We start from the raw sequence: 53,528 nt of genomic DNA on the forward strand, positions 1-53,528 counted from the left end.
CCACGTCCCACACAGCCTGCTTTGGCCAAGAATGACCCACCAGGAACCTCTGTGCTCCCACGGATCGTGATGCTGGTTTGGAACGATGAATCCCCTTCGAGGGGCTGGCCGGCATGGTGACCGCATGGTGATGGGGAAGATGCTGGGGGGCGGGTGGGCAGCAGTGCCTGGGCAACGGGGACCTTCACCCGGCTCTTGGGAAGAGAAGGAAACCCGCAGTAATCGATGGGGTGGAAGGGCAGAGATTAACTGGAGAGAATTAAGAGTGTTTGGGAATGTTACAGGCTTTTAAAAAGAGTAGGTGAATGAAAGGATCAAACAACCAACATAGATGAAAAGGTGTTGACTAGTGCTGCTTTGCAAAGACTCTTACAGGCGTCTTTCACCCCCTAAAGCACTTCACAAGCACCAGGTAAACCTGACGGGCCCATGCGAAGTCATGGTTTTGGCCAACAGCTCAGTACATCACCAATCAGGCGTTACACAGCGCCACGGCCCCGCGCCAGGAGCAAAATCCCATCCAGAGCCCCGCTCTTGTCACTGCATCCCACGAGAAAGGGGTGGGGGGGTACCACCTTTTCTCTTGATTATTTCAAAGATGTTGGAAACAAAGTAGAAATAAGGACCAACCTGCAGAAATACAGTCTATCTTTTTCCTGATTTCCCCCCAGTCTGGTTAATTGGAGCATCTTTCCCTCTCTCACTCCCTCCCCTACTCAGCAGTTTCCATCCACAGTGCCGGAGCACGGGCTGCCCTTACGGCAGTACCCTGCGGTGCAGCAAGTCTAGCAGGGAAGGGAAAAAAAGTGAAGATACCTTTAAATATAACAACACATATGCAAGCTGTCACGGCACATCACGCACTCTTCTGCACAGCTCAGGTGGGAAAATTAGGTCACATACGGATGTGCAACACAGGGTGAAAAAGGAGCAAAAGCTTCACCTGTGAAGGTCAGGGTGTTTCCTGGGGTCCCTGCCCTGAGCCCTCCTGCCCCTCTCTCCCCACCCCACGAGGTCGGCAGAAGCCCCGCGGCTCTCGCGTTTGCCCCGCCGTGCCTTGGCGTGTGCGGTGCTGTGCTACTTTCTTTATTGTAAAAACCAGACGACTATTAGCCAAGCAAAAAGATACATATTTTTAAGAATTAAGTCAACTCACTCCCCAGTAATCAGGCTGCAGAGCTGCCTGAACCGCAGCTCAACCCTGGTGCCTTCATCCTTCAGCTCATGACCTATGACTGTGGCATTATCTCAAACCCAAACTGGGCTAAACGAGTCCTGGAGCTTCAGCGTGACCCTTGCCTCCCGCTGACCTCCCTCCGCTTGTCAGCTGGTAAAGCTCTTTGCTCTCCCAAGCCTTTGCCCTGTTTTACATGAGCGTGGTCAAAGAAAACAGAAGATGTGTAAAAGTCTCATAATATAGTCCTAAACACATTTATTTAACTATTTTTGGTCTTTCTTTGGCTTATGTAGGATATCTGGCTACTCCTACAGCATCCTCAGGTGCCAAGGCAAGCGTCCTGGAAGCAAGGGGACAGTGCAAACAGATACCGACACACGAGCTCACTGGAGGGAGTAATCGTGAGTGTCGTTAAGTACATTTTAACATGCTTCAAATTTAATACTTAGTGTTAGTATTATAGGTAAAAAGCACACTTACAGTCTGTTTTTTTACTGGCAATTATCCTCTAAGAACACAAGCAAACTTTGATTTTACAAATGTCTTACGGGAACATGCAAAACTTTCATAGAACAGGAGATTCGGGGTGGGGAAAGAGAAGGTGAAGTGGTAGGGTTTAAATAGTTTAGGGAAACACTTGGAGATAAAAGCTTTTTTTATATGTAGAAGTCATAAAATCAATGTTTTCTGTTAAAAAGCATTTTTTTTTTTAACCTTAAAAATGATTTTCCAAGTTACTGGCACTTACAGTTCTTGGTAGATTGAAGTATATTTTACTTCTATGAAATGACTCAACCATACACAGCACCACCGCATCAGAACAAGAACAACGATGCTCATCAAGCTTTTTTTATATACTGATTAATATTAAAGGAAAACCTCAAACTTACCAGCACAGCCCAGAAAAATCACCCAAGTTGCTGTGCTGCCTCCTCCCCATCCTAAAGATGACTAAGTAGAAGAACGCCTGCTACGGCACGTCCCAGCACGCAGGTAGGGATCAGTTGTTTGAACTAGCTTTTAATTTTTCCAGCGTTGCAAGATTTTCCAAATCTAGGACGTCAATTGTAATTGTCAGGTCCCTTATCCAAGATGCTACAGCACGAATCCATTTTTGTATCGCTATGCCAGACCCTGATCGCCACAATCAGAGGCAAACCTTCCCTCCCCACCATTGAAACCAAGGTGTTAGGTTAGAAATAAGGAGATTTAACAAAATATAAATGACATTATTATTTTGTCTTTGGGGGCTTTGTACTTTCTAACGTTTCTTTTAATTTCCATTCGTCTTCCAGCTTTTCTGCATACTCTGGTACACAGCTGGAGCAAACGGTCTCAGCTGGAGCTGAGAAACCATCAACTTTGTTTTCATGCCGAAACCCTGACATTCCCAGGGGCCTTGGGGCAAATCCCTGCGCCGGGCTGAGGCAGCCCCTCCAAGAAGGATTTGCTCGGAGCATCCGCGCCCCGCGCAGTGCTACAACGGGCTCTCCTACCCAAAACCCCGCTGGCGGGGCTCTGCGCCGAGCTCGCGCTTTCACGGTGGCCGGGGCTTGTGGCACAGGGTAGGCTGTCGCGTGCTTGTTGGAGACACCCAGACATTTCTGTATTTAACCACGAACACCCAGAGGTTTGTCGGTTTATTGTAACCTGACTGCCCACCCCTGAAAAAAGCAAGCCTTATAACATCCTTGAGAGACGGTGATTTTTCTCTGGGGCATTTCTTTTCAGAAGTCCCCCGCTCCCATGTGCCTGCCTGCTGTGACCTCGCAGATGTAATGACGAAAAGAGGGGTTGCTCAATCAGCCCTTCTGCCGCCCCCGAACCCTCTACGGGCCTGAGCCAGGCTGGGTTTGGGAGCTCTGCCCGGGCTCGCCGGCGCTGTCGGGAGCTGCCCCCCTCTGCACACCCACGAGGAGAGGAAGGATGCTGACCACGACCTGCTGCCGCTCAAGCCACCGGCTGGCATCGTCTGCAACCTCCGCTTCTGCTTTGTAGGAGAAAGTGGGTGTTAAAATTGTGCTCTTAAAAAGTTTGGGGTTTAAGCGTACTTCTAGAGTGAGCTGAATGACAATAAAAGTGCATTTGGTAAATATAAAGGTGGCTATTATGAGAAAAACCTCCCTACGCTTTGCACCACCCACTCTTGAATTATCAGATTAAGTAAAGCTGACGCACAGCAACAAAAGTCAAAGCACGCTCGGCAGAGAGGATCATTTCCTCATTTTACAGAGCTGGGTTCTTCTTTTTCTCTTAAACATCTGTGTTAAAGACACAGCTGAACCACACTTCAGGTAAGGATATATGTCAAGCAGACTGCTATACAACTAAAAACCATAATAAAGGAGGGGAAATTCCCCCGCTTGTAGCAAAAGCGGATGAATTAAAACGTGGCAGGGTATGTCTTACCTTTCTTTTTGGCTTAACTGATTTCTCAAGATTCCTATACAGAGGGTGAAGCTTTGTTTCACATTACAAGGACACAAAAGCATTTCTACACCTACAGTAACTTAGACTGCAATGGAGAAAAATCTGAACATTCACTAAACAGCTATGCATTGTCCGGTAGGAAAAGGTGGAGCAGAAGCGCTTGCTCCTCCACATCTGCTCATTTGAGGAACACTGTGAGCAACTTAACTCCAGAGGTTCCTCCCTCGCTCTCCAGTTCTGCATTACTCCTTCAGAAGCTTGCAAACAATATTCATTTCCCCATCGCTTTTGTCACACGCTGGTAAAAATTGATTTTTCCTCCAGAGTGTCAGAGCGGTTGCTGCTTTCCTTTCTTCTTCTGCTTTCTGCATTCTGCATTCCCATTATTGATGTCAGTGGGAAAGGGCACGGCTTAGAGAATGTGTTATTTAACTGTTGCAGATCTCAACGGGAGAACAGGGTAAGAAGCTTACCTCTTTTCTTCTCTGTGTAATGCCAACATGCTGGCTTTTAAAAAACCGCAGTGAAAAATTCGGTGGATTTTTTACCACCCCACCCCCCCTCGCAAAAAAAAAAAAAGTTAAGTGAGAAAGAAAGCTAATTAGTTTCCTGCATATTTCAAAAAGTCTAATGGTTTTCAGGTAGATCAAGTGCTGGTTCTGTGAATGTCCTCTCTATAGAAAGAGACTCACTTGACCTGAGCACACGGAAGGACCAAAAGTATGTTCTGTGTAGGCCATTTTTCTCCTGCTTCAATTGAATTGGAGAAAAAGCCAAGCATCAAGTTCCTCGAAATCTTTCTGCAAATGCAGGTCCTCTCTGCAGCTTTAACGTCAGACTGGCTTGCTATTGTCCAGGGTTACGTGGGTTGTAGGAAACTCAATGCACTTATAAAGGTCCCTTTCAGAAGGGGCTATTTCACAGTAAGGTTATGGACTGACTGAGATATACGAGTGCTTTTACCAGTCACTGGCCATCTCCTCTACAACCAGTTCCCTTTCTGACATTGCCCAACCATCTGGACAATTAAAAAAATGGAAACAGCAGATGCCTGTGTAAGAGACGCATTTGCAGTACAACACAAACTCTTAGGACCACCATAAAACCTCTTCTGCATCGCCGCGGCTGGACCGACACAGCTCCCCATGCTGTTACTCAGCGATTTCCATCAGACAATCTCGCTTGCGCGCAACTCTTTGTCAGCTCAAAGATGCCACCCTCAGAATCCACCACAGCTGGTCTTCGTCTTTGCAATCAAGAAGGTGGGTTCGTGTTCTGGAAAAAGCAGCTCTTCTTCAGACAAAGGAGATCCATGGAAAGAGTACACAACAATAGGAATGAGAAATGAAAAAAACAGAAAAAGGGCCAGGAGGAGCACGGATTCCTTTCAGGTTTTGTTCTCGTCATACATGTCCAAGGCAGGCTCGATGGTTGAGAACTCGCTCTCGTACACCAGGCTTCGAGGGGACAGAGAGTTACGATGAAAGAAGTGACTGCCTACAAGAGGTAGAACAAAACCTTGTTAGGAACACAGGCGAACAACGTAAGAACCGAGTAAAGCATCCTTGCGCACGGGTGCGGACCGCAAACACAGTACACATGGGAAAAATAGCCACCCTTTAACACAAACCAGTAACAGCCACATGAAATAGTTCATCTCCGTTCGTGTGCTCCCCTGCCCGTTCAAAGCAACTGCTTTCTATGTGCATGAACAATCCCACCTCAAATGGTTCTTTCAGATAAAACAGGTCAAGTCTGAGCAAGGCTGGGGCAGGCCAGTTTCACACTCGGTGCTTGCTGTTGATTTACAGCCTTGTAAAGCAGGCACGTGCTTCCTCGAGAAACCCAGAAACCTTTAGTAGGCGCCCAGTTCCCTATGCCGTGCGCCAGCACAAAGCGCTCCGGCGTGGGGTTGAACGGAGCGAGCAGGCTGAGCGAGGAGGCCACCGAGGATCATCCGACTGATGCTGCTGAAAGCCTGACCTCCTCCAGAGCTCAGCAACCTCCATCCGCCCAGAGTCACTTTCTAGAAATAGGCACCTACATATGTCCTTACACAGAACCAAAGGAGACCCAACCCTCTTCTCCAACATTGATGACAGCTGAAACAAGCACCAAGTGGCTGTTGATAGAGTGTGGAATGGAAGTTCATTTTTTTTCCTCGGCAGCCTGGCGTCCCCGTGGCTCTCCAAACCCACAGATGTGTTTTGCAAGGAGCCCAGCCCTACTGCTGTACAAATGGTTCTCCCTGAAAGCATCTATCAGATCAAGCCCTTGGCCAAAACGTTTCATTACTCAGTTTCTCGATCCCGGGGAGGATTAGCTGGGAGCAAGGCTGCTTAGATTACAATACGCCAGGCAGCCACGTGAGCCAAATTGGAGGCAACTGAAAAGCTTCCAAGTTCAAGAAGGCGCTCAGCAAACCAAGGTGCCTCCAGTTTCAGGCATCACTGCAGCAAGATGCTTAGGGGATTGCAGTTTTAGCCCTGGCAGAATTTAGGTGCTTAAATCCTCCTTTCTCTGACAAATTTTAAGTCCAGCGTATGCCCTTCTGAAATAAAGAGCTTACAAAAGATACGAGGGAAGAAGAATTCAGCTGTTACTGTCCAAGACACCTTTTCTCCTTCTTCACTCACCCCAGAGACTCAGAAAAGAAAAAAAAAGTAGTCCTTATTAGGATTAAAAAGAAAAACTAGAGCTATAACCAAATGCGTAGAATTGCTGAGAGAGCAAAAGCGGAGATGAATTTTGCACTTATCAAAGCAGAGGCCTCGTAACAGGACTGGCTGGAAGAGCCAGGGACACTGCAGACGGGCTCCATGCAAACTCATTTTGCAAGCTGTGGGAGCAAGCTGCCATCCCAGTCTGCAGCAAAGTCCGGCCTGAGCTGCACAGCAATTGTGCGTCCGGGTCAAATCCTCGTTAAGAACAGCAGCAAACTGAAGCTGGGCAACGTACCTGCTGCCACTTTCCGAAACCCCTTTCAAACCTCTCTTTTATCACCAAAAGCCAGTACATACGTTCACTCCACTGTTCGCACTGAGAAGGGGAAGTTCTCATGTGCAAATTAATCTATTTGTGATCTTCTAGTTAGCTGAAACAAGTGAAATTAGTAGTTACATTGTGTAGGAGTGAATTGCAGATTCTGCCAGGAGCATATATGCAGGTATTTGGAAGAAGTATACTGTGTCGGAATATACTTTGCAGAAGCAGTTGGTAGGGGTTGATGAACACCCACTTTCTAGATCTGAACCCTCTCCCAAATTTACAGGATTCTAAAACTGGGCAATGCTTAAAATAAAAAAAAAAAAATTAAAAAAGATGGAGTATTTGAGGGAACATAAACTTGGAACTATGACTTCCAGCTGATCATAGTCTGTCTTCAAACAAACCCAAACCTCCTTTGAAATCATAGCAGACAAAACTGATTTCAAGATACTTCTTGAAATGTGTTATGGGTTAGGATCATTTAATTTTTGATGACTGAGTCTCAGCTTGCAGTTGAAATAAGCCATGGATAGTGGATGTTTCACCTCCCTTTCCTCCACCCGCTGAAACGTTTCATACTGAACAGCCAACGCTGAAACGAAACACAGGGGATTCTAAAACCTTGGTGTTGCTTTTGTTTTTATTACGCAAAAATCAAACAAGGGATTAGGAAGCAGACAGCCCAGGCCTTCATTTCCTCTGTGTGCGCCCAGACTTCCACTCCAGCAGACTCAAGGGAGAGATTTAATCAGCAGGCAGACAGGTCATCTGACAACAAATATTTTAAATTAATCTGGAAAAAGGCACTGTATATCCAACACCTCTAAAATTCTTTACTGTGATGTTTTCTTGCTTCTTGGCAAAAGAAGTTTAAGCCACCCACTTCCAGGGAGGCTGCATGTTTCCATACAGATACGAATCTCTTGGATTTCATACCACTTTTGGGACACATCATTCATTCTTTTCCTAAATGTCTCTCTCCTCTACCATTCAGGGCAGCCCGCCCAGTGCTGAAAATCCAGCTGCTGCTCAGTGCTTTTCAACACTCCATCTTCAGGTGCTCTAATAACCAGGTCGGTGTCATTGCCCACAACTTACGGCTAGAGAAACGGAGTCAGCAGGGCACAGTGACCCAGCTACGCTCACCTTAATGCAGAAAACTGCTAGTGTTTGTTTAAAAATGTGGCATCAGCCCAGTTGATAGATTTACTGAATAAATGTATTTTAAGGACAAGTAGAAACATCCACAGTTCCAAATTCAGCTTATGAATCTGTTCTTCCTATTTTGCACTTACCAAGAAAGATCCAGATTTATCCCTTAGGTATGCAAAACAAACGGGAAGTCTGCATCCAGTTTTAATACATGAAAATGAACCCTTCAGTGCTCTCCGCCGCTATTCTTCATTATATACCTCCAAAGAACTTTTCAGATAACTTGTATTGAGTCTGAAAACAAACATACTACCCTGGAATTGATCTTTATACATACCATAGGATGCTACAGAAGTGGGCACAACACCAAGGCCAAACAGTCAAGAGACACAGCATTGCTGTAGCATCGCAGGTGCATCAGGAGTAAGTATCACCTGGTGTTCACTTTCCATGTGAAAGTATTTTAATGCCCCCAGTCATTAATCAGGGCCACCTTCTGCCACAAGCTCCAGTCCCTCCACAGCTCCTCCAGCATGCCGACTTCTTAACGTGGAAATCCGATCAGAGCACTCCCTATCTCAGACAATTTGTTTTAGACACCCTCTCTGTCAAGGAACAACAGAGCAGGATTATTTCATAAAGCATCCTTTCCTCGAAGCCAGCAGTTTAGCAAGGTGCACTATACCCTACCATACCCTTCTGTCAGGCCAGTCCTGCCACCTTTGCAACATCTGGAAAGAGGGGCCAGCTCTTCTCCTTTTCTCTCACCGTTATGATTATGCGTATGAGAGTAACATTACTCATCTTTTATGTGTGGGTATCTAAAAGCATGGCAGGCAACAAAAACTTTGGGCATTTTCTTCTTGTGTCTATCCAGAGTAAAAAAATTGAGTTTCTGGGATGGTGCAGAGTCCATCTTTGAATATATTTATTTCATTAACAGGATAAACTTACATGGCTAGCCTGACCTGTAATTAACCTAGCAGATGCTGCCTGTATTTTTATAAACACTGTGCTGAGACAATTGTTAGAGGCTCAAAAGAAAGATTACAAGAGATGGCCCTGCATTATTTAAATCCTCTACGGAGGGAAATGCACTAGAAGCCCTGTGAACCATTTTGTTCCCAGTATCGCTCAACTTCTGCTGCTGCTGTTCTGTAGAAGAAACATGAACTGGAACTGTTTGTGGTGCCTTTTGCATCTGGGTCACCACGCTGTTCAGGCTGCCCCTGCGCATCCCTCCCGACGGCATTAAAAAGCACTTCAGGATTTTTGTTTCAGGAGACAAGCACAAACTTACCAATTTTACTATTGCTCTTGAGAGACAGGTAAAAAAAAAGTCACTTTTTTGTTTCACAGCCTGTACCCTAAATCATGTTCTAACCACATTCCTCCATTTTTGGCAACAATGCTCAGTTGACAAATGCTGTATTTTACAAGGAGACAGTCCTCAGACACAGTATGTTTGAGGTCTTTTCCTCTTCATGAGAAAGTCCAATGGGGTTTTCCAGTCTTTCAAAATGCACTTACTGCTCTATTGATGGTTTTCATGTTTCTTTCAAAATTTCACAAGGACACACTGAAAAATAATTCTATGAAATGTACTGAAGCTATCACATACTTCATTTCTTATTATAAAAGCTGCCTTCTCAGCTGAAGCCTCCTGGACAGATAAGAATTAAGAAACTATTTTAATGTAGACTCTGGCTGTGTTCCTGAATTCTAAAAGTGCCTATACATAAAAATAAAATTAAATTAAATCCTCTATTTCCCAGTACATAAAAAAATTAAATATTACAGTAAAATTGGTTCTCTCTGTTCATTTAATTAAATAAGAAAGCATTAAGTTTCAAATGTCTACATCTTGATACGAGAACAACAAAACCAACCAAATGCAGAATAGCTTTTAACTTCTATCAATTATATTTTCCTTACCAACTTGTTACCTTCGTATACCCGTCTCATTAACTCAAGCATTAGCATTTGGCTGTGAATCAGATGTGCATGTTTTAACCGACTGTTGCGAAATTACTCATATACTGCTTGCATAAGTAAACTTGCGTGAAACAGCCTGAATGAGGACAGCGATGAGAGATGTTTTCCCTCTGCCTCCTCACCAGTAAAAAACCCATGGCAAGAAGGGACATGTTTGCATAGAGTTTCTACATTACAGTAAAGACCATTATCAATCTTTCATGAGCTGAATTTGAACAAAAACTAACCCGTCACTATTATGAAAGGCGACTTCACAGATGACAGTGGGGGAAAACACTACTTTTTCACTTGGTGTTAGGAAGGAAGAAGTGGTTTAGAGTAGCTTCACTTTTATCAGAAAGAAGGGTGGGGTGAAAGCAAAAGCCAGACAAGCTTTATGAGTTGTATGTCAAGAAAACAGTGTTGCAAACCTTCAGCAATGTCTGATCTGAAGACAAAAATCATACTGCAATCCTCCCAGTGCGACACAGGAGTGTTACAGGGGCAGAACAGGAGAAAATGTTCTTATTTCAAATTAATTCTTAGCTGGAGTCAAGGTAAGCCCGTTATGTACTAGAATGCTTGGCCCTGCTTTTTTCCTTAACGATTGCTAAGACTCATGTTAGTCATTCCAGTGCTGGGTGGCATCACGAGAACGGCACTGTGTGAGACTTCCGCTTGTTAGCTTGTGTGTCCCAAAATGAAAGGAGAATACAGATCTGCAAAGATGAAATCATTGAAAGGAAACAGAGTACCTTATAAAATTTATAAAAGGCTGTCAGACTTAAGTACTAACACAGAAAGTCCAAGGAAAATAAAATTTTCACAGAGTAAGATTTCATAATTAAAGTTTTTTTTATTTCTTCACTTTTTCCTTAATACAAAGCTTTGGCATCAGCAAATTTTATGAAAAAATAGAATGTACTAAATAATTGCTTGTGCTGCACGATCGATAAATGATGCATAAAAATAGGTGTCTCTCTCCAAGGCAATTGGCCGGAAAGCGTTTCTTCAATACCATTCTGCTCTGTGGGGCAGAAAAAAAAAGGAACAAAATATTTATATTAAAATTAATACTGCCAAAACTAAAAAAAAAAAAAAAAAAAAAAATCCTGTAAAAGTAAGTTAGTGAGAAATGACTGATTATACAAAGCCAGAGTACTAAAAGAGGTCTGTATTCCTTACATCGTTCTTACAGGACCAGTAAAACAGACAGGACAGCCAGAGGTTTCAGCACTTCTAAACTTCTGAGGAAATTCCATCTGCTACTGAAACTTTCCCTAAGTGGTGCAATCCAACATCTGGGCTTTTTAGACTTTAAACCACAGTTATATAGTAATTTCTGACCGTTCCCTAAGAAGCAAAGCAAAATGTGCTTCTTTTGTTCCTTTAAATCACTAAAATAATTTAATAGTAATAGTGCACGAATATTATGAGACCAAGAGAAAGCAGCTGGTTCCTTATTTTCTTACGATTTAGACAATGTTTACTTTTATCAGTAACTATTTAAAAATGTATGTGTGTGTTACACACTAACTTATATATACACAGTTAGATATGTATATACACACAACTCCAGAACTATTGCTCTAAATAAATACGTTTAAGCTGCAAGAAAGACATAGAAAAAAAAGGATCAGGACATGTTTTTAGATGAGTTTTAATGCAGAATATTTGGCACCTTTTACTTTCATCAGCATATTACGTGGCCTCATTCTTGCTACAGTGGTTTTCTGATAAGAAAAACCCCTCAACTTCCTCTTGAAACTCTACTGTAACAGATGTAGGGTATGCCAGCATTGCTTTTTATATGGAAAACAGCATAAAAAGCAGTTATGCTGTTATGACATTTAATGAAAATCACAGTGAAAGGGAGCTAATATATTTGGCATGATATTTAGCACAGGAAACGCTTTGTCCGGCACTGGGGAACATAAGGTGTCAATGAAACAATAAATCTAAGAATTAGTGTCATATATACACATTTTAAACTGTCTAAAATGAGCAGTCGAACCTAGCAGCACTTGTAGAGGCTGCTTAGATCTCAAAGGATTCAGTCGAAAAGCCGTTGAGGTTAAAGGCTACAGCTAGGTACCTCAGTTACCTAAATAAGTGATTTTTGACAGCTCTGGTTTCTGCGGTTGCCAGTTTTCTTAAGTCTGCTTCAAAGTATAGACTTGCATACGCTTGCATTTTCATTCCTATCACTGGGGAAAGGAGCTCTCCTTACATCAGCACGCTCTTGGTTTGTACTGAGCGAACATCTCTGTGAAAACACTTCTCTGGAGACCCAAACTCTCTGCCAATGTGAAGCAGCTTGCCCTTTCAGTAAAAATAGACCCAGATCCCACCAAGCAAAAGACAACAAAAAGAAGAGTTGCAAGGCAAGGCAGAAATGCAACTGCTATCCGTGCCCACATCTGGATGATACTACATGGGCTACAGTTCCTTTGCCTTCTTCCTAATGATGTGGAAATGCCCAGAAATGCAGCCATTCCCGTTTCACAACTCATCTCGCTCCACGCTTTCCCAAGCTATTTTTCAGCACACATTAACGATGTTCAGCTACAGCTATGTTGCCAAGTTGCTGATTGATAGCTGCAATTTCAAGATTTTGACAAATGGGGAAAAAAAAAGTAATAGTTGGGTGACTTGATAGGGCTATTTGAAGTTCTAAACCTTTTCTTCATTAAGCCCTTTTGGAATTAGTATCTGAAAAGAGGAGGAAAGGAAGATTTGCAAATTAGTGGTAGTTATAGGTTCCCTGATGATCAAAACCTCTAAGAACTTACTATGGCCCCTCCTGAAGAAGATGAGCTTGAGACTGTCTAAAATTTTATGCTGGAGACTATCAGACATGTTTCCATCTTACTGAGAAGGACACCTTATACTTTCCAGACAACAATAAAAGTAAAAAAAGCACTTTTCTCTCTTATCTTAAAAAAAAAAAAAAAAAAGGAAATTATATTTATAAAGCTAGATTTCCAGGCTGCACAGGAGACTGACTGCCTTTGAATCTCACCCCACTTTTGGTAAGAGATCAACACATTAATGGAAACTCAGCTGCGTCAAGATGTTCAGAGACAAAGATAGATATTAACACTTCCCCTCTCCAAGTAAATAAATTATGATTAAATACATATAACGAGCCCAGATGTTCCGCACATCTAAATGAAAATAGCTAGATGTAGCTAGCTAATATATCTGCAGAACAGAGTTATTTATACTTGCCCACACATAGAACTATAAAAAAAGACTGAAAGTCACATGCTAGAGTCATTTCTTGTCCAGCCTGTCTGAAGGGAAGCATCGGGGATGCCTATAAAAATTAAGAAAGTGTGGATGTCTTTAATCACTCCTTTGACTGCAATTCTTAAGCATACTAAAATGAGAGCTCAGGAGACTGGTCTGCTCTCTTCACTTAAGAGAGAGGAAACAGTACTGTATTCATCCCTTTCATCTCTTCCCTCTCCTAAGAGCAAAAAGGTAGTTTTCCATTTAAATTCCTTTTTTCTTTGCTGAAAGTGTTTCAACCAGAAATACAGAATTTTTTTTTTTTTTTAATATGAAGTTTGACTACAAAACTGAGGTGAAAACTGTCAAAGGTAACTGATGGTAGTAATTTCTGGCTCTGCCAGGTAAATTTTGAACTTGGGGATTTAATGGCAGGAATCTAATGTTTACCTAGACCATTGATCAAAACTTGAATATAAATATTCTCTCTTTTCCCCCTTCCATGTCTCCACTTGGCAAGGAGGTTTCCTCAGACAATCCAGCGAAACATAAATTAAGAGGGACTTTAGATGTTACTCTGGAACCTACTGTTAACAGAAAGACTTACATTTGAGAAAAGCAGAAAAGGCATTTGATACTTTGAAAACTGCCTTCTCCCCCTTCTCTATTCTCTTGGTATTTGCTCCCAATGTTGTCCATGACACACCCCCACCAGAAATATATAGAAATATCTGAATATTTACTTACTCATTAGCATTCAAGCTAGCTGTGGCTTTGATGATCATGTAGCAGAGTGTAAGGGCACTGAGGAGGCCAAAACTGGCAATAATAAACCATTCTTCTGTTGACAAAGGAAAGGGAGGAAATCACTCGTGGGAGAAGGCTTATGTCAAAGCGATGCCAATATTTCCCTCAAACACCACTGGCGGAAGGCAAGAGGCTTCTAAGCCATGACTGGCACCAGGAGGTGAAGCAGAAGGAGGTTAGCCACAGAGTTACTGACTGGAGAAGGCTAGCAAAGAAGAAGTGGAGAGAGGTGTGGAAAAAAAGCATGGCACAACAATATTTCCTGGCTGAGCCCAAGGGTTAGTGATAAAGAAAGATTACTTAACAATGTAAAGTGAAATGCAGGAACAAGGGAAAATGCAATGAAAACTGTCTGCCCCCAAGTCAGAAAAGGTTGTCAGGGTTGGTTTAGATTTGCTGAGATGCAGCTCTTCACATAAGCATACCCAGTATACTTTCACACTTAATTTGTGTCTTCACCCCCTCCCTCCTGAATAAATGCTATACTGTTACTTTAAAAAAAAACAACAAAAAATAGGATAGCTTGTTCAACACTAAAACATAACTAGAGTTTTCCATTTAATAGACAGGAATAAACCATGGAAAAATAATTCCAACATTAGTGCATACATACAGACACATTAACAAAAATAGTAGTATAAAGAAGGCTATTAAAGAATGTTCACTATTCAAAGTTCTCCCTCAAGATCAATTTGGCACATGGTAATAAATCGGAATACAAACACGTTTGTTGAATATGGCTTTTGGTTTAACTCTCATGCATCAAAGAATGCATGTGTCATCCATAAAATCCAAACATTTGAACAGCCTTTTCTAAAGCTTTATTTTATAAACATTGTCAGAATGAACTGTTGCTGATTATTTCTTGTTTTACCCTGGCATCCCATCTGTGCAAGAGCAGCACTACAGTTGGGAACAGAGAGTAGAAATACTTTCTGTAAAACCAAGTAGCGAAAAGTTTCAGTTAAACTACAGAGTTTTCCCACTCATGACAAGAAAAGCAACACACCAACAGATTTGCTCTCTGTTCAATAGAGCTAAATACAAGATGAATCAGATGTCAAACACTGCATGACAAAGTGACTTACTGGCTTTGTAAAGAATCTAGATTTTGTATGTGGATTTTTCCTTCTCAGATCAGGACATTTCTGGATATGGACTATGTGTTTCATAAGATGAGATTTTTTTAATGAGACATTTACTTTGCTACAGCATCTAAAGAAACACTCTAATGGACTGTTTCAGTTACAGATACATATATCAGTGGCAAACTGTGTCACTAAGTTCAAAATCTAGATTATAGATGCACATAAGCAAAATACAAGGAGAAAATTAGACTGTTGTACCGCATAGATTCTATTTTTGCAATTAAGCCAGAAAAACAACCATTCATGCATCAAATTGAGACTGTACAGCATATGGAAAAATGATGCAATTCCACACATACTGTATTCGTTATAGTGCTATTATACATTAAAAACCCTAGGTAAAATCCAGTGAGTGGAAATTTCCCATGCTGTTCTTATAGATAAGAGCTTGCGAGCAGTGCAGGAACAGTTTTTTCATGTCATAAAACACTTGGACAATACTCAAATGTTGGTACATCAAATACTTTCTTTTAATTCACAAATTTTGTAAGAAAAAACATCTGCTAAGACGTCAGAATTCCCGTAGTAATGTTCTCAGGGGAAAAAATGTCTGCAGAAATAGTAATCAGCTAAAATATTTATATTTGTATAAATTAGTGCATGTAAAGTATTCTGAAAGGGTAAATAATGGTTTTGGCATTCCAGCTTCTTGTACTGGTTACCAAATTCAGGAGGGTTATTTTGTTGCCATTTTAGTTCATCCAGTGTTCTTTGCATGCAGAGCTAAATGGATATACCATTAATAATGAAAGCGTTGGCACTGTCGTACCTAGAGTTATCGGTTTCAATATGGAGCGTATGCCTCTTACAGAGACACTGAGGTCACCTTTGTCCCTGTAAGGGAAATCTTTCACCGTAGCCCTGCAGCTAAGAGATACAGCAGAGCAAGTGTCACATACCAGGAAAACCATAGAACGGTACTGGGAAGCCAAAGAAAACTTACTTGTCACAGCAATGTTGATCTCTCCTGACCTTGGCGTTAGCTCTCCGTCCTGTGGAAGCTGTGACATCCCAGAGGTGCGCAGGGGCTCCAGGCTGAGCGAGCTGTCATTGGCAAAATCGCCGAGCGCTGATCGCCTGCTAGCTGGCTGGCCTCTGGTGAGCCTTTCCATGTCAAAGGCTACATTATCAGTACATGGCACATTTGGCTGGAAAAACAAGCGATTCCACATTACAACGGTGAATATTCTACATGTAGCAAACCTATAAATTGAGTAAAACCACACACACACACTATTCAGCCGCTATGGCTGTCCTCATAGGAGAGAAACACATGAATTAGCAAGTTCTATCCAAAGTTGCTCCTTCAGTCCACCTTAAAGAGGTGGACACAGAAGCAGGAAATGGGATTAAGATTCAAGAAAGGGACTCAAATATGCTTGTGTCATAGCCTATGCCTGTATGGTTTACTACCATGAGCAACTGAATTCTACAGTATCTTCCTCTAAAAATCCAGGTATGTTATTAAATGCAAAAATAGGTCATCCACAGTATATCTGCAATTATTTCTTAGCAAATGTGCAAATTTGCAACTGATGCAGCTAAAAATGGAGGCCTGATTATTCTCACTGGCTTGATTCAAAAGCCGCTTTAGACAGTATCTTCATATGCTCTTCTCTTTCTTCCTTATTTCTTGCTTCTGAAAAGAGCATGGCTCCCACCTTATAAGTTTTTCCTCATATAGGAAAGATGGAGAAATCCTCTTTATGGTTCCTCACTTCTATCCCTTTGTGAACTGGTCAACAAAAGCAGTCCTCAGGGATCCCATAAGCCATGAGATGCTTGAGGAAAGCTTGCTGGCCCTGGCTAGGGCATGGTTTTTAATGTGTAAACAAATTTAAGAGTGTCTACGGTAGACCACAACAAGAACAAGAGACTTAAAGAGTAAATTTAATAAAGAAGGGTTGAAAGAAGTTGAGAAAAGGGAAGATTATAGAGACCCTCGTAGGCTTCCAGTAGATAAGAAATTGTTATAAATGGAAATATAACAAGACATTCTCAATGACCAACCAGGGAAAGGACCAACAACAACAAAGAAATCAGCTTTATCAGCAGCAAAGAAATTGGTAAAAAAACCCAAACACTTTCTGAGTAAGGGTACGGGAACACCTTTCTCCCTTTTTCCCCTACAATTACTCCTCCTGTTCTGGGTCTCAGACATGGGAGGAAGGAGAGCTCACAACAGTGCAACTTACCACAATTCCCAGTGCCTTCAAAATGTTCAGTTTACACATGGGACATGTACAGTGCTCACTAAGCCATGGATCCACACAGGCTTTGTGGAAAACATGCCTAGAAGAACAGACAAGGCACATATATTATTTGCAAACAATTCTATTTTATACAATGAGAACTACTTTAACAAACATTTAGACAGTTTCTTTTTTAATTAAGACAGCAGAACAAATTCTAGAATTGCCAGCATGCTGAGCTGATTACAATAAGAGAAAAATCAAAAACTCTTGCTTGTTGTTGCCACCTTTTACTAATAGTTCAACTAGAAAGAAACACTTAAAAGGAAGATTTTTTCCCCCCTTTTATTGTGGATATGAGTATGCACATGGGCAGAATAACTAGGGTCCCCACCATAACCTTGTGTAAAGTTTTGTTTCAATTACTATGTAGAACCTGGACATAAATTGGGCAGGAAGAGCACAAATACACCAGCAGCCAATTTTATTCAAAAATCAGTGCAGCCAATCCAAACACACTTATGTTTGATTTTGAAAGGGCTTTTATAATTATCACATCTAAGTAAAAAGAAGGCTTTTCCTACAGTCAGTATTTCTTCATATCAGGAAGGAAAACATGTTCATCATCATATGATGGTCATATGACAGTCATAAAAAAAAGACGACTCTTTCAAAAATGAAAAGGCAAACTGCACTTCTACTTGCACAGCTGGGAGCTCTGCAATAGAGAACAGTCTGTATTGCCACCTACACCGCATACAAAAATCTTAGTCACATACATGAATATAAATGTAACAGTGTTGGGATTGATATAAACCAATATAACAAGAAAGGACTATGCAGAGACCAAAACAACGTATCTAAATTAAAGGCATTAAAGGAAATGTCCTCTTGGCTTTTCAAAAGGCAAAGAATTTTTCAGAGCATATTCATAGCAGAAATGGGTATCACTAGACTTTCTACACAATACAGCTTTAGCTCATAATAACCTACTCTGAATAACTGCCTATGATAAGAACCCAGATCTTTCATTTTCAGTGGCACTAACTGCAGAGCAAAAAGCCAGTAAGAGCAGGCACACCTGTACACGACAGACTGGTGACCATGGCAAAGATCAGCAATTACAAGGGCTGCTTAGCCAGCAAAGAGCTGTGCTCTGAAACCAGCAGATGAAGGGGCAGTGGCAGAACAAGGAGTTCTTGCCATCTATTTGAGGCATCTGCATGGTCTGGAAGAGGTCATGCATGCCCCCAAGGCAGCATGAAGTTGAGATACTCTCCGTCCTCTCCTTTCTCAGGTTATACTTGCTGCTCTGTGCCTCAGTAAGCTCCTCATAGGGTCTGGGACTTCTTCGCTCCCTATCCCTTAGGATTTTAAAAGCAGAGACCAAAGGAGGCATGTTACCAGTTAATTATCTTCTAAATGTCTAGAAAGTGACCGGAAAAAAAGGCCTCATGAATTTGTTAATAAACATGGATAAAGACGGTACATAATCATATTTTGTCTATGGCTACTAAGACTGAGTGAGGGACTAGAGGATATCAATGTAATCAGGTTCCAGTCAGCTACAACTATATATCCTACTTGTAGTAACTGAAGATGCATAGACTTACAGAGTATAATACAGTCAACAGAAGATGGACAGGGAGCAAAAGGACTTTGCTTATCTATATCCCAGATACTGCAGAAATAGAAACTTACAGCATCTCAGCTAGCCACTTTGCTGGACTCTGTCCTTTAGCAATATGGCAATCATGAAAAACAGGGTATGTACAGTGCTTACTATTCAAATAATTGCACAAAATACAGACTCACTTCTATGGTGATTAGGTCTTAACGCATTCCCTTTATTAGTCACAAAACTACAGGAAACAATGTTTAGAAATCCTGGGTGATAGAAAATGGTTTGAAATCTTCTGAAACATATAGAGATGCTATTTTTCAATGTTAGGCAAATCATGGCTTTTAGTTGCTTATGCTTCCTTTTAAGTCTCTGAATTCTGTTTTTTAGAGTAGGACAAACCTGAAAATCTAATATTTTGGGAAACAGCAGACATCATGACTCCACAGAAGTATGAAAAGAGCTTTAATATATCGTTATCAGCTAATCAGTGCTGTAGAAGCACTCAGATCAAGTGAAGCAGGCGACTGATATGGATGCCAACATGCATCCACTAAATATTATGAGTTATTTTAGAGTCATTAGCAGTTTGATATAGTTCAAATGCACCAAAACAGCTCAACTATTTTTGTGACCTCTTAATTCTTTGCTTTTAGTTCCTAAACCTTTAAAGATGTTTATTAATGTGTTTCAAAAAAGTGCAGTTCTCCAAAGGTTATTTATTGATTTACATCAGTATGGCTCTGCCTACTACTTCTGCAGTTTATCCACTCCTTAAAAAGCTTGCTGATACCATCACCATGGCTCAGGCTCTGTCTGGATTTCTCTGCTTGCAACAGTTAAAAAGCAGTAATACAGCAATAAAGATAATAAACACATTAATTATTTTAAAAACAGTCTGACAAAGTAAGCCCTTGCGTTTTCTGCTATCATAAACCTTCTCCATCTTCATATTTCTGTCACTTGTTTTCCAAGACCATAAATCTGAAGAGTTCCTAGCAAGTTGCTCTAGGTCAAAGCAGCTGACAACATTCCCCCAGGAACCACACACCAGGGAGTCAAGTGTGACACAGCTTTTGCTGCTTCTCCAGCCTCGGGGCTGGAGGAAGCACGGCCGGCAGCCAGGCTGGTAGCATTGAAGGAGTCTCCCATGCGGGCATAACTCCAAACAGGTGACCTGCAGGTATTTTTCCACTCTGTCAGCATACCCAAGCCAGTTGCCCTCCAGCTTGTAATAAACACCATAATGCCGACTCTGTTGAACAACACAGCTTCTCTGCAGCATTTCACAGAGAAAAACGAGTTAGACATCTCTTTTAGTGGTGTAATACCTCCAAATTTGCACATCACACAAGGAGAAGGCTTTGAACGAGTTTACAAGTGCTGTTTCCCAAGAAGTCACTACACTTCCCTGCTCTCAGTGCAGCATCCCACCAAAGGGACCTGATCAACGCGCTGCATCTACATAGCATCTTCGGCTACTGCTGAAGGCAGCTGCCACCCTCGCCCTGGGGTACAAACCTCCCAGCCGGGCCGGGCAGCAGCACACAGGTCCTTCCTGCCCTGCTGCAGGCAGTGCGTTACAGCTAGCATCGCCGAGGAGAGATGTCTGGCCTGCTGTGGCAGGGAGGAAGGTGACATGTTTCCCCCCCAGCAGGCAATGCCTGGGGAAAGCAGTGTCAATGCTTTCCGCTGTTACGTAGTATTGCTGGGGGAAAAGAGAGACAGCCGTCACAAGCAGGTAGCAGAGGAAATGGGGGTGGTGTAGAGGCACTGCAGTAAGTGGAAAGGATTGCATTGAGGTATTGAGTTAATTTGCTCTTTAAAAAAAAAACCAAAACGAAATGAGCAAACAAACAAAAAAAGCTATTTGCAGCAGCACAGACTCAAACTGATGGAAATACGGCTTAGTTGCTTTTGTCACTTCCCCCTTCTTGCCCAGTACAGGAAATACTAAGAATTTGACTGAAAAGCCATTTATTTTAACATATTCGCTCCTTTAATTCTCTTCCTACGTTGCAAATTCCTTCCTTCCAAGGCCATCTTTCTGCCCTTCCCAATGTCACTCTGTGCTTTTCTCTAACCTGCCACTTTGCTCTCCCCTTCCCTTATCTCTCACTAGTCCTTCGCACTACCCCCTCCTGATCACTTTTCAGCCAGTGCCCCTTCTTCTCCTAGATGCAGCGGTGTGATGGTAAAGTAAAACTACCTGAATAAAGAAAACTGCCCATGAGGTTTGTCTTTTGCTAGAATCTTGCTGACATTTGCTTACACTTCTTTTTAACTTACATAATGATATTCACAAAAGACAGAGACATTCCTCAGGCTTCTAAGACAGATGGCTGCCTTACCCCTCTGTGCACTAAAAGCTATAGGTATGTCCAAAGGCTGCTGGTACTGAACACATCTCTGAAGCACAAAATGAATGATAGAAATTCAACTGCATTGTTTGCAATCATTTTCATTTTAGTTTATTTTTAAATTGGTCACAATTTCCCACCTGCCACAAAACTTTACATCACAAACATGGTGTTTCACTACAGAATTTTAGGTGCTGTGTGTCTGCCCAAACCAGACTCCTCTCTGCTGAGGCAGAGTGACACACCATACTTAACTGCAGAGAACAACTGTAGCACCAAAGGGAAATGCTACTTCTGAATTGATGAAAGCAGCAAGGATGTCATATGTCAGTGATTCCTACTGTCCAGTGATTACAGCTTCCTCAACAGGCACAGTAAGAAACACTTCTAGCCTTTCAGTTGCTTCCTCTTGGTCAAACCCTTTTCTCCATGGATTTCTAGCAATTTATTTTCTCATCTGTATTTTCTCAGGTCTCTTGTAGGTTTTTTTGTGTGTGTTGTGTTTGGTTTTTTTAAACTAACTTTGCATGTTGCATTAAAATGAGAGGTTGAAGTATCAGGAAGCAGAAAGGGATTAAACTTCCAAAACAAGATTTGGGGAGAAGCATCTCAGATGCTGAAGACTGAAAAGTCTTACATGCAGTCTGAAATTTATTGGGCTCATCTCTATAGGTACTAGGTTGGCCCTTCATCTACAAATATAAAATATGTCTTGTGGAAAGCATTCATCTCAATGTTTCCATCTAGCCAAGATGGTTTTGCACTCAACTCAAAGCTGAACTGCAGCAGATGAAAAGTGAGATTTAAAAAAGAGAAGTAGAAAGTGAACATAAAAGTTGTCATACAGCCTTCGGCAGGAATGTAATCTGAGCCTTCACTGACCTTATATTCTTGTGAAAAACAACAGAAAAGGAGCTACACAGGAGCCTTGATTTCTCCTTTACATGGGAGATTGCATGGGGGAGGCTGCACTGAGATGGCAGCCAGCTGCACCTTCATCCAGCTCCCTGAAGCAGCTGTAACCATCCCTAAGAGCAGGGACCTTCCTATCTGCAGGACTGTGGCTCACCAAAGGTGTCTGAAGGAAACGGACTTTAAATTTTTTTTTATTAAAACCCAAATAATCAATGATAATCTCTTAAATGGTCTGATCACATCTGCTGATACTAGCAACATATGCATTGCCTGGACAGTGGCAGTTGTTTAACTAAGGAAGTTGACTTTTAGTCCCAATTTTGCATTGTCCTTAGTGGGAGAAGATGCTTTCCTATCAGTTGAAGACCCATTCTCTCACCATTGGCAAGGGCCTCCCTCTGATCTCTCTTCAATATCAAAGAGAAAGGCAGAGAGGAGTGGGACTTGTGAACATCCATTCCACGTCCTTGAGCCTCACAGTACTACCCTGAACTACACAAGTGAAGACTTCTTAAGAGGCAGTTTTTTAAAATTAGTGGTCCAAAACTGGTGTGCAGTTTCCAGGTGTTCCTCCTCTAATTTCCAAATAATCTTCTACATAACAAATCAAAGACTAGGGCTTAATTTACATATGCAAGCTTTACTTGAGATTACGATGTAGGACATAAATCTCTGGAATCTTTACTTCATACTTGGATTGAGTACATTTTTATGGGCAAAAGGACATCTTTCAGTAAAAATGACTGAATTCTAGAAAAGAAACACACACCCATCCACATGACCAAAAGCTCCCAAATCTCTACAGATCTGGGACCAAGCTGTTTTATTCCCAAATATTTTAATGGGAGTTTCTAAACAAACATTTGTAGGGTATATTAACTAAACAACACCACAGAGAATCTCCAACAGTTCATTGTTTCCCACAGTACAAGAGGTAAAGAACAGAGAAAAGTAAACTGAATTAAACGTTTTGCTTCAGAAGTAGAATGCACACATATTTTGATCAATAAGATATAAAATAATACTGTTCTCCTTTTATGGTGATAGAAATTCATTATGCATTAGAAGAAAAATATTCCAGCTATTCAGAGCAGCCTGCAGGAGGGTTTAGAAGACCGGTAATGAGCTCTTATGTGCTGCTGCTGCGTGACTGAAGCTTGACTCCAACGCCATGACTTTGTTGCTTCTAGAGTATCATGCAGAACACTATTTATATACCCAGCACAGGCCAAATTACTGGATCTTAGCTGCATATATACAACATAACTTACAGGTACTTTTTGTCTGGAGATAACAAGAAAGCTTTGCATTTCAGAATACAAGGGCAAGATTTCCTTGGTAATGCTTAAAGCTACCAAAACATACTGATTCATCAAAACCGATCACCAGGTGGAAAAGCACTTAAAAGCATCTCTCAAAGAGCAAATAACCCAGAACAACTCAAGAACGGAAGTGGAATGGAAAGAAACTGAAAACCTGTAAGTGTCAAAAGAATGGCATACAAGGAGGAGGAACATTTTAAGCACCAATGCAGAAAATCCAGCAAGTACAAATCTTCAGGCACAAGCCAAGAACACACTACACTGGAATGACCAAAGAGAGATGATAGCACAGTGGCTGACTGATGTCAGAGGAGGTATGAAGGTTGGAAAGACTGCATTTCTGTTTCCTACACTGTTTCAAAAACGAGCAGCCAATGTTGCACATCTACTGTGCTGTACCTGGTTCATTATACTTAATTTTTTGTGTCTGCCCACTGCTCAGTCCTTAAATCTGCACACTCCCCCTTACAATCTGAATAGCTCCACTGCTGATATGCCCGAACTGCCCATCTTCAGGATCATAATCTTTTGTTTAATCTCCACTGCCAGCACCCACCTTCACACCTTCTGGTATCATAGTCTAAAATAAAGTGTTTGTTATCAGTACTGGAAGCATCTGACAAACGTGTCTGTAAATTGTAATGCACATATTACATGAAATGAAGCAAAGGAGCACAAAGAAAGAATAATTTCCAAACAAAGCAACTTTACTAGCTTACTTGCATGGTAAAATGCGAACAACATCGTTCTGCTTGTAACTCTCAATGCAGACAGCACAATGATCAAAGTCTGGGTCTGTTTCCTAAAGTGAATAGAATGAAAATTCAAGTCAAGAGTTGAGGCTATGACAAATGTAGAAGTAGTTGTGACTAGTACATGAACTGCATTGTGCCAAGTGGCTGTTACTAAGAAAATAAAAAAACAATGACTGGGTTATTATATTCCAATATGACTTGAGAAAGAAAAGTATGTCATACATACAAAACTCTCCCCTCATTTGGAACTGGTAAACAATCATTTGAAACACGGGCTAAGGCCTAAGATGATTGTAATATTTGGTTGAATCACTACAAAATATAGTAGTGATTTTCCTAGAGGTTTCACTTCAGCTTGGAGCTAAAACTTCTATTTTATTCAGTGGGTTTTTTGGGCAAGGTAAGAATCCTGAAATTCCCTTTTATAGCCAGAACTAGCAATTTTTATATACTTCAGAGTAGTCCCATATTTTTGTCTGCTGCTTACTTTCAGCATTATCATCATTGCTATCCAGACATGAAGATGAGGATCACTGACTGGCTCCTCTCATTCTCTGTTTTCCAGAAGTTATGGGGGGGTGGGGTGGGTGTTAATTATTAGGTTTTTTTAAACATGAGAATTTAAAATTTCTAATGAAAAAGGGCTGACTTCATTTGGATGTAGATATGGCATCAGCAATATATATTTAAAACTTTTGGGCCTGAGACACAAAACAGACTGTGCCTTCTCGTAGTTCAAGTTCATTACTCTTTTCAATGCCAGCAAGCTACTAGCAAGACACTGAGACAGGAACCACAGCAAGACAACAGCCACTCCCTGGTCAGCACCAGTCAGTGCTACATGCTGAGAATCCCGATGGGCTGCTCTGAAGGACAGGTTTTCTCCTACCCTCTGTTCACCTGCGTGTGCATTTCATGTTGTCTGACGTGCAGGTTGCAGTACACTTGCCAGTTTTGAATTTATGCTGTCAAGACAACAGCATCTTTTCTTTCAATATGGAAAAGTTCCCATTATCTATATGTACTCACATACCCACAGAAAAGATTTAGTGCAGTGGGTTGTCTTGAAATAAAACCACATAGGGAGGGAGAAAGAACAGAAAGACTTTTTTATGCCTTCTCTCTGGAAGCAAATTTTCCATCACTTCCCAGTCTTCCATTGCTGATAACGTTGATAAGAAAGATAAAAGGAATCACACTGAAAAGGCCCAAGGAAATAACGTTCTCTTAAAAATAAAATCATAGCCAGAATTCCCTTGCCTTTTGCAAATTAAAGAACAAAAATTAACCAAGATTAAATGACTGTTATTTCCTTTCAGAATCAAAGACAAAGCAGTACTGCTCATAAAAGTGGAAAAAGTTTAGGACTTAACACACCATATATTTTAGTTTGTATACTGGCAAGAAACATTCTTAGGTAACATTTACTACCTTTAACGAAATACCTGTTTATACTCCCCCCTCAGATTACTGGATATTCATATTTTACGTAAGATATTGTCCTTTATTATTTGTCTTTTAAATTTATTTTTACTTTACACAACTTATACATGGAATGATTCTAAGCTTACAGAATTCCACATAAACAATGCTAGCCCTATGTACGCCTACCAGCAAACCCCCCAGCCAGCTAGCACACAAAACCACACTCAGTCACAGTTGCCAGATGGAGTGCAAGTAGTATTTAAGCAAGAAAAGATTCTTTGAAATGTACAGACTTACAGCGTACATTGATACTAAAAGTTACACAAAACACTGTGCCACAGGACAAAGTAAGCCTCCAGCAAGGAAGGCAAAGTCATAAGTCAGAAGCAGAAAGGAAAAACTGAGATTGTTTCCCTCGGCAAAAATTAAACAAGACGTCAAGTTTACCATGTTGAAATCTTACTATACCTTGTCACCCTTCTTTACTGTCCTGGTTGTCAATTTACCGATGGCTTTCTTGGCAGCATCTCCAAGACGACGCTAATGAAGTGACAAAGAAAAGAACACAAATTAACCCTGATAATCAAGCTTCATTACTGTCCTTTATAATGACTTATCTGGGCTCAGTACTAACATTGCAGTACACACTATGGCAGTAGGCCAACACTTAAGACAAAAAGTGTACACAAAGCACAGAGATTTGTCAGGAAGGAAAGAAAACCCAACAGTTGAGCCCACAAATGCACTCGATAAGCATGGGCATAAATCTCATGGACCGTATAAAAAGTCCACAGAAGTGATCCAACGTTTGTGTGACAAAACTAATCAAACCCAGCCCGCAGGATAAAAGCTGAAGCAATATGCCCTCCTGATGATTTCCATCATATTCTGTTCATACTGCTTTTTATTCAGTGTGCTGTAATATATCCCTTGTTCTCTTCTTAAGCTTGAATTATTTTTTTTTTTTTCCCCCTGAGCAGGCTGATCTTATTCTGAGATGTAAGAGATCCTCTCAGTGTAACCTAGTTTCTCTCTTGCTATTACCTGAAACCACCAGGATCTCACAAAGAAAAAAATTATGGGTCACGAAATCTAAATAAGCCAATACAGACTTAAATAAAGCCGAAATGAATACTGGTTTGAAGAGGAACCTCAACCTGAATGCAGAGGCCAAGCTATTTTTTTGTTGTTTATGCTGTTTTTATGACCACCACTGTTAGATGGAAGAAGTCTTTTCTGCAATTCAAGTGTGATTCCTACTGCAATGCCCAGTTCCCAGCCAATGAAGAATGGCTGTTTGCCAGCTGGTCCGTGGGATCCCAGAGATGGGGCACTGAGTGGAACAGAGCTCAGGTCTTCTTGTTTCAGGAACCTGAGACATCAGATTGTGTTTACATAGGCTAGAACAAGGGAAGTTCATGTATTTCATCCTTTGCCTCCATCTTGTACTAAGTACTCTGCTTTTGAAAGAGACAGGCTGTTTCTGAGAATGTAAACTGCACTTATCAAACCCTCCAATACAGCTTGAAGCAAATGTGCATTTTTTGTGCCCACCTCCTATACAGTTGAAAATCAAATCCTTCACAAGGTGTACCCCCCTGTATCATACACTTTCTCTAAATAGAAACTGAAATGAAGAAGGCTGCTTTTATGTGAGAAACACAAAGACCTCAGAAGGACACCACAACTATGTTTATTACGACAAGATCGCTAACTGTACCACCATTATTCTAGAATTACATAAGTACATTTTTTTTGTGGTTCTCACAGAAGAACGGCTCTTTATTCTGTATTTTTTAGAGTATGGATATGAAAAAAATAATCATCTATTCAGTCCCAACTATTGAAGTATACCCAAATAGGAAATGCAGCATCAGAAACAGAACTGGGATGGGGAAACTATATGCTTCCTGAAGTCAGAAATCTCATCCTAACTTCAAGATGTGAGAAATTGGTCAATTTAAGCAAATCTAAATTACATGTCCTGGAACAAGCATATTGGCCTGAGTACTTAATGACACAGAACACACTGACACACTGCTGGAGTAGATAATCATTGCATAACCAAAAGTGTGATTACTAAGAGAGGAAGAAGGCTGAAAAGGCATTTAACTTAAATGTTCAACACTACCAACTAAGTAATTGTGGGAAGTATTTATGTTTAGTTGTACTGCATATGATGGTATACATGCTACAAGAAATCTTAAGGAAAGATTATTTTCCTATCGAAAGCATAATATTTCAGCAAAACTCTTCCAAAATGTATACATGTTCTCTTATGTAAATAGATTTGCTAAACAGTAACTTTCATCCCTTCCATTTACGAGATCCATCTCTTCCATTTTCTAATTTTAACAAATACTTTTTTATGCTAACATTGGAAGTGCTCAGGATTTTCTATTTTGATAAGGCATAGGCATACAGCATATGCTTGCTTTTAAAACCCAGAAGTGTCTTGATGGAAAAGGCCACCACCGCATGCAAAAGTTTCACACCTCTGGCGGAAGTGCGCAAGGGTAATGATGTGAAATACCAGTATCCACTTGCACACAGCATGCACGCTCTACAAAACACAGCATCTTTTTGATGTTTTTACAAAAAGTGTGGCTCAACATAACTTAACTTGTTTTAGGCTATGCTCTTGTTTTTATTTCATCACTAACAGTACAGCATTCTCTCTGTGAAAGCTCTCAAAGCTCTTTAAAAATAAGCTGTAGCTGTCGCCACCTTCTTATTAAAGTTTAATAAGCTCAGCTTTTTAAACCACATAAAATTTTCATCAAGTTTCTTCTGACCTTTGTAAAAATCTAAAGAAAGAAAAAAGGTCATAAGAGCCCTTTCCCCATGGAGCAGCTGTTTTGAAACATGGACATTTGGAAGAAGCCTAGAACCATGTAGGGGATGCAGTAGGCACAATTTAGTATTCCATAGACATTCATTGAGTAACAGTTATATTTAAACATTCACCATCCCAAGGGACCACACTAAGTACCGGTTACAGTGTGGTCATTTAAGAATGACATCCTTAGGAAAATCTACAGGATGCCCATGGGACCTACAGCATCAGACACTATTTATAGAAACTAAAAAGGAAATCCTTTGTTACAACTGAGTCTTTATAAGTTTGCATTTATTTTATGTTTGACCAAACATCTTTAAAGATCCAAAGCACTGCTTCACAGTGAGCTCCTGTGTATTAGCTCTAGTTCAGGGGGAAAGGGGCCACAGTGACAAGAGGTCAGCAGCTTTGTAAGTTAGCCTTGACAGAGAGATACAAAGGCAAAGAGAGCACAGCAGGTTTCCTGAGGTTTACTGACCCTTCTCAATAAAAGCCAAGGCACACTATGGAGGCAGTGGGTCATTAAGTCCACACTAGTAAAACTTTTACTTCTAAAGTTTAATCTGTATTTGAGTTGATTACTTGATTTAGTCGAGATGTCCGAGTTTGGCCATACTTAATTCAGTTCTTAAACAAATTAAAGTTGAAAAACAATGTAAAAAAGGCATATTGGACAAAATTCTACTTAAAATATATGACCAGGAGAATTAGGTAGTCCATACCAAGTGCGATCCTGAAAAAAGTTGAAAGTTCATGCAGATCACTAAGCAGCTCTGTACCTTAGTTTTCTTACCCTAACATTCATGACAGATTATAGTTTGGAAATACCTTTATACAACTTCAGAATTACCTTAACTATTACTAAAGCTACCCTTAATAACATGGATAGAATTCATAACATTAGTCCTGTGTTCCCCTACACTATACAAGTTCATTCACAATTTAACTTTCCTCCCAACTTACATACAGTATGTATTATTCAGCGAACATAGAATTTATCTTCATCTTGGACTTCTACTCATTAAAACCCAAATATTTTGCTTCAATTCTATTCTTTCCTGTCATGTAATATGATTTTGTCCAGGTGCTGCTCAGGATGAAAACTCTTTGCTATATAAAAATCCTTGTCCAGGAACATGCTCTGCTGTGGAACAAAGAGGTTCTGAACACTAGTTTGACGGACATTCCTTAGAAATTATTTGTTCTCTATCGACTAGCGTATACAGAAATATCACCTCCGGAACTCAAAGAAAAAAGGAGTCCCCTTACCTGATTCCTGTCACGTGCACTTGTGTACCTGATCTTCTGGATGAAGTAAAATATTAACCATGCTGAAGAAATTATCATCAAAACAATGAATGATATTGACACAAACACTAGAGAGCCCCGACTGAAGTTTTTTGGAGGAACACGGGACCCCACTGCTATTGCCATCAGGACAGAGATATTCTTTTCCAAATAATTCAGGATCTCCTTAACCTTTGATTCTGTAATCATGACAGCAACAATGTCTCCAGTTCCTATAAAAAGAGAAAAATATTTAATTTACATTTAAAATAAACATGGCACGCTGCTCACGAGATTTTCCAAATGCAAAGCCATTTGACAACTTAGAGAATTTAATGTAAGCCAAGGAACATGCTACTGGACACTCAACTCATGGCTTGTCCTTCAAACTCAGATTTTCAAATTAGGGCATTACCATGCAAACTGTCTGCAGCTCCACACACAGTAATGTCTCTACCAGTGGTTACACAGTACTTCCCACATTATAATTACTGTGTGCAGTCTGAACTAGCTTTAAAAAGTACATTTATTCCAGATGTGAGGCTGTGAATACCTAAATAGGTAACTCACAGAAAAGCACTTAGAAGATGAGTTCAATGATATTGCTAGAGTGGTCTCAGTATACACAGTGCTGCTTACAAGTTGCTCTGGAGAGTTATGCAAGTTCCCCTGCATCGTTAGGAGGCTTTCACATGCCTCCAAGGTTGTCAAGGACCTGTAAATCACAATTCCAGCACAGAAGCAACAAAGCCAAACTTCTACCTACATCACTTCAGACAGAAGTGAAAGTAAAGCAAGTAAGTCTGGCTGCAAAGTAGAATTAAAAAAAACAACCACCACACGAATTGGCAGAAGTCTGAGTGCTGATTTTATCACCCATACAAAGACACACTTGATAAGATCACAAAAAGGCTGTCAGCTTCATCAGCTCCATTTTGAATGTGTAGCCCATCTGGTTTTCATAGTGCCCTGCCTCTAGACTACCTCCTGTCCCAACAGGAAAATTCTTGGCACAAGAATAACACGAGACTTAAACCACAAGACTGCTGAAAAAGAATGAAATCACCTGCAGAGCAGAGAGAGCATCTACGTTTTAAAAGCAGACACCCCATAAAAAAAGAGGATCTTGAACTCAAGGCAATTCTGATCTAAGTTCAAAGAAAGCAAATTTAATAGGAAAGCCAAAGCCAGAAAAAAAAAAACCACCTTATGAGTGCCAATCTTATTCATCCAGATCTATTTGCTTCCTATACTAAAACCCCTTGCAAGACCTATTTTCAAAATGCTTGCAAAGTCTGCTCATCTGTTTGCTCCATCTGCTTGCTCCAATTCTCATTCCCTCAGAGAGGAACTGTATAATGCAAGTGACTTCAGCACCGAGATTCTGGATTTAGAGAGGATTTAAGATACAGAGAACCTAGTGTGACAGTGAAGAGAGAACATGAGGGCCTATTTTAACACAAGGAATTTGTTCAAAGTCTTTTAATCAAAATCTGATTTTTAAGAAGTTATTGTAGCCACAAAATGGTGTAGAAGACCCAAAATAGCAGCATCTTTGAAACCCAGGGCACAATAAGTCAGGGTGACAGACCCAGACAGCTACATAATTTTCAAAAATGGGGGCTTTAATAGAGTTGTGTAACAGTCTTAAATGTTATCTCATTACTCTTTCCATTCACCATGCCAAATAGTAACTTTTACAGTCACTATTCTCAGTTTTCAGAGCAAGTTCCCTAACATCGGTTTTGTGGATTACGCTGACAGAACTACTCAGAAGAATCAAAGCTGATAATCTCAGAAATTAAAATTTGCACAATAATTTAAAAATATTTCACAGCCGCAAAATTGTTTTCCCCAAGAAATTCTACTTTTATTTAAAATTGAAATGGTAAAGACATTCATGCCTTCCCCTACTAACATGGGTCTAAGGAGGAAAAGAATGTTCAGTGTTTCCTTCTGAATGAGTGTTTCTGAAACAAGTGTCTCAGTAACTCGAAAGCTTTGAATAGCAACCAACACACAAAATGATTTAAATCACTAGTATATCACAGATTCACACAAGGTCCACTTTAGTCCAGCTCTCCAGAAACAGTTCAGTTCGAGACATACTGAGTTTGTTTCATGTAAACTAACCAAGATATTTAATAGGCAGCAAAGCTCAGAAACAGAGTAAAAGCAACTGGTGGATTTTATTTTCAGAGGAAAACTACCTGGATTCCTATTTGTCCAGTTGGGAAGAGAGTCCCTACCCAGACCTGCAGCACTTAATTACAGGACAAGTGCCATCTTTCCTGTAAGATTCTGTATGTAGATGCAGCACATGCAGTACATGTAGATGCAGCCCCAAAACCCTGCAGCTCAGATGGTGCAAGATGAATTAAGAGCAGATAATTTACACTGCTCAATATTCTCCCCAGGCTTCACTTCAGTTCTTCATATCTAGTTTGGATAGTGAAGAAAGGCAGGGAAGGGTGCGGGGGGACTGTACTCCCCAGAGCACATATTCTGCTAAGCTTCCCCAGTAGGTATTTATTTGCACCAAGGCATTATGTTAGTACCAAAATATCAGTCAGAAGCACTCAATGTGGCATTCTGACATGATTTACAGTTATCTGCAAAGCAAAGCTGACTAAGATCTGATACTAGTCCAGTTCTGTCTGAATCAAAAGCTGAAGCCTCTACCTATTCCCTGCTGCCCAGGGAATGTGACAAAGCTGACAATCTGTCATGCATTTTATATAAAGCCCAGCACAAAGGGAACCTCTGGCATCACTGCAAAGTGATTTGCATTCCAAATGACTCAACTGGGAACAGCCAAAGTGCTACTGCTGCTTCTGACCCTGCAAGAGCCAAGGAGAACTGCAGAATAGAAAAATAAATTGTGCCTGTTTAACATACTGAAGCTCAGGGGAAACTGGGACTTGATTCATCCATATTTTTGTCAGGGGCATCACCCTAAATAATTTTAGCAAGAGCTGCCTGTTTGAGAACAATTGGGGGCAGGAGGAGACACTGACTCATTTATTTCAAGCACCTTGAAACCTTGCATTTCTGAAACTTAAGCAGAAAAAAAAAATCCTCAGGTGAACACAGAAAGACTAACAGTGTTTGTAAAAGTTAGAATATTGTCTTACATAATCTTATGAAAAGTAATACTTTCCTCAGCCAAGAACACAGTGTCCAGAGAAAAGAAGCTGGAATGCTAACTAAAGCCAATGAACGACACACTGAACCATAGATGACAAGCTAGGACAGACAGTAGGCATAAGATAAATATTGACACCTGTAAATATAAATCATTTAACTGCTATCATCCAAGCCCAGACAGCTCTTTCTAGCTTGCAACTTTACCATGTGCATGTTTAATTAGGATAGTTATACAAGTCTGTGTATGGAAAGGGAGGAAGTTGCAATTAATCACTAAATCTGTGTGGTATTACATTGGGAGAGAAGAGAGAAGGACTTAAAAGCTGAGAGGACACTAAAACCAAGAAGATGTAAAACCAGCAACATCCAGAAGCTTCCTGTAGAGCTCCTAAGGAAACTGCTTTGCTCTCTCACTAATCTGTCCATATCTCCTAACAATTCTAAAAGAGCACATTTAGAAAGTCAATAGAAAGTCATCTCAAAGAAAAATTACTAGTCTCATCACACGCAAATAATTGTTTCCTTTTGTGTTTGTTTCCTTGATTCTTGACAACCAAATGTTTGTCTGAAGCTCAAAATATGGACAACTATGGCCAGGATACCAAGCTAAAGACAGGCATGGTTCAAAGACCGGGCTTCGGACACCTTCCATCCATCTACTGTCCCTTGGAGGATGCAGGGAATGGCAGCCTGGCAAAATGCAACTACCAAACAGCTGATTTTTTTTATTTTTTTTTTTTCTTTCCTGGGCTTGTGAACAGCCCAAGCAGCTGTTTGGTCAATACCTGGGGAGAAGGACAGGCGAGACATCTGAGCAACCTGGCACCAAACTGCTGCTACTGCTGCAATGCTTCAACCACCTTCTTGCAGATTGGGAGGGCAAAACCTGAGATCCCATCTCAAGTGCAGCAAATGTTGGGCCACCTGTAAGAGGCACTGAACTATTTTGATTTGATGTTACAAGGTTTGCAGAGAACTGAAGATTAAGTCAGATACTCATAACAAAGGTTAGCACTTTTCTAATGGCTGATATTTTCAGCTGAAGTCCTTGTAATTTCCTAAGTCTTTGATCGTGCCTGCTGATGCTGCAGGCACAGCATGAAGCAGATAGACTGCACTCATCTCATGCTTGCGAAAGAATATCATTCTCTCTTTAAATAGCAGACAATATTTAATTGTAACTGAACCCTTTCATGACTTCATTCTGAAAAACCTAAACTTAACACACATTTATCTGAATAATTCTGCTGGTGGAAATTTCAGAGTACTGCCTTAAAAAAGCAAACAAAATCCCCATCTTCCTAATAAAGGTAAAGAATGGTGCAGACTGTCACTTGTAGGCTGGATTCAGCAGATGATTCAGACATTGAAATACCACTGCCTATTTGACTGCAACAATCAGAACATCATAATGATAACGTAATTGAAAACAGAACTGCCCATCTTCACAAACCAGACTTCCCTATTCTTCTATTAAAATCCCGTAACTGTATGCTAAGCATTTCTGAACACGTTATGTCAGAAATAAAAATACAGCAACACACACTATTCTGTACCCAGGGAAGGGATCAGTCCTATTACTGCGAGTGACAGATTTCTTGGAATAACATTAAGTAACAGTGAAACCACTCCAACAGAATTTGGGAGCCCACAAAACGTCAACAAAGAAGGAAAGCACAAATGAAGTGCTATGGTTATGTATGAAGTTTTGAGAGACCGATTGCGAGTTCTGTGAGAACACCAGAAGACATCTGAGCCGCAAGGGAACAGAGGCAGAAGCAATATTACCCCTACAAGGTAAGAGATTTAGTCACAGAGGATATAATCCATGGAACCCACAAGGTGAGGAGAGGGAAAGGAAAAAGGCATGCTGCTAGAAAGGGTGGGTTTGGGGAGCACAGCTTTTAGATATGAAAATAGACAAATTATTCAGATACTTTAAAATTTTAGTCTGATACAAAACAGAAATTTGTCATGAAGAATAAGTCTTGCATTCTAAAACAGGCTTTTGGAAAAGCAGACACCAAGAGAAAGAGCCTTGGCATATGTTCAGAGTGATTAAAACAGGTCTAGCTACACATTCTTATTTTGATCTAATCAGAAAGTAAACAAGAGCACATCCAAGCTGTCAACAGACAAGTGCAATCTCAAGAGTAAAATATGTTGTTTGAGATGTCCCAAATCAAATACTTCTGAAAGCAGTAAAACCCTGTAATACTTGTCACTTAGTTCTAAGCAAGGCAAGAATATACATCAATTTTAAAATGAGACTGGATAACGTTTTAAAACATTTTCCTTCCTGTTGCCTTTATAACATTGAAAACATTGAACTCTTGTCTGTATGTAAACATTTGCTTTAGGATGCCTATTTTATGTACTGTCAGACACCAGAACAGATGTTATAACACTACTGTGAGAACATTATCGAGGACAGCAGTATATGAAATTGTTACCTAGAAGTTAGGTTTTCACAGGATGCATCAGTTAAACACAACCAGTAGAACAACTAGCCATTCCAAAACACTGAGCAGATATTTGCAGAAATCATAAGTCTCTGCTACACAAACCTATGCAAAACCACCTGGGGAAGGAAAAAAAAAAATCTCTTCTGAGGCTAAAGCTTGAATTCTGACTTTCCACTTAAAAGGACAAGGAAGTAGATATTCAAATTCAGTGAGGACCAGGCTTCTATGAATTGCAACTGAAATACAGTCAAGTTATGTCTGAAGAACACTCAAAATTCTTCTTTGATTGCAGCAAAAAGAGCTTCAACAGATTTTACTCTACCAGGCTAAGAAAGGGCACTGCACTATACCATCTAAATACGCCTACCTACACTTTAGGATTTTGAAATGTACCAGGCATTGCTGTACTGTTAATACTTCACAAAGTTCTGCTCCTTTAAGAAAAACAGGCATATGATTGAGGCATATGATTAGAAAACCAGAAGCAGCAAGAGTAGCTTTCCAAAGATGGGTGTGACACAATTAACTTCAAAACAAATATTAAAGCCTAATCAGATTGTTGTGCTAGCCTGCAGCACATGAAATTAAGTCCATAGGTGATAAATAATAATCTTCTAAGCAGGAATGATCTTTCCAATGCACGCCCTCCTTCATTAAACAAGAAACAATGCTTCAGTATAATGTTCTTGTCATATTTTACATCAGTTTTATAATCTACTATGACCAAGCGTTCCTAAAAGGAGAGCTAAATAGCAAAATCAGTTGAGGAAACTGTTGGGCCATATTTAGATTACAACTGCTGACACATTATTTCATAACCCAATTGCTCTATTCTGACACTCAAAGAGATGTTTCTTAAGGAGAAATTTGCATAAGATCAAAACAGGTAGTCACAGCTAAATCCTCCTGCTTCATTCATAAGTCCAAATCACGCTGATACACGTGAGATGGTAGAGCTATGCCCCTGCGTTTCTTCAAGCACGACCAGGTCCAGCTATCTCTGCTACACCCAGCGTACCCCACTCAAGAAAACTGACACAGTCTCTCAAAGATACAGTGCAGCATTAGTATGTAAGAGAGAGGCGTTGGACTTCAGCTTCACTGCAGATAACTTCCTCTCCATCAACCTCACCCAGAGAGCTCCTTTTTACCTTCTATCCTAGGTCATATGACGCTAAGCACTGTTAGAAGAATTAAGATCCTCCTATTAAGCTACAAGATGCACCCACCTCTTCTCTAAGCCTCCCACAAGCTCCTGAATCTCTGCCCCATCTTGATTTTTGAAAGCAAAAATACATACTTCAACGCTTCTGATGGGCGCCAGGAGGACAGAGTCACGGCTGGGCTGAGAAGGGGGGGAGCACCAGAAGGCAGAATTTATACATCCCTGGAACCCCAACTGCAGCAGAGTCCACTTAAAATGATAAGAACACTGGGTTCAGGGGTTTGGGTTTTGGTTCCTCCCTACCTCCCTCACTTTTGACTGCCTTGACCATTCTACTTACACTGAATATTCCCTTCCTGTAGAATGACTTTTATCTTCTGGGAATTATATTTATATATGTATTTTTAATGCAAGTGACCTTTTGGGTTCTTCACACTAGGGAAAAACAAGCCTAGATGAGGGAAAGCGGACAGACATTACAATGATTTTACAGACATTTCACAGTGTTTTTCCTCTTTTAGCAATGCTTCTTTGCATCTACTTGCACTACAATTTTTTTGAAAAGGAAACGGACATTCCACTTAAATAATGCCGGAAGAATAAAAAAAAACTTGGTACAAAGGAATTTATCATTTTATCATCCCCTTTCCACAATCTGTGCACAGATTTTTTTTCTTTAATTTACATAGTTTTACAAGGCATTTAACTATGTATTATGGTGAGTAAAATGCATTTGCAGTCCTATTTAATGAACACTTTTACTGTTAAGGTATCAGTATGCTAACATAGTAGACCAAAATTTATATTCAAACATTGAACAAATGGAAATTAATAAAAAGCAGAAGGGTCACATTAAGTTTTGACTAGGGAAAAATGGTGTAATCCTTACATATGACACACTACTGAAAAAGGGATCCTCATGTTACAATTTCACCTATTTCCAAAATACATACGTCTTCCTACCTTCAAAAGATATTTCTGCTTATTTGAAAACAACCTTTCTTCAAGTATACTTCTGAACAATGTCCAAAACCTGCTACCTTAGATTCGGATTTAACACCCAATCACTGATTACAGTGTCACATTCTTGATTAATCAATAATTTTAATGTAATGTAGACCTTACTGGTCCATTCATCAATTTAAGACACACTTGGATTTTCATAACGAAAACTCTCTGTAATCTTGCATTCAGGTGCTAGCAGGTGGCTTCCATTTTGCTATTTCTGGACAGCAGTTTGTATTCCCACTAATGGAAGTTAGAGCTAAAAAACACAGGGAATTCTAAGAAGGGTAATCTGTCATGCTCATGTATTTTCTTCTATCTACAGACAACTTCCATACAGATCCATCAATCTGGACAGTCATTCCGAACAAATTCAGCAAAGCACAAAAGAGAAATGGCAAGAGAGCCTTACTCAAGGACACTACAAAATGTGTTTAGAGCTTCATAAATAGCATATTCATAGATTAATATCATCAATTTGATACCACCAAATCCATAGATTTTGGGTATTGCTCTGCTGCTGGAGCTCAGACTTTGGATAAGAAAAAGAATGTAATTACTTACAGTCACCAACAGTCCCGTGGGCCTTTTCACAGCCACAGAACTAATTACCCTTTCAGCTGGCTATGGAAAAATGAGCCTAACTGCTGCTATTTCAGTTGTGGATGAGGCATACACCACGCAGAAATACTGGTAAGAAGCTCTGCAAGGCACTGAGGCTATGGTAGCTTTGTAAAGGGGTTTCCCTGGCTTGCCTGGAAGAGACAAGTGCTTCCTTATGGTCCAGAATCTGTGCTTCAAACACACTTCTCCCCACGTCTTGGTAAGTGTCAGACACCTCCATCTACTGTGTGACAGATTTTTCTGATGGATACACCTCCAAGAAATGCAGTGGGAAACAGAATTAACTATAATGCTGTTGACGCTTGTTCCCCCCATTTTCAATTAGCAAATATAAACAATATAAAATGATCAAAGATACGTAAACTATGGTTAGACTATTGATTGTTTTCCCTTTTTAAAATCAACTTTAATGACTCATCTCTCCTTCCTTTTCACTAATATTCCAGGGTAAATGAATACTAATAAATTACAATAATACACATAATAATAAATATACATAATATACATAATAAATTACAATACCACACTACACAATAAAATTAGTTTTGAGCTGTGGATTAAAAGTAGGTCTCAGTAATCCAGGGAAAGTTTTGCAGTGGATTTGGTATAGAGCCGAAATATTTGTCAGCACACATTTGTGCAAAATAATCTGCAATGCACCCTGCCATAGCTTTCACGCATCAGTTCAGCTTACAGTTACATGAAGAGACATTTGTGAGAAAAAGGCAAGTAGAGGAAGGGATGTGCTGCAACAGAGGAGAGTGGCATTTCGACTGCCGGATCTCTGCAGTCTTCTCTACCCACTCCGAATTAGGGTAAGAACATGGAATAGCCATTAGATGGCAACAACTCCAAATTACTTTCTGTCCCTCCTGCCTCTGACCCAGTGACCTAAAATAATCCACATAAAATACATCCAGTTTTATCACAGTTCAAAGCAAGTACAGACCTTGCTTCCTGTGCTAGTGTGCTTTTTAAGCGAACAGAGGGCCATCAGAAATCCTCCCCTTGAAAGGAAACTGTTTCTGGGAGCCAGCGTTGGGCAGCTCCCCCAGAGTACTACAGCAGGGGAACGTCATCTTCTGTGCACATCACGAACAGAAACACCTTCTGGCAGAAAACGAATGCATCGTTTCTTTAGAAGTGCAATGAAGATTGATCCTGATAAGATGTCTGCAGCTTGTTCTAAAGACTCTGAAAGATCTACCAGTATCAGGTAAATCCTCTGAAAAATATGCTGTATTAGAAGTTGTTTAAATACTTCAGGAAATTTCTTCAGCACTGATGAACAGTAGTTATTGGAATCCAGCAGCTTCATTTTGACACTCTCTTCTATATTTGTTTATATTTTTCTGTTTGTATTTGTTCCATAAATTCCAAGTATGAAATCTTAACTTTAGAGGCTTCTTTGGCTTATATTATTTTCTATAAATCCAAATAAGAGTCCAGATTTTAATAGAGAAGTTCAATATAAAATTTAACTATTTTGTACTTGACAGGACTGTCTGCACCACACACAAACAAAAAAATAATTAAAATGCTATTTTACCTGCATTTCCTTCCTATTCCCATAATTGATTATAAAGGAGACAGCTACTACATGTTTTCTCTACCACATAGGCTCTTTTTTACATTAGAGAGTATTTGTTCTGCTTTAACAGAAGTAGCAAGCAAAACCACTCATAAAACTGCCTTCCTGCCAGTGATATCATAGTCTAACATAACCTATGCTGGAAAAGACGTCCTTCACATAGGTTGATAAAGGACATCTACAAGAACATGTAAAATAAACTTATTTTACATGCACACAGTAATACATACAAGGATATACACAGAAAAAAGAAAACAATGTTGCAAATAACATTAACAGAAATATATACGTGTATTTTTAAAAAGTTCACCAACTCCTTAAGGTCAATACCTACTTAAAAACTCAACCTGAAGTCAAAGGGGCAGAGCCTTAGTAGACTATCAAGCAAGAAAAAGCAAATTCTGGTATTAGCAGTAGAAACTGTCTATTTGACGTGGTGGTGATAGACTGATTCAAGAGTGACAGTTGTTATCTGGCCACCAGAACGAATTTTTATGCTGCTAAGTAATATGTTGAGTAGGAACAAATTCCCGTAAAATTAAAATTTTCAAATGTGTGTTCAAGCATAAAAGAACTTGGGTGAAATATTAATCCAATAGGTGAGAACTGCTTACTGAGCTCTTTTCATAGGGAATCACCTCGCTGCAGGTGGGCAATATACATGAATCTATATAATCTTTTACTTACTTTTAGCACAGACGTTGCCTAAGCTGGTGATTGGAATTCATGCAAATACCGCAGTAGGAAAGCATGCAGTTCACAGAGCGTGCATTATCAACAGTTGCCGCTTTCCTATCTGCTTTACCAGGAAGACAGAATATTCCTAAGGGTTGGTACGCAGCAGTATAAAAATTATGTTACAGTGATATAAAATGACACAAGGTCTATTTTCAAGGTCTATTTCTATTTTCTACGGAAAGAAAACGTAGAGCCATGAACCTGGTCATCATAATACATGTGCAAAATTGGCTGTGAAGAATGCATTTTTAAAAGAATAGAGGAATTCAGCACAGCTGCAGACATCATATGGAAGCAAGACCAACTTGGTGGCTCACTTTCATTTTCACTTTATATCAACTCTATTTAACACATTTAATTAAATCATCAGCAGAACAGCTATCAAATACACAGGTCAACTCCTCCTGACCTTTAGGGACTGGAATATCTAAATAGCAGATGATGTGGTCGTTCGGCACCTAAAAAGCATACAAGCAGTGGTAGGTTTGAAAAGTCAGAAAAAAGACCAGAGAGTGCCTTGAATGTGTACAAGACTGCTTTACACACAACATTTGTTTGAATAAGCTTATCACATAAGCATAGGTTCATGAATCTACACCCCACTTGGAGTAATTCTCACCAAGAGGAATGCCAGATCCCGAACCCTCCCTGTGCTGAGGCTAGTCTCCATCTCAGTTACACACACTTGCAGTTCTTCCATCAAGCGAACAGGAAGTTATTTATAGGAAGCTCTGCAAAGCGCAGATTGTTAAGGAGATCCCTTACATGACCATAACACAACCAAAACAAAAGCTGTGGAGCAACTTTCCTCTTCATTACAGTGTGGTGCTACGGTGGTACTTCAGTTCTAGGTAATTACTTTTAGTCTGTTGCATAATTTGAACACTTCAGTATTAATTTTGAGGTAGTGCCTACAGCCCAAATCAGTGACAGATTCCAGTATACCAGGGACTGAGTACATGCAGCTAAACACCAGTATCTTGAAAACTCAAAGATAAAATGTGCATCATCTCCAGTAATTACATTTGTTTAAAGCTTGCCATGAGTAAGAGTAAATATTTGGAAGTCAACATGCTGAAGACAGTGTTAGCTTTTTTCCAAATAACAAGTATCCAAACAGTTGCCTAGCTAGCTTACGAGACAACATTTCACCCACAGCAGCTCTCACATTTTAGAACTTGAGACGTTATTTCAACCTACCAGAACCACCGGACCTATCAATATAGTTTCAAAGGCAACATGCTGGTCTTCAGAGCTGAAACACTGACTGAACTAGGATTTCCTAAAAAAAGACAGACACCATTCCATTGCTATGAAAGCACCTGCCATATCTAACAGCATTATAAAGTCAATACCTTCTTTCTTTAATCAAAACCATTATGTGATTTAACATGTAATAGAGCAAACAACGCTAGAGCTGTATTGTTATTGGTAGTCTTTTTTTTTTGCCACAGCAAGGTATTCCAGGCCACAGGAGGAGTCACAAATCATTGCCAAACAGAGACTGCAGACCTTATAATCTTACAGGTATTTCAAAGAGAGACAGGAGCTGAAGGTTTAGGAGGGTACTACATCAGCAGAGAGAGAAGTGACAAAAAACCACAAAAGGAATGTGGCAAAAAGCATCTCACTAGAATATGGGACTTTTTACCTGCAGATTACTTGCAAAAATGTCTAAGGAAGGTACCTAAGATAAAAAAGAATTGTCAACAGGCTTTGACTGGCTACACAGAGGTCAAAATCTCCCTGGAAAATTCCTGTGGTATAGAGAATTGGGAAGGTCAAACCAGAAGAAGCCACAAGACATTTTCCTTGTAAAAAAGAAAGAAGCAACCATTGCACTTTAGTAAAAGAATTCATTTCTACTTGTGTGACAATATGCAGAGCAATAATTAGGAAATTCCAGTTTCCAAGCAACCCCCTATACTTAAAGAAAAAAGACTGAAAATGTTCTAGAAAAAAAAAAAAATCAGTCAGCAGTACAGCCATCAAATATAGAACTATGCCTTTTCTGATTAAGCTAAATAATTCCAAATTGAACAAGCCTTCTGGGAAAATGAAAAATGTAGTTATCAGAATTGTGAAAACAATTTTTAAGCAAGGAAATTTTTAATGTATGAGGCTCCCACCAGCTGAAGTAAGTAACTAGTAACAGCAAAATTTTACACATAGATAGCCCTAAAAAAGTAGAAATCCAGAATTTCATTATTACTCTAGACCAGCAATAGTCTAATTCTAGACAACTTACAGGCAGCTGCTCTTCCATCATTAAGTTTTGCTGATTCCTGTATGGCTCTCAAAGACACATCGTAGAAAGAGAACCCTCTGTAAACTGTCATTAAAAAAAGCGTGCAAACTCAGATCCTGATATAACTGTTAACATTTGAAAGTCCCCACCATAACAGCCAGCTGCTTTGTAAAATTCTAGACCTTCCGTTATATGTTAGCTTTCCTTCTTCAGCAAGGTTTGAAATAGATTACTCCTAAGATGTTACAGATATTTCCTCACTCCGAAACCCCCATATCCCCACCCACTGCAAAGGAAACTGTTCCTCATTGGATAAAATGTAATCTAAAGGAAAAGAACTTTTCAGAATTATTGGCTTATTTCACTATATTGCATACATGTAAACATCATTAAGGAACAGGCTATTTCAAATGGCATCATCTGTGCACTGCACTTAGCAATAGTTTACATGGCAAGAGAGTACTCAGGCAAAAAAGAATTATAGTGAAAGAGATTCTGTTTTATTTACCTTGATGAGTCATTGTGACAGGTTCTTCACTGGATATATTGTTGTAAATGACCACAGCTGTGGCATTATGTGAAGCTGCTCGCAGTATTTTCTCTCTAAATGTACAGTTTCCTCGCTGCAGTAAAGCAATCCACTGCTTGGTGTTTGGTGGAACTTGGAAACGTGTTCGAGGGTCGCAGCCCAGGCGATCTGCAACTGAAATGGGAAATACATTTACACAGATGGCAATTTATTCAGACAGGCAAACAAGAAAAAAACTAACTCCAAGTTTTGCTGAATTACTCAACTGTTATGCACTAGGAAGCCACTATCCCTTTGTTAATAAAGCCTAAAGCTAACTGCATTTTTATGAAAAAAGAAGTCTTTAAAAAAAAGGTCTTGCACATTAAAAGCTGTGACTACATGCCTGAGAATTAGGCTCGCTAACATAAGCTATTTTTAACTCTAGTGCAGCTAGAACAATGAATCTACATTTGAATCAATACCTGCCTACAGGCTGAAAAACATTAGAATATGGTTCATATGTCATAGGCATTTACGAAACAGCTGTTTATCAGTCATTCTGGGGAGTATAACTTTTCTTTCTAATGCAGTCATAAATATCACTGCAGTGGAAAGTATAACTAAACAAAGGAGGTTGTGAAAACAAGATTTCAGAGTTATCTGCCATGTGCAGGCTACTGTAAAAAAGGACGATCTTGCTGCTGCTGATCTTGTAAAACCCCAGCAGCCAACATCAGCTTTCATGTATGCACATTTTGTCTACAAGGAAGTGCATTCAAATTCAGAGAGAAACAAACGGTTTTGCAAACAAGATACACTCAAGTTGTCAGCTAAACAGGCATTGATGGTATAAAGGAAGAGTAACAGAAATGGCAAATGCCAGATGTCCGAATTCAACGGTGCGCAAAGCTCTTCTTTTGTCCTTTCCGATGCTGTAATGTATCCTGGAACAACCCAAACCCACACGGAGCTATACACAAAAGGCACAGAATGCAACGCAGAAGATAACTCCATAGTACAGCAGCTGGAACTGATGAAAGACATTTCTGTTTACACAACTGGGAAAACACAATTTAGTCTGATACACTGGTCATATCATTAAAGGATTTTAGAAATTTAGAGCCAATAGTAACTTATAATACAAATATATTCACCCTTTCAAAAACCAAGAGTGTAAGAACCTTTGACTATTAAAAATGTTTGGGATAACAGTGATTTTTCAAGACATAAACAAAAAAATTATTTGCAGAATAGCTCAGAAGACATTACAGATGCTAAGAACAATTCAAACCAAGTGTCCCATAAAATTTTCCTTTTAAAGAAGTGAGTTCTTCAGCACAGACTATGGGATTTCAGCAAAAGGTCTACCACAAAAAATACCCAGTTCAGTGTATCAGCTGGAAACAAAACTAAAGAGCTTTTTAAGCATTCTCAGCTTAAAACCTGTAACAAAGGAGATTCAAATAGCTAAATGATCTTTCCTGAAAGAAGAAAGAAAATCTTTTGCTTGCCTGAAGAAAACCAGTGCAGATGATTCTATATTGTGGCAGTCGCACAGGAAGTCGTTGCATCTCTTAATTTGGACAAGAAGTGCCTCTCCCTGTTCCCCTGGAAGGAGGGTGGGGAGCCAGATATAAGGACATCCTTTTCTCAATTGTTCTTCAAGGCTGGATTAGACATTTCACACATGGAGGGCTACTTGCTCTATTTTTGTATTTGTGCTTTTGTTTTATACAGGGATCAGGGGAAAGCTGAAATACAGATGCCTAAAGCCGAATTTTATGGAGTATTTTCCTCCATTGCCCTGACATTATTACTCAAATCCCTTTGGAAATTGCTAGCTAGCGCTGATCCGCACACATTGTTTCGGAGCACTGGTGACGGCCATCATGAAGAGCAGTGATTATAGGACTGCACTTGTATATCGACTGCACTTTTGTAGCTTGTTTTTGTAGTCTTAAATTTAAGAGAACAGTACATTTTTTTAAAGGAATTATAGTCCTTTTTGAAAATGTCATAGAACCATAACACGGCACATGTGCAAACAATCTTGACATCCTCTGTTAAGATAAGAACAGTTTACTGTTTAATGCATGCTTCCACCTTGTTCAGAACATTTCCACTTAAAAATGTGGAAGAAGGAAAGCACCAGCAGACTGTGATAGGAAGTTTCTCAATCCTTGAAAGCTAAAAATCCCATCCTTCTCCAGTGAAATCATATTCAAGAGTCTCAGGTGTGATATATCCTTTGAAAAATACCATTCAATAAACGGCCACAATTCCACAGAAGCTCCTCAAACTGCCAAAATTAACTCTGAAAGCAGACACTATGGCCAACATAAATCTGCTTAAAATATATGGGGTGGATGAAGAGCAGTAATCCTATGGATTAGGTACAGTTTGCTTCAGTACAATCATGTTCAAAACTAAAATGCCAAGTGCAAACAAAAATGGCCACAAAGATAGGGTAACGGGCTGTTAGAATGAAGATTCATAAAAGCAATGAAAGGCAAAAAGGCACCTTGAAAAGGGAGGCAGCATTCTCAAAAGTCTGCTATATAATTCAGTTTTAGAAAAATATATGTAGGCGCATTTAAATTTGTATGGGCTTGAAATTTTTAGCTTAAAAACCGACAGAGAAAGTAGTAATAGATAGCAAAAACCGCATCTGTGGTAAAATTAGTACAAAATTTTCTACCACGGTAGAGATCAAAGTGTCTCTCAGCTGTGGACAGAGCTATGAAATGTTACTGGATAGAGCAGCAGGATTAGGAAACAAGATATTAAGAGATAAAAGCTTTCCAGATATAGACCAATAAACACCACTCAAATGCATACAGCATGTTATTCCTGATGAGGTGGATTCAGTATGTCCCAGTGAAAAATTAACAGCTGACAGTATTATTTTAGCACTATTTAAGTAATACAAAAACATTAAGGAAAATCTGATTGTTTTAGATAAACCTGAACTGAGTAACTGCAAGTCACTTGAGATGTAATAAAAAGACACAACCCACTTTTCTTTACATTAGCATCCTATTACACCGCACAAAGGTTAAGTAATCTTTTCAGTTTTAACTAAATAAAATTCAGGAACAGTAGTGGAAAGTCTGAGTTTTTCTGCTCGTTTTTTCAATAGACTTAATACACCCTGAAAGTCTTATTATCAGGGGCACCCTTTTAGCATAACGAGCTAGCTAAAACAAAACATCTGCTATACACCTCATGTGCCAGGCACATCAGTTGGCATTGTAAGGGATGTAGATAAAAACCAGTGTCAGCAAGAATCATCATCGATAGCTCTCCATTATCATGCCCCATTGTCCAAAGTCCAATTAGGATCTAAAAGACTCGGGCTTGCAATTATTACCTGGATGATGTCCATGCCAGAATGAAAAGCAACTTCACATTAAATTAAAGTTATTCTAAAGCAAATCACTTGCACATAAAAAAATTATCAGAAATCACTCATGTAATTTCATAATTTCAGAAGATATAAGCATACAGAAAGCCATCTAAGTATGTTTCCCTATAGGTGTGCTACTCTTCTGGCTTATTTGAAATAGAAGTTAATTACTCTGCCTTTCCTTTCTCCACGTCTACCTATGTACCATGAACGGGTTGGCAAAAAACCGGTTTTCTGTGAGAAGTGGCAGCCTGCTGGGTTAAAGAGCTATGTACAATGTTGTTGTAAATATCTTCCTTCCTACTGTAAGCCCCAACACCACAGAAGAGCCTCTTTACAGAAGTATCAGCTGCGATTTAAGTATCTACAGTTAGGCTGCACGTTTGTTCTCAACTTTAGGAGAGCTTGTTTCCTCTTGCAGAACACACAGGACTGCTCAACTTACAGATAACTGCTTCTCCTGAAGCATTTTTTTTAAATTCAAGAGCCCTTTCTACTGAAGGGCTAATGTTTGTGACAGCATTTTAGGGATTCACGTGAAAGAAATAGTTAATAAAACAATAGAACCAGGCAGGCTTCCTCAACTACTGAAGAAGTATTGGCAAGCTTACATTAGAGCAGCAACAGTACTTTCTTCCTCATCTTTTCCAATTGCCTGACCAGGTCCTTTAGCCTTCCCCCTGTAAGAAGGATAGCCATTTTGTGGTAGCAAAAATGAAATTAATAGGTCAGCTATCAGAGGCTTTGTCAGAAGTAAGCACACACCTGCCCCAATGCAGACTGTCTCCTTCTACTTCTGAACTGCGACTGGGTTTGCTTTCTCTCATATACCAGGCATTCATGTTGCTCTTGCATTGCTTAGAACATAGGGGTGATGTCCCACTTGAGCCAAGGTTGCTGCATTGACTGTTAGCAGACTTTGCCCCCTTTTCACAGGAAAAGGCCCGTACCATGATCCCACACCCCAGGCATTAACTATTTTATTCCACGCTTTTTTTTTCTTTTTTTCTTTTTTCTTTTTCGTTTTTTAGAAAAAGGTCAGATATTGATTGCATCTCAGCTAATACTCTACTCTGAGGCCAGGACCAGTTGGCAGAGCTGGTCTGCCTCAGCTACACAGACAGAAATAATTTTAAAGTCTGACCGTCAATCACTGTGATACAACAGGTGGAGAGACACCACCAATATTTTGAGAGGCAGCACATCAAGAGACTCGTTAGGAAAGAAGACGGCACACGGGAAGATGCAGTCCCATGCAGCCTGTGCCCCAAGGCATTCCCTCCCTCCAGCAGGCACTGCCCAGGCAGGTGCTATGTAGCACCTGTGACTGGCAAAACGACAGCCTTGTGCAACATATTAATTATAATCCTGTGATAAAATTTCCAGAAAAGGAATTCAGCTGGGAAATTTAAAGAAGCAACACAGCAGCATTGATTCTTTCTTATTTCAAGGAAGGGTATTAGTTATTTGCTATCCCATTAGGGATTAATATGTGTAATACATATCTTTTCTTTCAACGCATTACTACTTGTGTTATTTTCAATGCAGTCCTTATCCAAGCCAGTTATAATTTCCACTTTTTAAAAGTTGTGTCAATGAATTATGTACAGCGATATTTTATTTTCAAGAGCTATTACAGGTAATTGCTTTGACTAAAGCTGGCTTTAACACTAAAAGAAACTCTTTGAACAAGAGGTAATCTTGTTTCAGGGAAGAAGTTAAACAAAAGAAAATCACTAAAGCTTAGAAGAGTCCTGTAATAGTTCAGATTTAATCTTGTTAGCTCAGTAAGTATACTACAATTATGGCTATAAACGCCAACATATAACTTCCACTTTTGTTACCAATTAATGACTACTAATTAAGCTGGATACTAAGACCAATGGTAACGGATGGATGCAGGCACAAGATTTTTTTTCCACTACTCTATATTTATTGATACATTTGCTTGTTACACTTTCCTAAAGCTTATTATTTTGGATTACCAGCCAGAAAAGAACACAAAATTCTGTCCGAATGTTACCTAAAGCTCTGCAGTTACCAGGAAACTGTTGTTTTAAGCCTTCTGCAGCTAAAACTTGTTCACACAAGATGTTTATGAAGTGTCAGATGCTACAAAATGCTATAGTTACAGTACCACACACAAGATATACCTCCATTCCTAACACTGTGCCAATATTGTTTCTTCCCCACTCACACTTTTTTCTAACACGTTTTTCCTCAAATTCTTGGTCTCCTCGCCCAGTCACAACACTACTACCCCTTCAGCAGACATCTCTCTCCCCTTTCTACGAGTTCTTTCTCCAATGCAGCTTTCATACAACCATGACCTCGCCACAAGCCCTTTAGACTCCAGACCTTTTCCATTCCCCCTCAACCCCTTGTTCCTGACCTATTTGTTCAGAGAGTCTTAACATTTTCAAGTTTGGCTTTGAGTCTGCTGCTACTTTACTTCCTATCAGTCCCGCCCATGGTGCCGGTCACTCTGCCTGCTTCCCTGCTACCCAAGGTGCACAAAACCTTACCTCCCAGCAAGGTCTGGCCATCTGCAAGGGGACTGTTGAGAGCACATAGAGGTCTCCAGTCCTCAACTCTCTCCAGACCGAGAACCACGTGCAATAACCCAGACTCGACAGTTACAGAAGAATCCTGTTCACCATGGAGAACGTTTCTGAGGGAACTAAGTTACAAAGCACTGCAGTTTCTACCAAGAATCGTTACAATGAGTTTTCAATGGCTTCTAGCTTGGTTTGTCATAGCAAGAGGAATATGCCTGATGCCTGAAGGTCAGCACCACAACTGGTCTCAGGCACGTAATGCCGAAGATGCTCAAAAGCAGAGGTCACTAGAGTGGCGCAGGGCTGAACGCTTACACGCTGCTGGTACAGACATGCCATGAGTACCTACTGTGGGGAGTTTGGGCTAAAGTGGCTGGTTCCACAAAGTCACAAATAACAGAGTAAGGGACTGAATGAGAAGTGCTCAGTAACCTCACCAAAGAGATGATACAAACCTGAACTAAACTATCAGAAAAGCTACATCAGGCTGTGAAGATGCATTTCACCGTTATCCTTCCATGCAGAACAAGAGGAGCATTTCTTTGATAATCTGCAAGCATTCATATCCAGAAGCTGTTTAAAACGCTCTTCAAATAAGAAATTATTTAAGTCATGACAAAAGGTTAAGTTAGAGGAAGTAAGAAAAGGAACTAGAAGAACAGAAGAGAGATTAATAGAGAAACTCTACTGCTATCGTGCATTTAATGCACTTGGAGAGATACACGTGCACAGGTGCTGTATTTATACCCAGCGCCCAACTGTGACCGACAAGTCACTGGAGCTACACTTTCACAAGTCACATTCACAAGCGGTCATGTGAATTACTGCCGTATCACTTCCTGGGGAACATTGCTTTTGAAAGCTAGTATCAATTTCATACAAGGGCCTATAAAAAGAACAGGGAAAGAGTTTTAGTACATGTATTAACATGATGAGGTTGAATTCGATTAAAGAAATTCTGCCAAAGAAACAGGAGAAGTGATTGAATATATCATTCTGCACTGAGATTTAAAGGATGGGTAATTACATGGGACTGGCAACTTCAAAAAGTAGTATATGACATATTGGTCATATTCAAGAACACAAGTTAACAAAAGACATCGCAGAACACAACACTTAAACTCACAGGCTGTGCTATTACAAATGGTGTATGTTCAGCAGCAGATCATTGACCCTAAATCTTGAATTAGTAAATTCATTTATTTCCCTGGAGGCAATGAATAAGGGATCTTAACGCAGCATACAAAAATGTGACATTAAGGACATTTTGGCTCTAAAATATAGATGCCCCAGTCTAAGCCATCAAGGTGCTAACAGATCACCCACGTTCATGGAAATTTCAAGCGACAGCCCATGAATGGGCAAACGCTTGACATCAAAGCAGTTTCAGAGTCAAGGTATCTTCAAACATAGTTGCTAACAGCTGCAGAGTCCTTTTCTTCTTCCGATACATGAGAACTGGGGTAGAGCATTTACTGCTCTAACAGCAGAGGCTAGTGCTAATTACTTGTGTTAAGAGTTATTAGAAAAAAAATATTTTGCAAGCAAGTTCTATGGCAATATTAACAGGCTGATAAAAAGGCTTTAGAGCAACTACTTTCAGCAAGACAGCATTCTTTTATCAAATCTAGATATAAAAAAGCAGAAGAATATAAACATATGATCCTTAAGCGTTCAAGAACATCTTAACTAAAAGCATAAAATATTCCACTCTTTCCTACTACATGAAATATTTTTAAGGTACATGAAGCACGCCTTTGCAAAATTCAAATAAAACGTATACTATGTAACAACCTACATAGAACAACTCAGAAGAACTTTAAAGGAAGACAACTGCTGCAGCGTTTACCAGTCTTCTGTCGACAAACAAAAGGACAAAACTGAATCTCCCCAACAACCGATGGCAAAGTTTTAATGCCTGCAGCACGTCAAAACTGCAGAAATTGAGGTCTGCAATTTCGTGATTTCTGCTGTGCTTTCACACTGAAGTTATTCATCATACAATACTTAGCAGTAAGGTATAAAAATGCCGTTTACGGACTGCTCAGAATTTTATTTAGCTCTTCTCTCATTATTAGCTTCCAGTGAAAACGCTGTCAGCCTCCCTCAATACTTTAATCACACTTCAGTGAAGACCATACCAGAAGAAAGCAGAAAAAGTTACAGAAGCAGGGGAAAAAGTAATTAATATCAAAAGTTTTTCTTGACAAATAATGCAGCTACTAAAAAGATCAAGGGTTTTGATATCTTGCACATATTAAAAGGCAGCAGTTTTAAAAATCCTAAAAATACTACTTGCAATAACAGTGTTTACATGCCTCACACTTTCAGGACAGCCTCCTGATTTCATATGGTGGTTGGGGTGTGTGTGTTTAAGTGAGGAATACCAGGAAGATGATGACAGCTGACTGAGAGCACGGTGAAGGTAGGGTTTGAAGTACAAATGAAAATCATTTTACAGCAGGCTTGCTCAACGATTTCTGCTTCCTCACCCTTCCACGCAAAAATATGCTATATTAATATATTCTAGTTAACACCTTGTAAAGCTAATGAAATCGAGCTTCAATGAAACCTGGCGAGCATCTGCTGACGCACAGTCTGCTTCATACATACTAGAAGCTTATAGCAGGCTGCATTTTTTTCTGAAGAAGCATCAAAGTATTTTGCTGATCTTAAGATTTGGTAAATTCTCAAAAGCTTTTAATAATACAGTAGACCTGCGTTATCAATTCTTTAAAAAACCTCTTAATATTCACCATCTAGAGTCTAGTTTTAACTGACTACATTATTTCACCTAATGCATTATTGAGAGGTTTACTGTCCAGAAGACAGGTTGGGACCACTGTGATCCATCAAGTGGCCCATTTCTTAAAGATGGCAGTTTAGATAATATCAAGAAGGGTTTTCCAAATAAGATACCACTAAAAGCACATCATTATGACTGAAGCGATCGGTTTCATTTCAGGCAATAATCAAGACTATACTCTCACTTGTTTAAATTAGTGTTCCCTATAAACCCCAACATTTGTCAGAAAACAATCAATGCACAACAGCTTCACTTAATAAAAAGAAAACTTATTTGGAAGCACTACACAGTGTTTAGTACCGCAAACAAGCACATTTTAGACAGCTTGATGGCTTCAGTCCTTTAAAGTCTTGATGGACAGCTTAAACTGCATTTTTAAGAAACGTACACTGAACAATCATGACTTCACGCAGCTGCAAAAGCCATCCAGATGCATGTCTATCACAGCGAGATAGCTATGCAGCTGTTCCGAGATTCATGGCAATGCTGTAACCAAATACTGTTAACTATCACTACAGACTCTGTAATTAGTTTAGAAAGAAAACCTTCATCGCTCAGTAAGACTGGCCTACTGGGATCCATGCTGGAAAACACATTATGCTTTGCAAAGCCGTTATTAAAGCCAGCACTCTCAGATCGTGGAGATATATTTATATATATTTTATTTTCCTCTGGGCAAGTTCTTCCTCCTCTTCTGTCAGAGCTCTCTAGGGAAGTCCGCAAAGCTCAGAGGCCAGCCACCCTGCAAAGGAGCCCCCCGACAGCAAGCGACCGACGGCTGCGAAGGAAGCGTTACCTCCGTTGATGGGGACGGGAGCCACCAGCAGGCCCTTGACCTCCACCTTGGGGGAATCCTGCCCGTAGCGGCCGCGGTCGATCCTCAGCAGCGTGGGGCCGCCCCGCTCGGGGCTCAGCACCGTCACGTTGATGAGGGCGGTGTAGTACGCCTGGCTGGCGTTGTCGGCGCCGGCCGGCCGGACCCAGCAGTGCCAGAGCAGCAGCAGCAGCAGCAGCAGGACGGAGGAGCCGCCGTTCCGGTGCTGGCGAGCCCACCGCCAGCTCATCTTCGACTCCGGGCGAGCCGACGGCCGTCACCGGTTGCCTCCGCCGCTCGCTCGCCGCAGCGCCGAACCCCACGCGCCCGGGTGTATTTTATCCCATCTGACAGCCCAGGAGCGGAGAAAGACCAAAAGCAGGCGGAGGGGGGAGGAGAGCACGGGCTCATGCCATGGGAGGAGCCAGGGGAGTCATGGCAGGTCCCGGCCGAGTCCGATCCGCCGGCCGCCGCGGCCGGAGGAGGCTGCTGGGGGCGAGCCCCGCTCCGCCGGCCCCTCAGGGCGCCGCGCTCATGCCGCCCGCCCGCCGCCGCGGGGGAGCCCCGGCCGCCCGCCTCTGCCCGTGCCGGGCGAGGGGAGGGGAAGAGGCGGGGGCGGCGCCGCGGCCCCCTCCCCGCACAGCCCCGCGCCGGCACCGAGGAGGCCGCCGGGAGGAGCCGCCGCTGCCGCCTCAGTCGCGCTCACACACGGCCGCGGGGCTCGCCTCGGGCTCGCCGCGCCGCACCGCCTCGCTTCGCCTCGGGGCTCGCCGCGCCGCACCGCCTCGCTTCGCCTCGGGGCTCGCCGCGCCGCACCGCCTCGC

The 53,528-nt window shown here is 40.5% G+C and overlaps 1 protein-coding gene across 2 annotated transcripts; it reads right to left on the bottom strand.

Annotated features, from left to right (window-relative positions):
- Positions 1 to 4,994: 4,994 nt before the first annotated feature.
- Positions 4,995 to 53,180, bottom strand: RNF130 (ring finger protein 130). Of its 2 annotated transcripts, none has more exons than XM_059825349.1 (9): positions 53,043 to 53,180; positions 52,687 to 52,977; positions 43,118 to 43,312; positions 29,609 to 29,859; positions 25,969 to 26,040; positions 24,040 to 24,122; positions 17,106 to 17,202; positions 15,854 to 16,058; positions 4,995 to 5,104 (listed from the first exon to the last, which is right to left on the bottom strand). In XM_059825349.1, the coding sequence occupies exons 1-9, from the start codon at positions 53,113 to 53,115 to the stop codon at positions 4,995 to 4,997; spliced, it is 1,377 nt and encodes a 458-aa protein (XP_059681332.1). In that variant the 5' UTR covers positions 53,116 to 53,180. The 2 variants fall into 2 exon arrangements, with proteins under 2 accessions (XP_059681332.1, XP_009819183.2); XM_009820881.2 differs by lacking the exons at positions 4,995 to 5,104; positions 53,043 to 53,180 and adding exons at positions 10,553 to 10,748; positions 13,703 to 13,796 and having other exon boundaries at positions 52,687 to 52,954.
- Between the last annotated feature and the right edge of the window lie 348 nt (positions 53,181 to 53,528).

The sequence above is a fragment of the Gavia stellata genome, chromosome 16, assembly GCF_030936135.1.
Source record: "Gavia stellata isolate bGavSte3 chromosome 16, bGavSte3.hap2, whole genome shotgun sequence".
Lineage (NCBI taxonomy): Eukaryota > Metazoa > Chordata > Aves > Gaviiformes > Gaviidae > Gavia > Gavia stellata.

What these genes read in the sequence shown, in the direction of transcription:
- RNF130 (XM_059825349.1), bottom strand. Translation starts at nt 53,115, where the DNA reads ATGAGCCCGTGCTCTCCTCCCCCCTCCGCCTGCTTTTGGTCTTTCTCC. An exon ending in TGTCACAATGACTCATCAAG is followed by an intron (nt 29,860 to 43,117) that starts GTAAATAAAACA and finishes CTCTTTTTATAG; the next exon opens with GAACTGGAGACATTGTTGCT. An exon ending in CAGTAAAGAAGGGTGACAAG is followed by an intron (nt 24,123 to 25,968) that starts GTATAGTAAGAT and finishes TATTCACTTTAG; the next exon opens with GAAACAGACCCAGACTTTGA.